The 72,089-nt window shown below is 39.9% G+C and overlaps 1 protein-coding gene across 1 annotated transcript; it reads left to right on the top strand.

Annotated features, from left to right (window-relative positions):
* Positions 1 to 23,453: 23,453 nt before the first annotated feature.
* On the top strand, positions 23,454 to 64,446 carry LOC122794940 (adhesion G protein-coupled receptor F5-like). The gene is made up of 3 exons (XM_044063535.1): positions 23,454 to 23,579; positions 25,889 to 27,235; positions 64,234 to 64,446. Exons 1-3 carry the CDS (start codon positions 23,454 to 23,456, stop codon positions 64,444 to 64,446), a joined length of 1,686 nt encoding a protein of 561 aa, XP_043919470.1.
* The last annotated feature ends 7,643 nt before the right edge of the window (positions 64,447 to 72,089 follow it).

The raw sequence follows: 72,089 nt of genomic DNA, 5'->3' as shown, positions 1-72,089 counted from the left end.
GAAGGTCCACAGCCAGTACTCATTCTCTGCATATAATAACTCATATTTCCTTTGTTTGCCTCTTCTTGGCATCCTACTGTGTAAAAAAGGAAAATGTTTGTGGGGATAAGCACATTAGTAGGTATCATATACCCATCCTTATGACTCTATGTGTTGCTTGTGTGTTGAAGGAAGGTGTCACTACTATATGTCTGTGGACCATACTACACAGATCAGCAATCCAATGACAGTGTTTGTTAAACTCTTGCACAGTGTCCCTCCCTCCTAAAAGTGGCATGAAGCAGATGCCATATCAAGCCTGCAATTGCCAACATAAGATAATTGCCTGCTACAACACTACACAGTTCAGTACATCCATGTGATGATTTTCAGTGCCCGACCTTCCAGATGTCATGCCTTATACCTCTCAACCTCTTAGTGCAGGAAATCTGGACAAAGCCTGACAAAATGAGCAGCAATGGTACAAAAATAGGGGCATAATTTAAAAATTGCTATTATATACATGGAAAGTTGCTAGAGTAACAGGGTATGGGTTACAACACATTTCTGAAGGATTTAAAGTCTGATACTCAGATTTATGTCATTATTTAGTGACTTCATTCTTCAAATCATCCTAGTGATTTGTCAGAAAGCCACAATTGTTTTGAGGAATAGACCAAAAATATGAGACAGAAATCTTGACAGTTGAGAACTATGGCTTAAGAAACATGGTTGTAACCATATATGGCTAATATTACTATAGACATAGTCAGGTGCAGTGACTGCAGATACAGACATAGTCCACTTAAGGGCAAATGTACTTTGACAATATGGCAGATATAAAGTATAAATATAAAGGAAAGGTAGGCTGATAAAATGTGACTCAAACAGGAAAAAATGTATATTTAACTGCACCAAACAAAACCAAAGATCATGTAAACATGGCTAAAAAACTTTATTACAAAACAGTAAGTGCTTTCACAGCCTAAAAGCTGCTTCTTCAAACCACTGAAATATACATTACAAAAATCATTTAAATAGAATACATTGTTTCAAAAACTCAAATCACAACCCATATTTAAGTCACATGATCATCCTGGAGTAACCTGGTTAAAATACAAAGTAACAATTCAGGTAGTAGGTAAAATTTAAAGTGGTGATACCACTAGTGCAGCATTTTACCTCCTTAGCTGCCTGGATTTTAAAACAGGTTTCAAACAGAGCTTCACATTTAAGCCCTTCTCTGTATCTGCTTGTAATTTAATTATCCACCATAGTTCCCTCTGAACTGTGACATTACTAAAATTACCACATGAACCATGAAGACCAAAAACCAGTGAACCAAAATAAATTAAAAAAAACACTGATGGAAAAAAAAGTGCTCACTTAAAACATTAGCGTAAAACTTCTTTATTATTCTACTATTTGTCCAAAGACTTCATCAGAAATAATACTCATGTCTCAACCAACCTTATTTATATACAAACTAATTAACAAAGAACCAATGCAAACTATTGCAATTAATATATTTAACCCTTCATATATCAAAAAACAATTGATTTTAGATTTTCTATTATTTAAAAAAAAAAATTATATTTACACTCTCATTTAAACCAGGTGGGATGTAAGTAGCTAAACACATTTGCCACTCAACTTCCTTCATCTTAACCTGTTTTTTATATTTACCTCCCCTTAAATCTAAATGTACATCAATAACAGCAAATGTAAATTTCTTAAAATGTAGACACTTTATTGAATGTTTAAATAAAGCATTATTGTCATCATGTGTTCTTATAGCATAAGCATGTTCCCTAATTCTAGTGCCTAAACTTCTACTAGTCATGCCGACATAAAATGCCAGACATGACATACATAAGGCAATGTCGATAACCCCAGTAGAGGAACAGTTAAACCTACCAGGGACTCTAATGTTTCTGTTCAAATGTGCCAGATCCATGTAAGGGCCCTCTGAAATAAACCTACACATGTTGCAATTGTAACATTTAAAGGTGCGAGATCCTTTAGTAGTACTAGGGGGGAAAATTTTTGTCCCTTAATTCTTTAATAATTGTTTGGTATTCCCATTTTTCTTTTCAACAAAGTCTATCACCTACTTGCAAAAGCACTCCAAATCTGTCAGATTGCGAGGGCATCTCTTATGCACAGCCCTTTTCAGGTCACCCCACAGATTGTCTATTGGATTTAAGTCTGGGCCCTGCCTGGGCCATTCCAAAACTTTAATTTTCTTTTGGCAAAGCCATTCTTTTGTTGATTTGGATGTATGCTTGGGGTCATTGTTGTGTTGAAAGCTGAAATTCCTCTTCATCTTCAGCTTTCTAACAGACGCCTGAAGGTTTTGGGTCAAAAGTGACAGGTATATGGAACTGTTTATAATTCCCTCCACCTTGACTAAAGCCCCAGTTCCAGCTGAAGAATAGCAATCCCAAAGCATGATACTGCCAACACCATGCTTCACCATGGGAATGGTGTTATTTTGGTGATGCAAAGTGTTGTTTTTGCGCCAAACATACATTTGCAATTGTGGCCAGAAAGTTCAACCTTGGTTTCATTAGACCATAACACACTTTCCCATATGCTTTTGGGAGACTTCATGTATTGTTTTGCAAATTTTAGCAGGCCTGAATGTTTTTCTGTGTAAGAAAAGGCTTCCGTCTTGCAACCCTACCCCATAGTCCAGACATATGGGGAATACGGGAGATTGTTGTCACATGTAGTACACAACCAGTACTTGCCAGAAATTCCTGCAGCTCCTTCAGTATTGCTGTAGGTCTCTTGGTAGCCTCCCTGACCAGCTTTCATCTTGTCTTTTCATTAATTTTGGAGGGATGTCCAGTTCTTTGTAGCATCACTGTTGTCCCATTATTTTTTCTACTTTTTGATGACTGTCTTCACTGTGTTCCATGGTATATCCAATGCTGTGGAAAATTTTTTGTACCCTTCTCCTGACTGATACCTTTCAACAATGAGATCCCTTTGATGCTTTATAAGCTCTCTGTGAACCATGGCTTTTGCTGTAGCAGGCAACATGATAAATAGTCTACAAACTGGCAATAAAATAAGATTTTGTCATACATAGAAATGTGTACTAGAATTTCTTTTTCCTACCTACCTAGTACTAAATTCACAAAAAAGGGGTCTACAGTTGCCCCCATTGCCACACCTTTCTTTTGCTTATAAAACCTATTATTATAAAGGAAATATTTGTCAACCAATATAACCTCTATCAAATACCTATATATATATATATATATATATATATATATATATATATATATATATATAAATATATAAATATATATATATATATATATATGTATATATATATATATATATATATATATATATATATATATAAATAAACTTGATGTGTAACACACGTACCATTTTTATGCAGAAAATGACATAAAAAATCTGTACCTTCTTCTATTGGAATAAAAGTGTACTGAGAAGATATGTCCACCGTAAACACTAAAAAACGAGGGGGGTTGATTCACCTTGTCCTTTTATTGTATAAAATTCTCTGATTTTGTTTAAAGAATCACAGGAATCACTAATGTAAGATTACAGTTTCTGTACCAATGGGTTAAAAATATATTCAAGATATAATGAAATATTTTCTGGACTACTACCAGGTGCAGATACTGTTCGTCTAAAGGGGGAGTTGGTTGTCTTTGTGTAATTTAGGCATACTAAACAGTGCCCCTATTTTTGGTTCCTCTACACATAAAAAGTTATATAATTCAAAATTAATATCTCCATTCATTATTAATTCATACAAATTGTCAGAAATATTCTTGTGATTTTTTTAACACATCACACATTCTTATTTCAAGATACTCGTGTTCATTACCTAACATACTTGCAATAACATTGTTATAACATTCTTGGTTCATTATCACAATCTAACCCCCTTTTTCTGCTTTCATATATCTTAACTGTTTGAAACTTTATAGTTCATTCAAAGCCTTAATTTCAACCTGGTTTAAATTAAAAAAACACATTCTTGGTCTTGTCATTAAAATATTGCCTTATTTCATCTTCACAGCAAGTTTCAAAAACCTTAATTGTATGATGCCATGCAGGTTTACAAATTTGAAGGTTTACACAAACATTTTTTTAATCTTCACACTGTCTAAAATAAACTGTAAATTCAATTTTCTGATGTACAATTTAAAATCAGTAATAGTTCTTGCATCATTAGCACAGTGATTAGGTACAAAATTTAAACCTAAATTTAAGATTTTATAATGAGCATCCTCCAAAATAACATCAGATAAATTGTAAACATTACCAAAAGTTCTTTTATTCAGTTCATTTGAATAGACATTAAACACTTGCTGTTGCAACTATCCTTAGTGACACCATTAGGGAACTTATAGAATCTCAAGCTCTTAGGTATTATGTTTAATTTTAAACAATGCTCGAAGTACTTGTTCTCAATAACTAAAGCATGAAACCATTTTAGATGCTTGTCCATCTCATCCAACAAATCCAAGAGATTACCTCTAGACATAAAAATCTCGTGCCTATTGCCATTAGTTTGAAACTAGTCATAGTTAGTGTAAAGGATGGAATTTATGTCTCTAAATGTATCGTTCCTTGTAGATTGGTGACCTACTGTTGCTGGAATAGCAGTCTCATCACCATCAAAAGAATCATGCATAAGTTCATTGCTGGAATACCGATCCCTTTCAGACTCATTCAATCTGGCAATGATACCTGCCAGAGTTTTTTTGCATCTATCCAACTGCAGATACCAGGTTATTCAGGATAACATCATGCAAGGTAGGTGTCGGATGTACTGTAAGATCCAATAGTTCTTCATTAGGAGTGCCTGCCATGGTTTAAATGGGCAAAGTAAACAACCACCACATGAACCAAGAAGACCAAAAACCAGTGAACCACAACAAACAAAAAATACTGATGGAAAAACAAGCACTCACTTAAAACATAAGATTAAAACTTCTTTACTATTCTACTATTCATCCAAAGACTTAATCAGAAATAACACTCATGTCTCAACCAACCTTACTTATATACAAACTAATTAACAAAGAACAAATAACAACTATTGCACTTAACATAATATATTTAACCCTTCCTGTATCAAAAACAATTGATTTTAGATTTTCTATTGTTTAAAAATCATTTAATATTTACAGTCTCATTTAAACCAGGTGGGATGTAAGCAGTTAAATGTATTTGCCACTCAACTTCTTTCATCTTAACCTGCTTTTTATAGTTACCGCCCCTTAAAGCTAAATGTGCAACATCAATATCAGCAAATGTAAATTTCTTAAATTGTAGACTCTTTGTTGAATGTTTAAATAAAGCGTTATTGTCATGTGTTCTTATAACATAAATATGTTCACTAATTTTAGTGCCCAAATTTCTACTGCCACTTTAAAGCTCTTAGGTGATACAGCTAATGAGATAGTTAATAAAAGACGTAATGAGTTTCTCCCTATACAAACTCATGGGTTCACTAGCAAACAGAAAAAGAATGACAGAACAGAAGGGACCCCAGGCACTGATTCTAGAGTTAGTCTTGATATGAGTATTAACACTATTGCTATAAAAAATATTATCAGAAACAATTGGAGACATCTGATGGGGCATGAGGAATTGGCAAAGGTCGTAGATGATAGATCATACTTTGTTGAAAAGAAAAATGGGAATATCAAACAATTATTAAAGAATTCAGGGACAAAAATTACTCTCCCTAGTACTGATAGAGGATTTGGCACCTTCAAATGTTACATGTGTAGGTTTATTTCAGAAGGCCCTTACATGGATCTGGCACATTTGACTAGAAACATTAAAGTCCCTGGTAGGTATAATTGTTCTTCTACTGGAGTTATCTACATTGCCTTATGTATGTCATGTCTGGCATTTTATGTTGGCATGACAACTAGAAGTTTGGGCACTAGAATTAGGGAACATATTTATGCTATAAGAAGACATGATGATAATAACTCTTTATTTAAACATTCAGCAAAGTATTTAGCCACTTGCATCCCATCTGATTTAAATGCGAGTGTAAAAATGAAATGTTTTTAAATAATAGAAAATCTAAAATCAATTGTTTTTGATACAAGATAGGTTAAATGTATTAAGTGCAATAGTTTTTATTGGTTCTTTGATAATTAGTTTGTATATAAGGAAGGCTGGTTGAGGCATGAGTGTTGTTTCTGATGAAGTCTTAGGACGAATAGCAAAATAATAAAGAAGTTTTACGCTAACGTTTTAATTGAGTGCTTGTTTTTCCATCAGTATTTTTTTAGTACATTACTAAAATTAAGTGGTATAAAGCACAAAACACTCAACCGGATCTATGACTGATAAAATTTAATAGTGTAAACACAAAGATACATTTTATTTTATTTTTATTTTATTTTATTTTATGTTACATTTGTTGACCGGGCTGGTCCAACTGGATATATGTCCATTTTCAGCAAAGGCCCGGGGAGAAAAGCTCCAAGTGAAAAACATTAAACATTAAAAAAAACATTAAAAAAAACAGGATTACAAATATAGCTCAGAGAAAAATAATAATAACATAATAGTTTTTTTTTACAGTGGCTACAATAAGCAAATAAGTACATACAAGGGTGTTCAAATTGAGCATGTTAGGAGAAAAGTAAGTTTTAGTAAAGATTTGTAAGCAAGATAAATGAGAGCACTAGGAGCAAACTGCAAGCTAGTCAGGGTTAGAACAGGGGCAGAGCCAGTGAGTTAAGAGGTGAGTTTTGAGTTGGGATTTGAAACTGGGAAGAGAGGAGATAGCAGTGAGGTTGGAAGGAAGGGAGTTCCAGGCTTTTCCTATTGTGTTAGAGGACAAGGAGTTGCCTGCCTCGTTGTTGGATTTACAGGTAGATATTAAATGTTTGTTAGAACAACGTAGGCTTTTGAGGTTACAATAAGGACTAATAAGGGTAGTGAGTATAGGGGTGTTGGTAAGTTTGTAGAGGATTTTATGGGCTAAGGAGAGCTGGTGAAATAAGATGAGATTTTGCAGCTCAAGCCATCCCAATTGTTTTAAGTTTAAGCATTGGTGAGTTCTAAAGATGGAGGCAGAGGCAAATCTGGCAATACTGTTGTAGGCAGCAGCCAGTTTAGAGAGGTTAGTTTTGGACAAATATGTATAGATGGGGGATGCGTACATGAGGGTAGAAATCAGATGGGAATAGGCAATGGATGTTCTGGCAAGTAGTGCAAGAAATGGTTTAATTCTAAACAGGGAGCCAAGTTTTCTGTTGACTAATTTTATTGTGCTGTTAATGTGAGAGTCAAAGCATAGGTTGTTGTCTATCTCTACTCCGAGGAGCCTGGTGGAGAGGTCAGGAGATATGTAGGTGCCATTACTAGACAAGACAGAGAAGTTGAGTGGAGAGGATTTTTGGGTGGGGGAGAAAAGTAACAGTTTGGTTTTCTTGGGGTTTAAGATTAAGCATCTTTTTAAGAACCATTTTTCAACATTTTGGAAAGTCTGTTGGGTGATAGAGTTCAGTTCAGGGGGGGATGAGACAGAAAAATTAAAGTAGAATCATCAATATATTGTATACAGGCAGCAGAGGACAAACTAGTATGTAGATCATTAATGAAAATAGAGAACAGAAGGGGGCCAAGTATTGATCCTTGGGGGACTCCAAGGGTAATAGGTAGGAGGTTGGATAAGTTGTTTTGCCAGCGCACTGCCTGTTGTCTGTTATGGAGATATTATTTGAACCACTTTATTGCACCAGAGTCAAGAACAAAAGTTTTAAGTAAGTTTAACAGTATCTGGTGGTTGACCAGATCAAAGACTTTGGATAGGTCAATAAAGAGAGCAGAGGTAAGTATGTTATTGTTCAGGTTTTTGTTGATGCAGTCAGCAAAGTAAAGGAGGGCTGAAGTGGTGCTGTGGTAAGGCCTGAAGCCATGTTGACAGTCAGCTAGTAGGTTGTGATTTAACAGGTGTTTAAGAAGTTGTTTTTGGATGCATTTCTCCATGATTTTAGCTAGGGGGGAGAGTAAGTCTATGGGACGGTAGTTTGAGAGCTCTGTAGAGATCCCACCTTTATGCAGGGGAATGATATATGACATTTTCCAAAGTGAAGGAATGCAGCCTTCAACAATGGTTCTGTTAATCAGAATGGAAATGGGATAGGCTAATGGACTGGCTGCAATTTTTAGATACTGAGCTGGTAGAAGGTCAGCAGAAGGAGAGGAGGTTTTAAGTTTGTGGAGAAGAGAACAGATAAGTGAAGTGGGTACAGGCTGCAGTTGAAAAGTGGGAATGGAAGTGTTAGAGGAGGAGGACTGAGAGGAGATATTTGGGGCTAGTTGGTTAGCTAGAGACTGGACAGTTTCAGAGAAGAAGGTACTGAAGGCATCAGCAGTTTGTTTTGGGTTGTTTTGAGAAGTGCCTAAGGGGCACGGGGTGTCATTTTGGCCAGGCTTTAAGAGAGCATTTATGCCTGTCCAGAACTTTTGTGGATTTTGTTGGTTAGCTTGTTGTAAATGGCAGTAGTAGTTTCTTTTATCTAGAAGTACAGATTTTTTAGTAGAGTTTCTTATTTGTCTAAAGTTAAGTTGGTCAGAGGGATCTTTACTACGAAATTTGGTCCAGAGTTTATTTTTCAGGTGAATTTTATGCCTTGTATCTTATGAAAGCCAAGGAGCAGGTTTTGAGTTAATTCTAATAGATCTTAAGGGAGCATGAGAGTCTAGGATAGAAAGGAACCTGGAGTTGAAGTAAGCTACAACATCATCCAGTGGCAGTTGTTTAAGAGGAGACCAGTTGCAAGCATTTAGTTCTGTAAGGAAGCTTTCAGGGTTAAAGTTTTTAGTTGCTCTGACTGTTTTGTATTTGGTTAGGTTAGGGGTGGTAGTTTTATATCTGATTAGATAAGTAAGAGCGTGGTCACTTAAATCATCAGGTAGTGTCCCTACTGTATAAGTTTGGGAGTGACTATTTATTAGAATCCAGTCCAATATGCTTTCTTTGATGTTAGTTTTGTTAATTCTGGTTAGAGCTTGAATGGTTTGTGAAAAACCATGGAGATTTAAGAGGGTGGGAGGGTCTAAAGAGGTGCAGGTTTTCCAGTCTATATTGACAGCCTAGCACTATGGTTTCTTGTGGGAATTGAGTAGAAAGCCTGCTAAGGATCTCTTCTAGGGAAGTAATATTGTTTCCAGGGGAAAGTAGGTGCAGATTATATAGATGGCTTTGTGTGTATTAAGTTGCAGCTTGGAGATAAGGATTTCGGCATTACTTATAGAGGGAGGTTTTTCATGTTTGATAGTAATTTGCATTCCTGTTTTGTAAAGAATAGCTATCCCACCACCCTTTTTGGCTATACGGTCTAGTCTGAAGATGTTGTAGCCAGGGGGAGTGATCTCATTGTCTAGGGTTGCAGGTTTGAGCCAGGTTTCAGATAGGCAAAGGATGTCGAAAGCATGTATGTCTAGTAGTGCATGGAGGTGGGCAATTTTATTATTAATGCTGCGGATATTAAGGTGAGCTATAGAGAGAGAGTTGGGGGGTGTGGGGGATAAGTATAGGCAAGAGGGAGGGGGACAGAGGGGTTTTAGAGTAACATTGTTGTTAGGACCAGTGTTGGGATGAATGTCACCTGCTAGAAGGGAGAGGAGTAGTCTTTTTATTAGGTCAGAGTGTTTGGTGAGGAAGTGTATGGATTTTTTGTTAACCTGGTTAGTGTAGGAAATGTGGAACTTTCTGTGAAACTTTGCAAGAAGGTAGCATGGAGAAGAAATTATGTTAGAGAATGGTTGGAATGTGTTTTGGGAAGGTGAGCTCATGTGTTGACTGAGGGAGTGTGCATCTTTAAGGCTATGATGTTCATATGAGGTTAGGAGGTAGGGCAACAAAAGGAAAGGAAAAACTGAGAAAAGGAGTATATGTTTAAAATAAAGAAGAGATTAGTAGAGGAGGCATAGTGATATGTAAGTATGTGAAAGAGAGTAGGGAAGTAGAAATGGAAATGCAGACAGGAAGGAAGAAGGAAGTTGTGTATGTTGTATTGATGCAGGTGGATAGGTACTGGATGAAAAAGAGGGGAGGGGTAAAGTGTGATTGGAGAGGAAAGGAGGTGGGAGTGGTTAGGGAAGTATAAGTTTAGGAGTACTGGGGGCGGGTGGTAATTGGGGGCATGGTAGGGGAGCGGAGTGAGCCTGTAGGGCAAATGGAGCAGGTAGAGACAAGTAAGTGAAGAAATGTCAGCAAAACCAATCTGTGAGTAGCTGACCACTGAGGTACTTTCAGTTGATACAGGTAAGTAATGAGGGTAAGAGACAGTGGTAGTGATAGTACAGGATACCTGAGTGCAAGTATGTAGTACAGTATTTGAGTTGGAAAAAGAGGGCTGGAAAGAGGTCCTAAGACTGGGCAGTAGAAAGTTCCTTAGGCTTCCTTGTTAGTTTAGGGTTAGATCACCATTTCATTTTCAATTCAATTCTAGGGAGAACAGATAGGTGCACTAGGAGCTAGCCTAGTGTAGAGTGCCATCTAGTGGGCAAAAATATATTACAGCCAAAGACTGGAGAACAGAGATGGAAGGTAAAAGGTATGAAAAGGCTTTATAATCAGTTACAGGAGATAGTGCAAGGATAGGGAAGAGTATAACTATTAAGGGGTAGACGGAGGGTATGGCTGCTGGGTATTCTGGCAAGGTAGCGTGCTTGATAGCATGCACAAGTTACAAGGTAAGATACAGCTTTTATCACTAGGTTTGGTTAACGCTTACTTTCTTGCCTCCTTGGGAGTAGGGTTCCTAGTCAGGACGGCAAGATAATTTCTATATGGATTAGATGGTTAGAATAGTTTGCAGGGGTCCTTTCACCAAGTAGTTAGACTCTCAAAACCCTAGTGCAGGATAGTTGAATTGAACCTAGGAACGGTGGGGAGAAGAGACATAAAGATGGGGTAAGAAAACAGCCGTTTACACAGAAATTAGGGTAGTGAACACAATATCTTAGTTCAACAATACACATATACACTCATAGCTAAGAGTTCAGGCAATTGGCAAATGCATGCTACTGTATCTGAGTCAAGGAGGCATTAGTACATTTTAATCTTACAAGAGATAGGGTAGAGTTCAAGTAGATTAATACAGTCTAGCTAAGAATGCCTTTTACAAAGTACAGCTATGTTCAACTAGGCATAAAATATTTAAAACAGTGAGTTCTGAGGCTATTTGTAACATAAGCAACCCTTGAGGTGTTACATTTGAATTGTTTCCTTGCTAGCGACAACAATAGTACAGGTAGATAAAATAGCTTTCCAGGTCAGTTAAATCATTTTCACATTGCATAGCAGAAAAATATGCTTATTATGTTAAATGAGTCAAATGTTAATATAAGTAGCAAACGACAGCAGCTTGTATCACCGCTCATGCAATTCTGAGGTACCGCAAGCACTTCACCACTTCTATAGTTGCTTTGCTTGTGTTGAGGGTAACAGACAGGGAGGCAACAACTTGTTGCTTCCAAACCCAGATCTAGGCTAGCATCACCGCTAGGTAATTGAGGGCTCTAAGGCTATGTTCAAATGCCGTGCTGCCACAGGCAATGTATACGAAGCAGTGCTACTCTAATCCTGACGATGCCCCGACTATTCTCTAGCAAGAACCCAGTTCCTGTTATTATGGGGAGATTACAAAGCGCCGGGAGAACTTTAAGATTAGCATACAAGAGTTCAGTGCACCTTTGCTCATCACTCCGATCCCAACGAATGTAATTAGTACCTTGTATTAGTTGTTGGGAGATGACCCTTGGCGTGCAATTAACCTAAGGCTTTTGGGTGCTACAGTTCAAAACAACAGCTAGCGCCTAAGGTTAACTCAGCTTAAAAAAATCGAAATTGCTTAGTGGAAGATTGCTAGCGCTTCTCTGCCAGCCTGTAGGGAGTTATAGTGAGATAACATGCTCGATGTATACAGCTAAGATGTATATAGGATTTGATCCTATTAGCAGGCTGTCTCAGTTCTAGATACGTTCAGCAAAGTAAGAGCCGCGACTACTAGTAAATCCCTTTAATTGGAATGAGTACCTTAAGGAATAACACAGCTAATTCAAACAGAAGTGGGATAGCTTGCAACAATTCCATGTGGTCCTCTCAGAATACAGCTGAAGCATTTCCACAATGCATTCATCAGTATATATTTTAAAACATACTAGACATTTAAGGATCTAAAATCATAATCCCATCCAACAGCGGAGCAGTCTAAATTAGTCTGTATAATGCACTGTAAAAATAACAGAAAATAGCTTACAGAATCAAGAACACCAGGGACAGGTATGCCGAGCAGCCAGGGGGTAGATTCCAGTTCCTAAAGATGGCACCTCGCAGGGCACAAAGGTTTTATAGGATTAGAAAGGATATGAGGTGGGAAGGGGAGGGGAAAAGAGAAGCAGACAGGTAGTCTAGGAGGGGCAAAAGCCTGAAAGGTTAACAAGTGGAAAGTGTGACGACCTAGGAGAAATGGTAAGAAGAGGAAAGGAAGACAAACGAGTGAGATACAGATAGGGTGTGGGGGTAAGGGGAAGAGTTGTAGGAGGAGAATGCTCAAGAGTCAGATAGGTAGTGGGAAATAGTAGCAGAGCTAGGTCAAGTAAGTGAAGAAATGTCAGCAAAACCAATCTGTGAGTAGCTGACCACTGAGGTACTTTCAGTTGATACAGGTAAATAATGAGGGTAAGAGACAGTGGTAGTGATAGTACAGGATACCTGAGTGCAAGTATGTAGTAAAGTAATTGAGTGGGAAAAAGAGGCCTGAAGAACATAAACGTTAAAAACAAGTACGTTTTCATCACCAACTTCTTCAGATAAGCTACACACACCACCACCTTCATTTAAATATCATTTCACAGTTAACCCCACCCAGTGAAAGCATACGATGACTCACAGTTCCTAGCTGATTAATTAAATATACGTTACTGCAACCTTCAAACTTCCCTATCAAAATCCCACTTGATACTGATATAAAGTGCAATGTGCATAACAATTATGAATGAATTGATATATATCAAATAAATATCAAATACACACACACATATATATATATATATATATATATATATATATATATAAACCCCATATAAATCCACTTTTATATAACAGATTTATACATATATACCATTTGAGTTATATACCTTACTTTACTTAAATATACATAGTAAAAAGTAATGGACAATCATAAAAACTTATTTTTTATAAAAAAAAAAAAAACTTTTATCTCTCTAAAACTTTTCCATTTTATCAAATAAAAGTTCTTTTACATTCCTTTGTAAGATATATTCAAACAGTTCAAGCCCTATCTATAACTTAGCAGATCTAAGCTTTAATACAGGCATAATAGAGATCATATAATTTAAACCAGGTTTTATACATGCTTCCAATACTACATGCCAATACAGCTCACTGTATTCAACCCCTGTTTCCCATGGTCCACCTCTCGGGTCAATAGCTACAGTCTCTAGACCAAAGAATCCAAATTCAGCTCCCTTACATACACAAGTATGCTTATATAGGACATTATTTTCATGTCTCATTCTTATATCATAGAAGTATTCGTATAACCTCTGTTTGAGTTTACTCTCACTCTTCCCTGTATAAAACGACTCACATATTTTACAGATCGCTAAATATATAATTCCTTTGGTATTACAATTTACAAAAGAATTCAAGTATAACTTCTTGTTACAAGGTTTTAAATATATTGAGGCTCCTATTAACAAATGGGAACAGTAATTGCAACTACCACATTTAAATAAACCTTTTTTTATGATTAATATTCCTAAAGTGTCCTTCACTTCTTCCTATTTGAGTGCCCATCTCTACCAAATTCTTAATATTTTTTCCTTTTTGGTATGTGTACTTTATTTCTTTATCAAAAATATAATCCAAATCTGATATCTTGGCAAAATTCAACCATTCTTTTTCTATAACGTTTCTTACCAGACCAGGTTGTCCATCATATGTGAGTGTAATACCTGAACTGTAATTATCTCCGTCATTATGTACTGCATCATTTAATGCATGAATAGAGTCTAATTTCCAAGTATAGGGGCAAACCTGTTTTTTCTTCCCTCTTTTACCTCTAGGCTGATTTTTGTCAGCAGGTCCTTTGGATAACCCCTATCAAGAAATAATTTTATAATGTATCCAACTTCTTCTTTAAATGTCTCATCTTCAGATGTCATCCTACTTGCCCACACCAGTTGTCTCTTTACAACACCTTTCTTCTGGTGTGGTGGGTGGGAACTGGTGTAATGTAAGTAGGAATTGGAAAATGTCTCCTTACGGTGAATTTTAGATATAAAATTTCCACCAACTTTCTGTATATTGACATCTAAATATTTAATTTGTTCTTTATTAAATTCATAAGTAAAACTTGAAAAAGATGTTGTACCATTAATGTAATCAAAAATTATTTAAATTTATCTTCTGTACTAGTCCATAGGATACAAATACCATCCAAGAATCTCCTGTAGTGTTTCCAATAATGTTGAAAATGAGAATTTAATACAAATTTCTCTCCCCAATATGCCATAATTAAATTTGCATATGTGGGGGCGCAATGTGCACCCATGGCTACTCCAGTCATTTGTTTATAATATTCACCTTCAAAAAAGATGAAGTTGTTCCTTAAAATTGTATCCATTAGTACAAGAATAGTTCTAAATTCATTAAAATTGATACCTTTATAACCTACCAACATCCCTTCAAACCATTTCAACCCCAATCCATGTGGTATACATGTAAAAAGATCAACCACATCCAGAGTTACAAAACTTAAATCTTCACTAAATTTTGAACTGTCTAGTCTCATCAAAAGATCCCATGAATCATTTAAAATATTTTTATTATCTTTGACTAGGTCTTTAATCTTTGTATCCACATATTTAGTTAGTGGTGCAGTAACAGAACCTTCTGATGATACTATGGGTCTCGGGGAGAGTTGTTTAAATTTTTGTGCACATTGGGTATACCAAATATTGTTGGTACCCTAGGCTTTTCCACATATAAAAAATTATATGTATCTAAATTAATCAAACCTTCCAATAATAAATCATTTAGAGTCACATAAACTTTCTTATAGGCAATATTCACTTCATTTATAGATACTCTATTGTATTTTTGTGTCACTTAAAAGTTCTTGCATTTTCCCTTCATACGTGATAAAATTCATTAACACAACCCCTCCCCACTTATCAGGTTTCATTACCCTGAGATTTTTATTCCCACCTACCAATGTCAAAATGTCTTTTTCCTCGGGTGTTATGTTTGGTTGTACCCTCTGACATTTCATTACTTTCCTTATTTCAGTTTCTAGTCCTAGTTCAAAGTTCCGCAATTGAGGATGAATAGGTGGGTTAAACACACTTCGTTTAAACAATTCACCCTGCTTATTAGTAAACTTCTTTCCTTTAAAAAAACAACTCCAGATTTTTCATCCTAATAAAAAGTTTCAAGTCCACTAGTAATTTAAAAATATCTGCTCTTACCCTAGGTATGAAAAAAAACCTTTAGAAAACAAATCAAAAAATGGTTTTGTAACCAGTAAACTAGAGTAATTGAAAATATTAAACCCATTAAAAGAATATTTAAAACCCTCCTAATGTATACATTTAGTTAGTTCCAAGCTTCTTGTTGTGGTTGCCTTGTCTGTGTCTCCCACCCCCTCCCCCTGAAGTTTTTTGGCCCATATTGGACAGGCTCTTTCTGCAACAATCTCTCAGACCTTCTTAGTGGGGGAAATTCTGTGGGTCATTGAGCTCATAATTGTCACCATCTAATTCCATCCCCTTCCTATTGTATTCATTCTTGTCATAATCATATCTATCTTTTACTATGCATATTTAACTAAAGTAAAGTATATAACTCAAATGGTATATATGTATAAATTTGTTATATAAAAGTGGATTAATATGGGCTATATATGTATGTATTTGATATTTATTTGATATATATCAATTAATTCATAATTGTTATGCACATTGCACTTTGTATCAGTATCAAGTGGGATTTTGATAGGGAAGTTTGAAGGTTGCAGTAACTTATATTTAATTAATCAGTTAGGAACTGTGAGTCATTGTATGCTTTCATTGGGAGGGGTTAACTGTGAAATGATATTTAAATGAAGGTGGTGGTGTGTGTAGCTTATCTGAAGAAGTTGGTGACGAAAACGTACCTGTTTTTAATGTTTATGTATCTTTGTGTCTACACTATTAAATTTTATCAGTCGTGGATCCGGTGGAGTGTTTTATGCTTTATACCATTTGGTTACCAGTTTTCCTAGCACTTCATTCCTGTTTTTTGGACATTACTAAAATTACCCATCCAATCTATCAATAACTATAAAATTAAAATAATGCATCGTTCCATGTAAGGAAACATGTTTAGCAAGTGCATTTGTTGGCTTCAAATGTCTGATATGTCTAACATGCTTTCTTATCCATTCTTTAAGACTTCTATTAGTCTTCCCTACATAGAAAGATAAACATAAAATACATTGTGCCAAAGAAACTATATTTCTAGTATTGCAGTCTGCAGACAATTTAAAGTTAAACCTAATGCTTAACATGGGATGCAGAAAGCTGCCTTCACTGTTAATAAAAGTATAAAAGTTACAGGCCCCACATGGGAATGTCCCTATTCTACCCAAAGCTTGTATCTGATAATTAGTGTCAGAGCACAGATGTCTCTTCAAATTCTTTTTATTCTTATATCTATATCTAGGTCTCTCCCCCACCTGATGCCTTAACTTGTCATCTACTGTTAATATATGCCAGTTGTTCTGTATAACATGCTGTATCGTATATACATCACTTGAAAAAAACAAATATATAGGTACATTATTTCAAACATACCTAGATCTAGTACAGGCAACTGTGTCACTGCTGGCCTTTGAAAAATAAGGTCTAGCAATACCATCATGCTGTTCTATCGTGCATGAGAAACCATTATTAATTTCATCTGACGTATATCCCCTACTGAGGAGCTCTTCCTTTTCCTTACTGTTTTGTAATAAAGTTTTTTAGCCATGTTTACATGATGCTTGGTTTTGTTTGTTGCAGCAATACGGCCAATACCTATTTAAGTAGGAGGAAATTCTGAGTTTCACTGTAAAATGTGTCATGTAGCTTCACTGATGTATTTTACAGCCTGCAGATGTGTTGTTGCAAAATGCACTGTCATCCTTTTTGTGGGATGAATACATAATATGTAATGCAGCTAGTGTTAAGAGGCCACATTACATATACCCAAGCACTAGTATGATCTCCCCTATACTTGCATTATTATGTACATAGACATATCCGTAATCCCCACTCTACCCTGAAAGAAAATTGTTACAGACACAATCACTACAGTAAATATCTTCTAAAAAGGGGAGGAGTGGGATTAATCTACTCCTAGTCTGTCAGAAGAGGTTAATGACATGTACTTGTCCTTACTTAACATAATCGTGCACAGCTGACATTATTACCATGTTTAAAGGTGACAAGACAACATATTAAACATACATGCTATAGAACTATATTGAAGAACTTTTAATGGCCTTGCACCCAACCATAACAAGGTCACTCCCTGTTGCTTGAACCACTTCACATTATGCTGTTTGATAGATACCTCTGACTTGCAAAATTAACAATCACATCAATAAGCACAGTAGCTATTCAATTTTAAGTAAACACTGTATGAGAAGGCAGCAAGTAATTATAACTTTTGAAGACCACACTTGTTAGCAGCCTTTAGTAAAGTAATTTTCTATTTAATATCCACAAGCCCTGCTTGTAATATTTCATACTGCAGTGAGGCTGATAGTAGCGCTGGGGTTTATATTGCATAAATTCAAGGTTTTTAGTGTGGCAGTTATACTAATTACATAGCAACTACTGGATATTACTGAATAACAGTATGAGTCACTCCAGTGAGCCAAGTCACACTAAGACGCTCATTTGATTTTGCACACTCGCATAAGCATATGTAATGTGCACTGATCATGAATTGTTAGGTTAATAACCCTAATGATGATGGGGGAAGAACTTTCTCACTTCTGTATCCAATGGAAGTGTTAAAAAACAAAGTTTATCTTGTACTTGGGTAAGACTCACCTACTACACCTGTTTCATGACATTCACTCCTTAACACCACCGTTCCATGCCAATATTTTGTGTGCTACATAATGGTTGCACCGTGACAGGTCTCGCTAAGATGCACAAACAGTAAATGGGCATGATCAAGAGACAACTGCCATCAAACTATAGAGTGTGACCTGGTGAATGGCCATGGCATCCACTGGCATTAAGTGCGGCAAGACTTCCCAGTAGTGCAGCAAGGAAAGTCATATTTGTTTTTTTCTGCTGCATAAGGGTAACCAGGAGCACTGGAAAGAGGACTCATTTGAGGTACCCGATATAAAGTGGATGCCTGTCACAGTCTTGCCATAGTGCTGTCGGACGTTATTGACATGCCCTGCTGTGATGACCAATGTATGCACCCTGTGGTGCCATCATGAAATTTTTTGCCACTGTATGAAGAGGTCAGAGTAAGGATACCCAAGATTTACTGTAAATATCCAAATTCTCTGTGCAGTCATGTTGGCTGCCTGATTAACACACAAGTTTATTATAGGCATATAACTTAATTATCTTTTTTCCTCTTGCCTGAAAGGCCATATTGGAGAATAGCCTTCTGTATCGGAGGTGACTTGGAGGCTTTCTTGGCACAGAGGCGCATATTCTTTCTTTTCTCTAGTAATTATAACTGCATTCAAAATATCTTAGATTTGTATATTATATGCCAGCAGCATGCTAGAGTGTGGCCCTGTAAAGGTAATACTGCCTATGTTATGGTGTACACGGTAAATGAAAGCACATTCTTGGTATACTGGAATATGAGAATAGAGTTATACAGTTTATCAGTATGTGTGACTTCTGCAATGTTGTAGCTGCATGAATGCTGCATTTAGATGTGCTACACAGCAGAGTATGACACAGGTACACGTCTGCTGCATAAGAACCACCAGGAACATCTGACTGGGGACTGTTATGATGGTTGCCAAATATACATATTTGTCATAATGGTTAAAGTCTTTGCCTCCTATACAAAAGGTACAGGGTTTCACAATGACTGTATGGAGTTTATGTTCTCCCTGTGTCCCTCTGGAGGAGTTCTTTCCAACATCTCAAAAACATGCTGGATATCTCCACTTCAAACTCATTCGAATGGAATAATGGGCAGCAGCATAGCAATTGGGGACGACTTGTGTCGAACAATAACTCCAGGCATCAACTGCGATATACAGCTTCCCTTAGACAGGAGAACATGCAGCAATTGGGGAAGACTTGTGTCGAAAAATAACTCCAGGCATCACCTGCGATATACAGCTTCCCTTAGACAGGACAACATGCAGCAATTGGGGAAGACTTGTGTCGAACAATAACTCCAGGCATCACCTGCGATATACAGCTTCCCTTAGACAGGACAACATGCAGCAATTGGGGAAGACTTGTGTCGAACAATAACTCCAGGCATCACCTGCGATATACAGCTTCCCTTAGACAGGACAACATGCAGCAATTGGGGAAGACTTGTGTCGAACAATAACTCCAGGCATCACCTGCGATATACAGCTTCCCTTAGACAGGACAACATGCAGCAATTGGGGAAGACTTGTGTCGAACAATAACTCCAGGCATCACCTGCGATATACAGCTTCCCTTAGACAGGACAACATGCAGCAATTGGGGAAGACTTGTGTAGAACAATAACTCCAGGCATCAACTGCGATATACATCTTCCCTTAGACAGGACAACATGCAGCAATTGGGGAAGGCTTGTGTCGAACAATAACTCCAGGCATCACCTGCGATATACAGCTTCCCTTAGACAGGACAACATGCAGCAATTGGGGAAGACTTGTGTAGAACAATAACTCCAGGCATCACCTGCGATATACAGCTTCCCTTAGACAGGACAACATGCATCACAGATGTAAAAAATGGTCTTGAATAATTTCACCCCGAAAAGAGGAAACCCGTGCTTATACAGGATCATTGTGTGCCCAGTTGCTCAGCCTGGATTACATTTAAAACTAGAGTGGACATAAAACCAATCAACCTGCCAAACGTGAACTGATAATATAGTTTCACTGACAGGATGTAGCCTGGAAGTAGATAACATCTTGGGAAGGGCAGATTGGACATCCTTTATATCCAGGTAGCACCACATAGGATGCAGAGTCTATGAGTCGGGGTTGGGGGGGTCATCAGAATTAGTGACTGAAATAATCAAACTTGAGTTGAAGTGCTATATTCATAAGCCAATGCCCCATTCCACAGTTGTGGTAAGATAAAGAATACATGCAGGTAGCAGCTGCAGGACTTACTAGATAAGCAGGATGAAATCTTGAAGTGCATTGTAATGTAAGGCATGCTTTCTACTGGCTTGTGTAATAACAATGTTATCTGCATATGGTGGATATAGTTGACTTGAGGAAGGTCCCACAGACATCATTTATGAACACAAAGAGAACAGAAGAGGATGAAGACCTGACCCCTGCAGTATATCCTTTTGCTGACAGCACCTTTCACCAAGGGATTGTCAGTTCATTATTGTGAAAACCATTTCATATTTTACTATGTGACAACTGTGCAGCATTTCATGCCATTAATACTGTATTTTCTTACAATTATCACCTACCTAGCATGTGTTCCTGCACCAAGTACAGTACTACAGTCAAATATCTTTGAGTAAAATGCTAAAATCATGAATTATACCATTACAAGATATTTAAATGCCAGGCTGACAAACTGCAAGGGGAATATTGCTTGGAAAACATACATTTTAGGGACACTTACCATACATTTTTATTAAAAAAAATCCATTCAGAAAAATAGAAAAACTGAAGGCAGTAATGTTACTGATCAAAATATTCTTCACTGATGCTACTTTGTGCAGTGCCAAGAATACTGTACTTGAGATACTCTTTGGCACAAATGCCAAGGGTTGGCAGCTCTGATGCTATTTTAGCTACATACAAACGCTAAACACAAATTGCTGCACTGCTGTATCTGAGCAGTGTGTGCAATACCTTAGAATATTCTCATCCAGTTGTTGATATTTGGATTTTCTTGCACTTGTCTCCTCTGTAAAAGGGTCTTTGCTCAGTTGCTCAGGAGAAGTAGCCCAGTTAATGTACTGCACCAAATAATAAAGCAACTTAATGTTGGGCAGGCACACATGATATATGCACACACACACAGACACACAGACACACACACACACACACACACACACACACACACACACACACACACACACACACACACGTACACGCGTGCACACATGTACGCGCGTACACACACGTGTGCATGCACACAGACACACGCGTGCGCACCCACACACACACACACCCACACACACCCACACACACATACATACAGACTCACACACACACAAGCACATAATGAGGCCCTGGCTGTCAATTTTACAAATGACCTATTATTTTCATAATAATAAATTTTAATAAGTCCGAAATTAAAAAAATGTATGTATATACACACATTTATAAAAATATCATACTACACTCATGTATTAAAACACATTTATCTATCTATTAACATTTTGTGTCATTTATTATAAGCCAAGGAAGCATGCTTTAACTAAGTCCCAGTGTGACATATAGTTGCCAAGATGCTCAGAAAAATATCACACTTATTTGGTATGCCTGACTGTAGACTTAGAACTACTAAGGCATGGGTAATTGCTCATTTGAAGGAGATTATTATCACTCCAGCTGATATCTGACATAGGTTAGCTTTTATACCAAAGTCCTCTTATACTGAAACATGGAATGTATTCTGGTAGTCAGCACTGCACCATTCTGGAAGGTAACAATATTAAAGTGGTGTGGAAATGATAGAATAGAAATGGTATAAAATGTTCTGACAAACAGAAGATGATAAAACTGACCACGGTTTGAAATGCACATAAAGCAATATATACTTATTTTGAAAAATATATTGTTTTATTCTTAGTCTTTTGATACCAGACCAAAACAGGAAAATATCTGGATTGTTTAACTTTTTACACAGGAGCTATTAGGTAAAATAATCAATCTAAACCATAGCCTGTTACATTTTACCAGTGAAGAAGGATACAAGATAGGACAGGATATACAGGCAAGCTACCCAGAATGCAGTTTTGCAGAAACAACCATGCACTGACTAATAGTCCCATGCTCTACTGCAGTGCAAAGAGCAGAAATGTGCTGCAAGATGTATATGTAAATGACTGCCTAATGGCATGCAGATGAAACCAGGTTAGGAAATAAGATTATGATATGCAAATGCATAGAAGTTAAACATAGTCAGGATTAATACTTGTTTGTGGGGGAAACTTTACAGCAGTATATTCCTGATTATAAAAGGAACATTATTTAAAAAAATCATCTGCAGATAGCAAAAGTGATCAGAGAAGAAGCAGCAATCATAATATAGCATATATTGTACTAGATATTAGAACTACCAATTTCTACCTGTATGAATCAGGAAGAACTGGCACCAACAAAAATGAGAATGCCAGCACATAATGCACCACAGCTTTACTGATCAGGAGACTATTGATCATTTCTGAACAGACTGAGACATTGTCCAGGCATTGGTTGACATTTGTCAAACACATGTAGAGTCTGTATAGAAGCATGAGCTTCCCATGCATGTGGAGACCAAGGTGTATATGGCTATGTTTATTCCTGTTACAGGGATGTTTCAGAGCTGATCACCAGACATGTTGTTCATTATCAGGTCTTCACCTCTATAATGCTGAGATGTTCCTTGACATAATCCTCCTACATGTCGATGAGCATATAGGTTCCTTTTACACCAGAGAAGTGAGGTACCACCATGTGTGGCTTCATGCCTCCCTGAGATATTTGAAGGCATACATGTCACATATGTAGAAATAAGACAACCCCTGGCTACCATTCCATATACTACCAGTTATCATGTGATGCGCATGTTAAAATAACCAGTGTATCTACACAACACCCAGTAGTTTGTATTATTCACATGTATGTCCTATATCACAACTCTGTCACTACTTTCAGCAAGTTGACATTTCCCAAGGCCATATCGTTGGTAAGTGCAGGCACTATGGCTATGTAAATGTATATAGCTATATCTATAATTTGCACAAGCATATTAACACCTTCCATATGTTAACACTGCTTTGCAGGTGATGCTTAGTACCCCCAGAGCTGTGGCTAATGCCCCCCAGATCCTTTACTGGGTAGCATTAGACTTTGCCTAGATGATAGCCTGGCAAATCTGCTGATTGATTCCAAGCATCTCCCACATATCAGAGGCCAACTGTAACACGAGACACCATCAAATGCACATCTGTAAGTTTGCTCTGTACAATGGGTGTATGTGCATAAGGCACAATGCACTCATCTGCTGCTGCTGCAGCTTCAGAGACAGCAAAATTATATCTCACAGCCATGGGCAACCCCTCTCCCACTGATAATGGTACGTGCCCAGAATGTTCATATTTAGATTCATATAGCCCTGTGGGTGGATGTCCATTCTGACTGGAGACAGACAGTATGACTGTGATAGCTATGAGTTAGGAGTGTTGTCATCTTATGCAACACTCACACATGTCCAAGCATCAGGGTGTTATCCTTCCCTAGCCTCTACAAGTATCACCGTAGTAGTGTTTCGCCTTTTGAATACATAACATAAGGCACAGTGGAAAGAGTATGGGTATCTGTGTTAGATTTGTAACTCTGCATACTAAGTGTGACTATGCAGGATCCACCACACAGTGTAAACCTACCTCTGCTAACATCTTGATGTGGCCAGATTTCTTCTGGTCAAATAACAAAACAAAAGCAGCAAATGTTATGATCAGCCTACAGTTTATATGTACAGTGCTGCTATACAGAAATCGGGTGAAAGTGGTATTAGCCTGATTCAATATGTGTAGATTCCAGTGTGAAGCTACAATGGCACCCGGAAGCAAAGCATTTACTGTAATATGCCTTCTACATTTAGTTTGGGTTTCTACAGGGACAGGTTATGGGATGAGGTTATGCTATACACTCTCACCTCCTTGTGTGTACCTGTGTGTTTCAAGGGCATATTTCTGTGTTTCCATGTTAAATTATACACAAAGGATACAACTCTGCCTAGTGTTTGGGATGAGGATTATAGAAAATATGTCCGGAAATGTGATTTTTTTTCATGTTATTCTGAAAGCTTACTGTATACCTATCACAGATTCCTGATGTGACCTTTCTCTTTCAACACTGAAGAATGCGAGATGAGCCATTTTGCCCACTACACATGCTATTTGTTATATGTATATATATATATATATATATATATATATATATATAGGCTGACACTTCTCTCACCCTATCACCATGTTGATGTAACCCCATTGTCTTGTATCAACTCCCATATCTTATGCATTACCCAAACATCCTTATCACCATTTGTCTGCCCTTTTGTTTGCCTGTGTGCATCCCATGTCCCCCCATTCAAGTATGTCTACATCACCCCGTCTGTGTCTGTGCCCTTTAGTGTTTCCATCTGACCCTACACACCATCCAATGTCCATATCATTCTTTCATTTCTTTCCTTTCACCCTTCTCTCTCTTCCTTTCTCTCTATATAAAGAAAAAACAGGACCCTAGCCAACCACCAAGTGATGCTTTATCTTCCCCTATCCTCCACAATAGTATTTGTTATTCTTTTGTGTTTGCTTTTCTTTTAACCTTTTCTTACTTTCCTATATACTATTTCTGCCACTTTTGTGCATCTGTCAAGAGTCTAAGTATGTTGTCACCATAACAATGCAGTTGTAAATCTCATAGAACTGCATATAGCTAGCTACATTTTCTGTCACCCTGTTGAGTAACAGTGGCAGGTGCTGCACAAGTTCTATACATACTGCTTTATTTAGAGAAATTGTGCTTTGTAAACTAAAGTTTTTGCCTCTCAAGAGGTTTATTCATGGCGGCATAACGGTGCCCTACTGAATCTCCCTTGCACTTTTTCAGTGCATGCATATCCCTGCTTGTCTACTTGCTGCATTGTTCAACTATATTGACAGGAGCACAAAATTCTGCAGGAAAATGATGTATTGATTTATGCATGTAGTTAATGTCTACACTGTCATGCAGTGTTGACAAGCATTGAAAGACTTGCACAGGTGTACATTGCATTTCTATGAATCCTAGCTGCAGTCATTCACTAATGTGTGAATCTCAAACTGAGAAGGGAAGGGTATATACTATGCTAAGGTTTTGTTGCAATCTTTCAAATCATATTCTGGATGCTCTGAAGTAATTGTTGCCTTTTTTCTATTAAATAGGTAAGTCTTTATGTTTAAGGTCATTGTCAGTTTGAAGCTGACTTATACTACTCCAGTTACATTTCAATATTTTCCATTAGTTTGTTTCAGTTGTGTTTTAGAAATTAACAGTGAGGCCCTGAAGCCATCTGTTGTGCTACATATAGGCACTGAGGACAGTACTCTAAAGAAATTCATCTATTTGTTCCTCAATTCCTGCTTTCTAAGAGGTAGCTATGCTGAAATACAATTTGGAGCAAACTATAAACACGAACACACAACTCTTTTGATGATTTAACTGGTATTGGCTAGAGATTAGCTGATGAATGGAGCAGACTAACAAATTACATTAGAGCAAGTACTAGTTTAGATGTTTTTAAGAACAGCCTGGACACTTATTATGGGAGCAAGTGTTTTGGTATACTGGCAAGCTAGAAGGGCATTAATTCCCATGCTTGAAATATTTGTATGAATGTAATATTTACCAATTTATTCACATTAAATTTATCTCTTTTACAGAATGTTATAAAATCTGTAGCTGCAGTTGTTGGCAACACTAATAGCTGGACCAATGTAAGCAGTAGCAAGCCAAGTGCAAGCTCTGATTTACTGCAATCCGTTGAAATGTTTGCTAAGAAACTTTCTGTAGACACCGCAGACATCAACATTACATACCCAAATGTTGAGCTAAAGGGCATTAAAGTGTCCAATAACAGTGATCAAGAGTTCTACAAATCATTTCAGAATGGAAGTGTGGTGATTTCTCCGGATCAGCTCCATCAACTTCCTCCTGACTCCCTCGTTATCAGTATTGCCTACAGTACACTTGGAAACATTTTATTTAATAATACTAACAGCACCAATGATACCTTTTCCATCAATGGAATTCTTATCACTGTAACTGTAAATGGAACTTTAAATAACTTAAAACTGACATTTCAAAAGACAAATGCATCCTTAAATAATCCAAAGTGTGTGTTTTGGAATTTCAGTACATCTAGCTGGGATAGCAGTGGTTGTTTTGGAAACAACGATGCAGAAAATGTTTCATGTAACTGTAATCATCTCACTTCATTTTCAGTTCTGATGTCAGTGAGTAGTCCAAATTTTCTTTTCTTAGACTGGATTACATACATTGGAGTAGGAATATCTATGGGGTCCTTAGTTGTATGCCTCATCATTGAAGGCATAGTTTGGAAATCCGTAACAAAGAACAAAACATCTTATATGCGACATGTGTGCATTGTAAACATAGCTGTTTCTCTACTGATAGCGGACATCTGGTTCATAGTAGGTGCTTCTATACCAATTGATGAGTCAATTCCTCAACAGAAACTGTCTGCCTGCAAAACTGCAACCTTCTTCACTCAATATTTTTACCTTTGTCTCTTTTTTTGGATGTTTGACATGGGCATGATTCTTTTCTACCGCCTGGTGCTTGTATTCCATGATATGAGCAGGTCTACCATGATGGTTATTGCTTTTACAGTTGGATATGGGTGTCCATTGCTGATAACAGTCATCACAATTGCTGTTACTGAGCCTCAGAACAGTACTTACATAAGAACTAATGCCTGTTGGCTTAACTGGGATAAAAGCAGAGCACTTCTTGCTTTTATTATTCCTGCACTGATCATCATTGCTCTTAACCTAATTATCCTGGTAGTGGTAATAGTTCGATTACTGAGACCTTCTATTGGAAACAGACCAAGAACAGAAGAAAAAAGCACACTGGTTAAAGTTGGAAGAAGTGTTGCCATCCTAACACCATTTTTAGGACTAACCTGGGGTTTCGGAATTGGGATTGTTGTCAATAGCCAATCAATTGCACTGCATGCGATTTTTACTATACTTAATGCTTTCCAGGTAAGTAAATGATGTTGTTATATGTAAGCCAGTATTTATCATTTTAAAATGAGTCTTCAGTGCCATTTGTTTACATGATGTATTCATATACTTCTTCTCAGCAGGATGCAACATTTATTTTTCTTTTATAATCCATGATAGTCCTTTAGCATGAGTTTTTTTGAACTGTCTGTAAGCAGTAGGAAGAGAAAATTAAATGTTTAATACCAAACATTTACAGCTGTGATCCATAGTAATACAAATCTTTATTTTATTTTAATCTTATTTTATTTACACTTTTGTTAACTAGGTGCCTGGCCAAATTTCCCTTAGTTTGAATACCACCTCAGGTCTCCTCTTAAAAATGGCCATTGTCTTAGTGAGACTAATCCGGGCAACAAAGTGTAAATAGGCAACTTCTGATCCAAAACACCAATTTTGCAGTCAGCGTGGTGGTATGAAGATTGCAAAAAAGGATGGGATGCATGTTTCAGGTCAACACCTAAGTACTCTAAAATATATCAGAAGATTTATTGTCTGAAGAAGGAAGTGCATTTGTCTTTGGGAGAAAGGTTTAACTGTCAGGTGAAAGAATATGGCTGTAGAGCAATATGAAGAAGGAATGGTGGATTTTTCAATGGGGTCATTATCAGAACATCTGTGGTAGATAGTATTATGCCAGTACTGTGAAAAATTAAATACAATACCAGCAAGAAAATATTAAATTGTGAAACCCTCTCCTACATGATTAAAAACTTCTTCTTGAAGAGTCCATGTGCCCACTGATATAGGAAAAGTAACTCCACACCATTTGTAACAGTATGTATACTAACTCCATGACTGCTGTATTTCTGAGTAGAGTGAGTAGTCTGAGATACTGTAAGCTCAGTGTTAGTATATATCTCCCTTCAGTCACTATTATCGTCTTCAAATCCCAAGAAGGGCAAGTATGACTCATAGAAAAAGGCACACAATTGATAGTCTGCTCTGAAAAAATGAGAATGCTATACTGCCAGCAAAATGTTTATGAGGCAGCACAGAGAGAGAGAGAGAGTTTTGGAGAAGATTGAAAAATGGCAAAGTCTTAGTGGTTAAACTGGCTTGAGGGTCTAAGACAGGATTTACCTACTGGTCTTTGAAAATGTTAATTGCCCTTGCCTCTGCTGAATGCTTATAATAATAAATAAAATTATACATACGCATACACACACACACACACACACACACACACACACACACATATATATATATATATATATATATATATATATATATATATATATATATCTATATGTACAGCTAGATAGATAGATATAGATAGATGTATGGCATCTACACATTCCCACCCAAATGTCGAATGCACCAGTAATGACATTTCCTACATATGCTCTGGGATTACTCAGGAGCAGAGTAAACCCACAGCACGTATTTCTGAAGGAGGGCAAGCCCCCCTGCAACCCCCATTTGGAAGGTACAGTCCTTCCACACCCCAAGCTAATTATATATTCTAACTCCAAGATTACACTATCCTAGGGAAAGGAAATATTCCCAACTCAGGGACTGTCAATCTCGCACACCTGCCGACCCCTATCTGTGTTAATCATTTGACATCCACCTGCTGTGTGTCGGGACACTGTACATTTGACACAGTGTCCTACACCCAGATATTTATGCACATACACATATACATATGGATGAACATGCATCCTTACATGCATATATACATACATATTTTCAGCTATTTAGCCCTACTGCACAGAATAGATTTATTTATTTATTTCCAGTTTGATTACTGGGGAAGTTCACTGGGCCCAGACAGCCCATTTTCAGTGTAGGTCCAGGGAGAAAAGCTCCATGAAACAGATTACAATAAAGATAGGAGTCCAATAAAAATAAAAGTACAAGTACAAATGCATATCAAATAATACAATGCATGAGCAATATTGCCCATTGTGGAAAAATACCGTGCAGATACATTTTAAAAAATTCACACAGTTAAAGTCAAAAGTCAAAAGCTATTTACAATATTTACAGAGTGCGAGAGATCGTATGGGAATTAGCTATAGAAGGTTATAGCCAGCTATAAGGTGCTTAGGAACTCAGAAGGATACCCTCCCAGGGGCTTTTGTTAAAGAGTTCTATGTAGTTATAATGCAGTTACATTTCCATTTGGAGGAGAGGTAGGTGTAAAGCTGAGTTTTGAAGTTGTTTGTGTTTGACATTGTCCTTAGTGTGGAAGGGAGAGAGTTCCATTTCTTACCTAAGGAGAAGGAGAGCAGAAGTTGTCCAGCAGGATGTTCAGGTTTGTGGACAGTAATTAAGTTTTGATGTTCAGATCTGAGAGTTCTATTTGGAGTGTATGGGAGAAGGATGTTAGTTAGACCGGGGCACTTGGATGGATTAAATATTAGTCTGTGCTGTAGTGAGCTGGAGGAAGACAAGGTAATTTGTGAATTCTAACCAGTTGAGGGATTGAAGGGTAGCACAGTGATGAGTAGAATGTTTGGCTTTGGTGGCAAATTTAGAAATTTTGTTAACTTTCAAGTTAGGAAGTGATAGAAGAGGATAGGTTAGTTAGTAGTGGGGCACCATACAGAAGGGAGGGAATGAGGCAAGTGGAGACCAAATTATGCCTGGTACAAGTAGAGAAGTTGTTGTTCCTGTATAGCATACCTAATTTTTAGTGGGTTTTCTTTATATTTTGCTGAATATGGATGTTGAACTTGAGGTGTTCATCTATAGTTACTCCAAGTAGTTTGGTAAAGGGAACAGCTTTGGTCAGAGAGTTGATTTGGCTAAGGATTTGGAAGGAATTTTTATCAAAAGAGAACATTATGAAGGTGTGAATAATAGTATTTTAGATTTGTTAGCATTGAGAGAAAGGTGATTTTGGTGCATCCAGATCTCAGAAGTTGAGAAGGCAGTCTGAGTTTTAGATAGGAATTCAGGGAGGTTAGAAGCAGAGTAGACAAGTGTAGAGTCATCTGCATATTGGATGACTTTGGCATTAAGAATAGCAGAATGAAAGTTATTGATAAATATATTAAACAGCATTGGTCCAAGGATGGACCCCTATGGTACTCTGGTAGGGGTGGGTAAGAAAGGTGAGGTGCCTTTTTTCCATTTCACAGCCTGAGATCTATCTGACAGATAGCCTGAGAACCAGGAAAGAGTGTTTTGGGAGAGATTTAGGTTTGAGAGGTGGCTTAGAAGGTGCTTATGGGAAACAGTATTGAATGTTTTAGAGAGATCTAGGAGCACTGTGGATAGTAAGTTCCCAGAATCTTGGGTCTGACTGACAGTTTGTAAGAATGAGAGTAGAGCTGTTATGGTGCTATGTCCTGGTCAGAAGCCATGTTGGGTAGGGGTAAGAAGTTGGTTTTTAGTCAGAAAAGGCATAAGTTGGAGGTGGCTGCATTTTTCTAGGATTTTGGAGATTGGAGAGAGAAGATTTATTGGGTGGAAGTTTGAAATGTTAGTGTTTTTCCTCCCTTGTGGAGAGGAAGAATAAAGGTGAAATGCCAGAGTTTAGGGACATAGGAGTCCTTTATGGAACTATTAATTAGGATACTAATTGGGAGAGCTATACCATCGGCAGCAGACTTGAGAAAGGAAGAAGGGATGTTGTCAGGTGTACTGGAGCAGGGTATAGGTTTGGATAGAAGTCTTTTAATGCAGTTAGTGAAGACAGGTTTAAGCTCAAACATAGGGAGGGAAATTATTTTGAGACTTAGATGAGGTGGAATTCAGGAAAGATGGGTCATTGTTGGGAAAAGTTTCCATTAGGTCGGATATTGACTCTATAAAGAAAGAGTTGAATAGTGAGGCTAATTCAAGATCAGATTTATTTGGGTCCAGACAGGGGTTATTTCTGAGCCTGGGTTGAGGAGCGAGTTTATGGAGTTCCAAAAAAGCCTAGGGGGTTTGGGGATGGTTGGACTGGAGCTTAGTGTAGTAGGATTTTTTTGTCTTTGAAGATTTGTTTTTTTTTTTTTTTGCAAAGCTACGGAGCTGTGTATAATAGAGAAGGGTTTCAGAAAGTTTATTCTTTTGGTAAAGCATCCAGGATTTGTCTCTTTGATGCATAATGTGCTTTGTTTCTTTAGTTAGCCAAGGGGCAGCTATAGTTTTTATTCTTTTTTCTTTGGTGGAGCTAGGGAAAGGAGAATTAAAGTGGTCTATGGCTTTATTGAGTGGAAGGGTTTTTTAGAATGTTCCAATTCATTTGTTTGACTTTTTTGAGATTTTCAGAGGGAAAATTAGCAGGAAGATTGGCAAAAGTAAAATTATCTGACTGTGTAGAAAGTAGTATAAGTTGTACATAATCCAGTGAACAAACACAGTCTTTATTCATATAGTCTTGCGATGATTATGAGAAGAAATTGAATCAATAGTAAATGGTTTTCATTAATTGCTACACTAAACATTTCAACATAAAGATAAGGAAGGTGACATGAAGAGCATCTTTTTGAATGCTCACAAGTCATTAACTGATTATTTGATAAGGAGTATCACTCCGTTTAAGAGACAACCACTGAAAGGAATTGTTTGCCAATGACAAATTATGCATTTTTGGAGTGCAGTGATTTAGAGGTTTGATAAGGTACTGATTGTTGCATCAAATGGGAACAACATTCTTGATGATGGAGCATTCTTGACATACAGATCAATTGACCCTGTGAAAGCTCACTATTTTTTTTTAGTTAGTTGTGACCATTAGTTTGTTTTAAATGATTTGTGACACATATTTTTCATTTACCTGATGTTTTAAGTATGTCGAAGGTACAAGAATCTGATGTACAAAACCGGTGTAATGGTTTATGCTATTGTTATAATTCATTCAACTCAGTGCATTGTTTCATAGAGAAGACAGTAGGCAAAATGACCTTTTAGTCTGTTCTGAGAGTAACGGGGTGATAGATGGTACTTCTGCTGCAAAATATAATAGTCAGTTCTGCATTGCTTTTATATAGGGCAGACTTTGTCATAAAGGTCACCTCAGACAATAGCACCAATTAGTAACTTAGGCATGTTAGTTTGCCTTTAATACCCAAGTGAGGTGTTGTGTCACATGCTTTTGCCTGGTTGAGGTAGACAGTATGCACTATTTTGCCCTTGCCTATGGCTTTAGTGGCCTTCTCTAATAAGTCCACCAGGTTTAATAAGCATTATCTGCCCTTGAAGAAACTAAATTGGGATGGGTCCTATGAATTTATCAGTTCCACTATAATTCTTTCCATGACCTTGCATGTAAGACTAGCCAAACATAGCAGTTTCCTTTGTGTAGAGGGATGGCAGCTGCAGTTTTCCATTCCCTAAAGATGAAGTTATCTGGAGGCTGTGATTAAATAGAGATTCTAGTGGGCCTGACAGGTAATATTTCAAGCTATTTAGAAAGCATTCTAGGATATTATCAGGACCCATTGATGCAGTGTTTTTAGTTTTAAGGCCCTGTTTTTAGTGATTACTGGGGGGAGAAATGGGAGGAGAAATGGTTTAGGGTATTTCCTGATGAGGGTCATTGAGGGGATGGGGTAAAACTGTAAACAAGTTTATTAGTTAGTAAATTTGCTATATCCTCTGGTTCTGTATATGGAGTTCTGTTTACTATTACTTCAGCACACCATTGGTATTGTCCATAAGTTTGTGTGTAAATAATTTCAAACTACCTTATGGTTATCCTGAACCTGGGAGGCTATGTTTGCCTCAAACTTGGCTTTGGTGGACTTGATTAGTCCCCTATGTTGCTTGTTGAAACTGATGAGGTTTTTTTTTTGTCTATTGATGATGGTGGTGATGATGACTGTGAAGTAACACTGATATTAATTTTTAAGGTGACTGAGTGTCGTGTTGTGTTTAGTTCATGGGGTTATTTTATTCAGATAGCAAGGAGTCTTTTAAAGGTCTGGCAAAAAGATACAGAGATGAGAGAGATGTTATAGTCTTTGGTGATTAGCAAGCCTTAAACCCATTTGATTCCCTTTCTTTAAAGGTTCAGAGGTAAATACTAGACCATCAGTCTGCAGCGTGTTACAAGCCATGGCAATAGCCGGAGGTCAGAATCAAACCCTGTACCCGTGAGGTAAAGACCTTAACCCTTATGCCAAACTCTCCCCTGGTTTCTAAGGAACCTTTCCAACATGGTATATGAGTAGATTACATACCAGAGTACATAATGCGTCTCATAATAGCTATATACAGGATGACAGTTATGTCTCTAATATGAATCTCAATCATATGAAAGATCAGGTGGGAAACTCAATACAATTTGCAGATCATCATCATCATCAACCCCCTATTTCTCATTTTCATGTCAGCTGTCACCATCTCTCTCTATTCAATACCACTCTACTACCTTCTGTGAAACTCATGCCTGACTGTCGCAGGTCTTCTCTCACACATTCCATCCACCTCTTTGCTGGATACCCTCAATTCTTCTTGTCTTCTTCTGATCTGTCCCAAATATTTTTCACTAGGTTGTCTTCTGCTTTTCTGCATGTGTCTGAACTACAGTAATCTGTTTTCTTTGACCTTTTCTGCAATTGGAGCTACTTTGAATTCTGCTCTTATGTCCTCATTTATTCGTCTGTTCCACAGTGTGCATTCTATCACACATTTCAGGCACATCATCTTTATCACCTCAAGCTTTTACAGCTGTTTTGCCTTTTCTGCTTAGGTGTTTAGGTTTTGTACCATACAGTAGTACTGTTCACACCACTGCTTTGTACACCATATGTGTCAGCTTCTTTGGCATTCTTCTGTCAATCACTACACTTGACACTCTGTGCCAGTTGGCTGCCATCCTTTTGATTCTAGCTTTGCCCTCCTTATTCAGACTACCCTTCTCCTCAACCACCCCTCCCAGATACTTGAAGCTGTTAACCTGTTCCACTATCTTCCCTTCTATCTCACTTCTCAGCTTTTCCCTCATCTGCTGCCATTACAACTGTCTTAGCTGTACTCAGTTTCATCCCATGTGCCTTCAGTTTTGCATTCCAAAGTTTTCTTCTTTTTTGGGGGATTTTAAGTAATGGAATGCAAAACTTTGTAGAAGGTAGTGACCATATGGATAACAAATGAAAGGCCATTGCATACAAGTGCTCCAAGATTTTGTGGGTTGGGGAGAGCTAAATATCAGAATGGTACATTTTTGACATTGAAGATACATTAATTTGTACTGTACAACCTGTATGTAAAACAATATCATTCAAAGGGAAGTAGTATCATAGGTTCATAGGTTCATAGGTTCATAGGTTCATACTAGGCTATCTGCCCAAGGGCATTTATAAGCCTAGCCCATAGTTATGTGGCTTTCGCCACCCCTTTAGTTTGAATAAAAACTATGCCTATCATTTTGCTGTGCCTCTGTCAAGCAGTGACACTGAAGTAATCCCTGGGGTATATCTGCAATCTCCCATCCATTGGTCAAGATTCCTCTTGAACAAGGCCAGAGAGGTGCTCTGCCTCACATGTACCGGGATTTTGTTCCACAGCATAGGCAGTCTCTGGGTGATGAATCTGTCCCTCCAGCACATTCTATTTATAACCGTGTCAAGGTTTAAGTCTCCCGCCCTTGTGGTTCTGAGGGATCTAGATTTTTTGAGGTGAAGCATATTCATCAAATGTGGGTTTGACATGGCCTTATATGTCAGGCACAGGTCACCTCTGAGCAAGCGGTATGAGACTGAATAGAGCTGGAGTTCTTTCAGTCGGGCAGCATAAGACATATTTTTGAGACCCTTTATCCTTTTGGTGAGGAACTTTTGGGGCCTTTCAAGCTGCAGCAGGTGTCTGGTCAGATACATTCGAACGGGCATTGTACTCAATCATAGGTCTAATAAGTGATGAGTACAGGGGACGATGACCTCCCTTGATCTAGATGTGAATCCTTCATGATCAGGTGGGTGTTATAGAAGGTTTTCCTAACTACTTTAGCAACATGAGTGTCAAACGAAGGCTACTGTCAACCTGGGTCCCCAGATCTCTGATGACTTTTTCTGTGCTCAGTGGATTGCCACCTATATGGTAGCTAGGGTAACCTTGTTTTTCCCAAGGGTATGACTATGCATTTTTGGCGTTTAACTTCAGGCCATGGCTCTGGCACCAGTTATCCATTTCTGTGAGGCCCTTCTGGAGGATATCTGTGTCAGATGTGTTTTCGACTATGGCCAGTTTGCAGTCATCTGCAAACTTTGTCAGCCATAACCCTCCTGTGTTTGCTTGTACTTCAGAAAAGTAGATGCCGAACAAGAGTGGACCCAGGACTGAGCCCTGTGGGACACCACTTGTGACAGGCTTTGAGTCTGACATGGCTCCAGCAATTCTGACCCTGTGGGTTCTGTCACTTAGCCAGTTTGCAACCCATCTTGTGATGTATGGGTTTACATTCAAGCTGATGAGTTTTTCGATGATACCTGAGTGGGGTATTGTGTCGAAGGCCTTTGCCAGGTCGAGGTAGGCTGTATGGACTGCCTTTCCCTCATCAATGGCCTTGGTGACTGTCTCGAAAAAGTCAACCAAGTTTAAGAGGCAGGATCTGCCTTTGACAAAGCCAAACTGAGTTGGATCCAAAGTCTGCAAGTTCCCTATGTCTTTATTTATGAGTTCCAGTGGGATTAATACTTATAAGTCTGCGGTCATTTGAATATTTGGTAAGCCAGATATTGCAGTCAGTTTTGACATCTGAGAAAAATATGCTGAGAAGGAGTGTCCCAATGATATAGTTTTGAGGGACCCCGCTGATGATTGGAGATAGTTAAAGAAGGAATTGCCGTTTTCTTACATGCTGTGTATGAAAATGTCACCATCAGTGCACCCTAATTTTCATTGCTTACCTTTAGATTTCTGAGTTTATGTATAATTCCCTCATGTGGTACATTATCAAATTCCTTAGGAAGATTGAAGTAAGCTGTATGAGAACACAAGTCGTCATTCAGGACAGTGGTCATACTCTCAAAGAAATGTGTGACATAAAGCATACACGGTCTCATCATCATCTTCTTTCGGCTGTTCACATTAGGGGTCACCACAGTGGATCACCTGTTTCTATTTCTTTCTGTCATCTGCATCTTGCTCTGTCACACCAACCACCTGCATGTCCTCTCTCACCACATCCATAAACCTTATCTTAGGCCTTCCTCTTTTCCTGTTACCTGGTAGCTTCATCCTTAGCATCTTTTTCCCAATATACTCAGCATCCCTCCTCAGCACATGTCCAAACCAACGTAATCTTGCCTCTCTGGCTTTGTCTCCAAACATTCCAACCTGGGCTGACCCTCTAATATACTTATTCCTAATCCTGTCCACCCTCGTCACACCCAGTGCAAATCTTAACATCTTTAACTCTGCCACATCCAGATCAAACTCCTGCCTTTTTGTCAATGCCACTGTCTCCAACCCATATAACATAGCTGGTTTCACTACCCTCTTTTAGACCTTCCCTTTCACTCTTACAGGTACTCGTCTGTCACAAATCACTCCTGACACTCTTCTCCACCCACTCCATCCTGCCTGTACTCTCTTCTTCCCCTCTCTTCCACACTCACCGTTACTCTGAACTATTTACCCCAAGTATTTAAACTCATTAATCTTCGCCAACTCTACTCCTTGAATCCTCACCATTCTTCTATCCTCCCTCTCATTCACACACATATATTCTGTCTTAGTCCTGCTGACCTTCATTTCTCTTCTCTCTAGAGCATATCTCCATCTCTCCAAGGTCACCCCCACCTGTTCCCTACTCTCACTACAGATCACAATGTCATCTGCAAACATCATAGTCCATGGGGACTCCTGTCTGATCTCGTCTGTCAACCTGTCCATCACCATTGCAAATAAGAAAGGGCTCAGAGCTGATCCTTGATGTAACCCCACCTCCACCTTAAATGCATCCGTCACTCCCACCGCAAACCTCACTACTGTCACACTACCCTCGTACATATCCTGTACCACTCTTACATACTTCTCTGACACTCCTGACTTCCTCATACAATACCACAACTCCTCTCTAGGCACCCTGTCATATGCTTTCTCTAAGTCTATAGAAACACAATGCAACTCCTTCTGACATTCTCTGTACTTCTCCATCAACACTCTAAGAGCAAACATTGCATCTGTAGTGCTCTTTCCTGGGATGAAACCATACTGCTGTTCACTAATCATCATTCCCTTTTTAACCTAGCTTCCACTACCCTTTCCCATAACTTCATGCTGTGACTGATCAATTTAATCCCTCTGTAGTTACTACAGCTCTGCAGATCACCCTTATTCTTAAAAATGGGTACCAAAACACTTTTTCTCCATTCCTCAGGCATCCTTTCATTTTCTAAGATTTCATTAAACAATCTAGTTAAAAACTCCACTGCTATTTCACCTAAACATCTCCATGCTTCCACAGGTATGTCATCTGGGCCAACAGCCTTTCCATTCTTCATTTTCTTCATAGCTATCCTTACTTCCTCCTTGATAATCCATTGTACTTCATGATTCACTATCCCTACATCATCCAACCTTCTCTCCCTCTCATTCTCTTCATTCATCAACCCCTCAAAGTACTCTTTCCATCTCCTCAACACACTCTCCTCACTTGTGAGTATGTTTCCCTCATTATCCTTTATCACCTTTACCTGCTGCACATCTTTCCTAGCTTGGTCCCTCTGTCTAGCCAATTGGTACAGGTCCTTTTCTCCCTCCTTAGTGCCCAACCTTTCATACAACTCTTCATATGCCTTATCCTTAGCCTTCGCCACCTCTCTCTTTGCCATGCACCTCATCTCCTTATACTCCTGTCCACTTTCTTCAGCTCTCAGACAATCCCACTTCTTCTTTGCCAGTCTCTTTGCCTGTATACTCTTCTGTACTTCCTCATTCCACCACCATGTCTCCTTGTCATCCTTCCTCTGTCCCAATGTGATACCAAGCACCTTTCTAGCTGTCTCCCTTACTAGCTCTGCTGTAGTTACCCAGCTATTTGGTAACTCTTCCCTGCCACCCAGTGCCTGTCTTAACTCATCCCTGAACTCCACCTCACAATTACCCTTTTTCAGTTTCTACCATTTGATCCTTGGTGCTGCCATCACACTCATCCTCCTCTTCTTGATCACCAACATTATCCTACAAACCACCCTCCTATGCTGCCAAACTACATTTTCTCCGGTCATCACTTTACAGTCTCCAATCTCCTTCAAATTGGCCCTCCTACATAAGATATAATCCACCTGTGTGCATCTTCCTCCACTCTTGTATGTTACCCTATGCTCCTCCATCTTATTAAAATACGTATTCACCACAGCCATATCCATCTTTTTCGCAAAATCCACTACCATCTGACCTTCTGCATTCCTTTGTTTAACACCATACCTACCCATCACTTCCTCATCCCCTCTGTTCCCTTCACCAACATGCCCATTGAAATCTGCTCCAATCACCACTCTCTCACCCTTGGGTACAGTCATCACCACTTCATCCAATTCACTCCAAAATGTTTCTTTCTCATCCATTGCACACCCAACTTGTGGAGCATATGCACTAACAACATTCATCATTACACCATCAATTTCCAGCTTCATAAACATCACTCTGTCTGACACTCTTTTCACCTCCAAAACATTCTTCGCATACTGTTCCTTCAGAATAACTCCTATGCCATTTCTCCTCCCATCCACACCATGATAAAACAATTTGAAGCCATCTCCGATACACCTAGCCTTACTCCCCTTCCATCTGGCCTCTTGCACACACAATATACTAACTTTCCTTCTGTCCATCATATGAGCATGCTCTCTCCCTATACCAGTCATACTGCCAACATTCAAAGTTCCGACCCTCACTACCACAGTCCTAGCCTTTCTCCTCTCTTCCTGCCTTTGGCCATGCCTTCTGCCTCTTCTCCTCCTTCGGCCAACAGTAGCCAAATTTCTGCAGCACCCTCTTGGTTAACAGTATACACGGTCTACTTTTAATAAAGCCATACTTGATTAAGGCATGGACAAAGCGGTTTCCCATATTGCCTGAATATGTTTCATGGTGGTTCTCTCCATCATTTTGTACAGTGTGAACAATATGCTTGACAGGCTCACTAGAATTAGAAGGCCCACCCTTGTGGATTTAGACTACTGTAGCCTACCTTCAGGTATCAAGGACAGACTCCATCCGTAATGTTCTGTTAAGAGTGATGCATGAGGGGATATACTAAGCTATTTTGTTTGCATAAATTCAGCTACCTGGTATCTTAGCTGGCTCCATGGAACTAGTGTTTCTGATCTTAATGATGGTAAGGGATGGCCATTAGTTTTATATGGTATTGCGATGTGGGAATTAAGGTGAAATGAATTCACTTTTGTGGCCTAAAGTTAGCTCTATATATGTATGCAGGTATGCTAGGCATACATGTTATAGTAATATCATTTTATTCTGGCTCACCACATCCTTTATCCTTACCTTCCATTTTATAGAAGTGGTTGCAGAAGGCCTCATTATTGTCATGTGCCCTGATGGCAAGATTTACCTTAGATGAAGCTTTGCATATTAAGAGTGCTTTAGTGAGTTCTTTCTGGATGAAGTAAGCCTTAGGGCAGGATTCACAAAGTCTCCGTGTAAGAGTTATCAAGTCTTACATGGAGGCTGCAGTTAAACGGGGTGATGTCAGTATGCCATGCATATTCATGAGGGCATGCTGAATCACACCCTAGGCTAACACGGTCCGTGTAGCAAAGTAGGGGGTGTGTCCGCACGGCGAGTCCTGCAAAGGGACACGCCCCTAGAAGAATCACAGTCCCAAAAGGAAACTCCCACGAGCTAGTCCACGGAAATGTCAAGAAACACAACACCACACATGCCCCCACAGACTATAAACCCAACTGAAATGTAAAACGTAAAAATGAACATTTTAATTTTTTTTTTATAATTTCAAAAATGTTTGCCCGTAATTGGGCTCGTTTGCGCGAGTGTGCCCTTCATTTAGCCACAGTTAGCAGTCATTAAAAAAGCGTATAAGATCTAAATATGCAAAATAAGCCAAGTAGCAATAGCGTAGCGGTAGAGACGTCGGCCAAAGAGGAGGTAGTCACTGTTCGAGCCCCAACAACATCATTTTTTATTTTTAGTGAAATAAGCACAAAACAATCCTCTGACATATATGTATAATATATATATATATATATATATATTTATATGTATATATATATATATATATATATATATATATATATGTATATATATATATATATATATATATATATATATATATATATATATATAAAACTATAATTTAAGTAAAATGTAATGAAATGGGCCGTGTTTTTATAATGAAATCTGACACAATAAAAAAATATATATTTTATAAGTGCCCATAGCTGAGCAGCGCTCTAACAAGCTGAGTATGTTTGCCTGTAGGTGACCAGTGGTTTAACAGGTGTAATATGAGTGCCCGGAGTTGAGCAGCGCTTTAACACACTGAAACTGTGTGCCCGTAGTTGCGCAACATTTCTCACAGCATAATATGCGTGCTCATAGCCAAATAACACGTTAACCAGTCTAACCCATTTGCGTGGAGCTGCACAGCGCGCCAACTGGCTTACCGGTGGGCAACGTTGAGCAACCTGTATCAAAGCCGCCTTTAAACAGACACACCTCCTAGCCTGTCTAGACAGTAGTAAAAATAAAAAAAAAATGCAATGCCCAGGCTCGAACCCAGGATACTGTGCATCATAGTCAAAGTACTGAACCACTAAGCCGTGACAGCTGTACTGAACAATGCAGTATTAGCATATGTATAGGAATGAATGGAAATAGAAGGATGACAAAGCAGGTTTTTTTAAGCTGATACAATTCCAAAATGGCCAATCACAGATAAGTGTGGGAAAAACAGCATATATAAGCCCCATAGGTGGGAATACACAGCAAAACTGATTGTGTAACCTATTTGCAATCAGGATGGCAGGTGTAGGAGAGGGTAGTTGCTTCCGAGCACAGAGGTGGGGTGTTGAGGAGTCCAAATACATGGTTTGGCTCCTAGTCCATGATCATGAGGCTCGACTCATGCAGGGCCAGGTTCTGTGGGGAGCGTACAAGGCAGAGGCGTGGAACTGGTTGGCACATGATCTTACCAGTGCCACAGGCATACCAAGGACTGGTGAACAGGTCCATCACCACCATGCAGACCTGAAGAGATGAAAGCAGGACCAACTGAACCGTTGGATCCAGGAGGCCCGGCAAATGCCCAACGCCCCACTACTGAGTAAGTATCCATGTAATTATGTATGTAAGGAATTATCCTAGCTGATATTATGGAGATGTATGTTCCAATATTACTTCATTTATATTACAGCTGCAGGTGTGCGTTCTGGGAATCGGCGAGCCTATGGTGATAGGCTGGAGCGGTTGCGCCACAAGGCAGGTTAGTAATTATTTTTCTGTAATTGTTATACAATATAAGTGAGACAGCTTGTAAAAGAGTTCAGTGTAGTTACATATTAATAAAGTTCAAATAACACTAGAAGAAAGATTCTGCTAGTACTGTATGATTAGATAAGTGATGCAGCCTGTAATCCAGAAATAAAAATTAAACAAATCTGAAATAGAGATTTCCCACCTGTATTGTAATATGAGATAACCTGCTGCAGCCTGAAAATTAGTGGTAAACAAGCTAAAGACAATAGACGTGTCAAATACATCCCCTTTGAAAATCTGCCATATGAAACAAGTGAGTCTGTTGGAAAAGATTGTTGTAACCAAATATGACATGTTAATAACACCTAGAATAAAGTACCATCTTGAATTGTAAAAATAAAACAAGTGAGAGTGTGAGAAAGAGGTATGAATTGACCAAGAAAGCTGTTATAACTCTTGAATAAAGTATACTGCAATTAGTACATAATGAAATGAATGAGACAGCCACAACCAAACAGTGAAATGTTTGAAATAAAGTACTGAAGTTGGAATGTGTCTGTCCCACAATTTGGATATGTTGCTGTACCCTTGCAATATGGAGATAGTATGGTTGTATGAAATAATGAACATCCACAGTTGTCTAGACCATATAAATCAAATGTAGCAGGATGCTGTACCTGAACACAGCCACATATGAACGTGTATGAATAAAAATGCAATGTATATTAATGTAGCAGTAACAGTCCCATCACCAACATTGCTAAGGTTACATATAGGAAACTGTACTAAGACCTGTAGGGTATATATATATATATATATATCTGTAGCTACTAGAGATGTACATCATATGTATAGGTAGTTGAAGTTGTTAATGAAATATTTCTTCACCCTACCCTGTATTCACAAATAATGCCATTCCACAACAAACTGGGTATGTGTATTCACAATTAATTCCTATGGACATGTGTCCTGTTGGTTCAAACATATTTGCACGTACGATGATGCATGTGCCCTGTTCACATATCTAAACCTGATGGCCTGTTGCCATCAATCAACCCTGCATGCTGTTGGATTGTGTACTGTTGTTCAAAATATGCATGTGTTACGCTTGCTGTTCAATGTTTGGAATTCATGGGTGTTTGGTTAATGGGAATACTGATGCATGCTGTTACAACTAATTTTGAATGGTATTGTTTGTTACTAACCCAAAATGTCATAAAATATTGCTAAACATAGGACAACAGGGAAGGCGGGTTCCAGCGGACCCACCTCTCCCACCTCAGCTGGCGAGTGCACCTGGCACTAGTGCCCAGGCCGGGACCTCCTCCGGTGGCGCTGTGCCACCTTCGGGTGGAAGCGCTGCAGGGGATGGGGCTCGTCCCCCCTCTGCAAGCATGGCTGGAGGAGACCGTCCACTCACCCTCCAAAGTGTCCGGTCTGTGGTGCGTAGCGAGATCAGGCATTCTGTGCTTGAACCCCTATGCCAGCTGGAGGCTCGGGTGATGCAACACACGGGTGTGCCTGCTGCCCATCCTACACAGCCCCCAGCACAGCCCCGTCCTGGGCTGTGAAGGCACAGTGGCAACTGCCCATGGGTGGGGATCTCAGTTCCACTGTTGCCATCTGTGGACTCATGGGCTCGCGATATCCAAACATCCGTCCCCGTCAATTGTGTCCCCCCCCACATGTGTCATACTCTGCCCCTGTATGCATCTTGTTTGTCTTGTCTGTTAACCTCCCCTACCTACCTCCCCAAATATACCTACTTCCTGTACCTCACATTCCACGCTCACCTGAAAAAAAATTAAAAAAGGGCACTCTGTTCCCGCAAAAAAATTACGCCCCATACATAGCTGCCCATTTTGCAGGCATGTCTGCTGGACATGTAAACTGGTAATTACAATTGGCTGTACAACATATTTTGTTGTCCTCACCCCTCTCTCAGGGATGAAAGGTTTCAAATTTCACACCAAATTACACACATATGCACAGCTGTTGCTGATAAAGAAATGGGCAGCTATGGGCCTTTCCTACATCCATCCTGCAAATCCTGAGCTTATTTTCCTACTGTCCTACCCTCTTTGTGCCCCCTTTTTCACCACTTTCCTATCTCTCCATTTTCTTTTCTTTCAAAGAAATTAGCGTGGGTGTGCGTGAGAGTAAGCACTTTTAAGCAGTAGTAAGCGGGTGTGCACTTGTGTGCGCTTAGCTAAGAGTGTGTGCGTGAAGCTAAGCGACAGTGCACATGCGTGAGCTCCGCGCAAACCAGCACTAACCCGCTTACATCTGCTTAAAAGTGCCTTAGTCACTCTGAATGACAAGGCCTGTAGTCTGTTCAGCAGCAAAATAAAATTCCTCTGTCAGTCTCGAACCCAGGACCTTGGAAACACTAGACTGCATGACTTACCACTAAGCCATGACTGATATGCAAGGACTTTGTGCTGAAAGCAATATATCATGAAATAGTAGGACTGAATGTAAAGGGAATATAGGAAGACTATTACACAAAGCTTTTCTTGTATCTTTACTGGCAATTCTTGGGGATTTGTATAACATTAGTGTGAGAAGAGAAATAGCCATGCTAGTCGGTAGCTAGTAGGTAATAATGTGACAGTAGCACCTTGCAAACCACACACTATCAGAGCAGGATAAACACTGCCATATTTGAATACATAAGAGGCCAGACCTCGCAACTGTGACTGATTTACAGGGATGTCCCTGATTTGAAAACAAATGTTAACTGTGCCCCACTGACTCCCTGTGAAATGTACTAACAGTAGGCAGAAAGGTGTTTTATCCCACGTAATGGTAACTGTCAATTACTGAAAGTATGCACTACTTGCATGTCAGAAATGGTGTAGTAATACATATGCTCAAAATACCCCACAGTCACAACTGCAGAATATCTGAAATATATCACGGGTGTATCCCACTGATATGTACCATTCCCTGAAGCTGATAAAAGATACACCTGAGAGTATCTGAGGCCTGCAAGTGTCACAAACTCACAGGCATATAATTCTGTCTGCTGTCACACACTCTGTGAATAGCTGTAGAATAGCTTCCACAAGCACACCCACATGTAAGTATACAACCCACAAATATCAAAGGATGTATCCAACTAATAAAATAAGGACAGTATAGCAGTTTACAAGTGCTGCATGTGCCTGCTATCCATAACTGTTAGTACAAAGTACAAGGCCCCACTACTGCTCAGCAGCAAAATAAAATTCCCTTGTAGGTGTCAAGCCCCACACCTTGGCCAGACCAGACTGCATGCAGTACCACCAAACCACAACAAACATATAAGGAATTGCTGCTGAAAGAAATATAGCAAGCATTACAAGGAGCGAATGTAAATGGAAAATAGGAAAGCCATAGCAACACATTCCAGTAAAGACACCTAGCAGGCATTCAAGGAGTGAATGTAAAGGCCAAATAGTGAAGCCATAGCAACAAATTGCAAGAGCCACTGCTGTATACCAGTTACTCCACAAGTTCCACAGGAAAGCACATACTCCCATTTAAACAGTATTAGTATTATTAGGTGTCAGTTAACATACACACTGAGAAGAATAAACTGGAGGAAGCAATAGTCAGGTATCAGTACAACATGCATTTCAGTGCCTACAACACAGCCTGAAATATGAGAGACATACCAACCTTTACACTCACAGAACAGTGTCCACACCATACCAGCATGGTCCCCACCTTGAAAATCTGAAAGGGCTACGTCTACCTAACCTAACATTTTATAGCAATGTCCTGAAATTACAGTGAGATCTGCAATTACCACACAGCAGGCTGCATGCAATTAGTAAATGCTGGCTAACAATTGGTGCAGAGGCCATCACATGCACATGTGCATATACCTATAAAAGCAGCCTGTACTCCCAGTCCACACATGCAATACTTTCATTGCAACATCCGGAGGGAGAGACAGAGAGAGAGAGAGAGAGACAGCGAGAGAGAGAGAGAGAAACAGAAAAACAGACAAACAGAAAAAGAGACACAGAGACAGCCACCAAAAATAAAGCAATAAAAAACAGCAAGCTAACCAGCAGCAGGCTACTAAGCAGCAAGCCATCACAAACAGCAATGACAAACAAAGGTAATGTAAACTAATAATCTAATAGTCTACATACTGTGAACCCTCCATATGTGTTAGCAGTCTGTATCTATCTATATATATATATATATATATATATATATATATATATATATATATATATATATATATATATGAAGATGTGCATAGGGCAGGGGACATACTGCAACTGTTAGTGAAGGCTGGACATACATATGTATGTGAAGGTTGCTATGTGCACATATCAATGTAGGTTGTAGTACAATGTACAATGTAGGTTGTACAGTAATGGATGTTTAGCAGTATGTTAGTGTGTGTATTCGTATGTGTAAATAAAAAGGTATATATCTATATATATATATATATATATATATATATATTATATGTATACGTATGTATATTTATATATGTATATATATATATATATATATATATATATATATATATATAATATGCATATATGTATACATAGATAGAGAGGGATGTAGAAATAGATACACATATATAGATAGATAGAATATGTATGTACATATATATGTAATAGACACATACATATATAGATATATATAGACACATACACATAGACAGACAGATATGAATGTCTACAGATATGTATGTATATGAATATCTCTCTCTCTCTCTCCCCCTCTCTCTCTCTCTGTCTCTCTCTCTCTCTCTCTCTCTATATATATATATATATATATATATATATATATATATATATATATATATATATATATATACACATACTGAGAGAGGCACATGTGTGCAGATGTATTGCAACAGGTGCCTGGTGACAAAGGCATGGAGTGAACACCAGTGTGGTGAACACCTGCTATACTTATAGGGTGCTGACATCATCAGTGTTTAGAAAGAAGAATGTGCATCATGTAGTGTGTTCTTCTAGTTGTCAAAAGGGACATCTATTTCACACAGAATTGCACACACACTAACCCCTCTCTCAGCATTTGCAGGATTCAAACCCCTACCTAATTATGTTACGACACTTGAGAGAGACGCATTAGCAGAGCACGCTATTCACATTACTGGGAGATTTTCCTTCTGCTGCTGTACTTATAGGGTGCTGACATCATCAGTGTTTAGAAAGAGGAATGTGCATCATGTAATGTGTTCTTCTAATTGTCAAGAGGAGACATTTCTTTCACACAGAATTGCACACACCCTAAGCCCCTCACCCAAATACACACTCAGCATTTGCAGGATTCAAACCCCTCCCTAACTATATTATGACATTTGAGAGAAACACATTAGTGGAGCGCACTATTCGAATTACTGGGTAGCTGTTCTTCTCCTGCAGTATTTATAGGGTGCTGACATCATTATTTATAAAGAAGTATGTACATCTATTACTATCTGTCAGTTAGGTGGATAGCATATATATATGCATTAACAGCCGCCTACTTCAGGGTCAGATATGCACATCAGCACTGCCAGGTTATGTTTTATACCATGTTTCGTGACCACAGGACCTGTAACACACAACACAACCAGTTCAGACCACCCCTCTCATATCCAGGACACACACTTTGCTTCCCTGGGAACAGTGTAGGATATGAAGGTGTTCACATACACCATTACAGTGGCTAATGTCAGGTACAGGTATATTGTGTGTGGGAACTACTCAGGCCTCAACAACATCACCCTACAGCCACTACAATTTGTGAATCCATGTGCTATGGCAGGACCACTCACCACAGCCACAAGGGGGAATACATATTGGGCCTGACCATCTGCAACATGGGGACACTATGTTCCACACCAGAAGTAGACCACCATTTTTATTATCTGACCATACCCAACTTTCCCTGGACATCCATATCCCATCCCCACCCCCAGGCAAGGAAGTCACTGCAAACAAAGTATTTATCAAAAGCAGACTTTGCACTTGTGAAGACTGGGGTGGAAGGCTTCAAAGGACCCATGCTGGGGGATTATACAGGCCACTCTGCATAATCCTTGACAATTGCATTCTATGAGCATCTGGAAGGTTTGCATTAATCATGCTATCCCAAATAAACCCAGGACTCCTCCACAACAGGAGATCTGTCTGGTGTACACCAGCCATATATAAGCTGTACAACAGAAGGAGGGAGCTAATACATTACAGAGCAATATCCCACAGAGGGAGGACATCTCTGAACAGTATTGGCACGACACTTCAATCCCTCAAACTCATCACGTCAAAGTGTTGACAGTGAAATTGTCCAGGCACTGCAGATAAGGCTCCCCTCAGTCTGTAATTGATGCCCAATTATTGTTATAAGTCCTCATCAACCCTCTTCCAGCAAACACCAGCCACATGGATGTGACATTGCAAATTCAACCTCTGGGATCTCCACTGTGTCCCTGCTTGACGGAGGCACAGCACACTAGCCTTAAACGGTGCCTTCTGTGACCTACTTAACAGAGGCACAGTAGCCTACTGTACTAAGGAGGCAGACACCAAGCACACTCTGGCTAAGCTTGTATTCCCTAGGGCAAAAAGCCTAGTATTGACCTCTACATCCATATGTTTAATTTTCAGATGCACAATATTTGTTGCTGATAAACTGTTTGCAGGTCTTTATTGCCATAGCTTTCCCTGTTTCTATGAACAACTTGTGTATCTGTGGAAGATGTTTGAATATGAGAGGGATCCAATATTTAACTTATGTCTCTGTAGTCATTTAACTGTGTGCACTGTGCAGATTGCTGTATTGTATTTGGTTCCTGGATTAACACATACAAATACCAGATATGTGTGACCAACTGCTAAACTGAGGTATGGCCTAAGTGTGTGAGCATGCCCAGGGCAGGCTTTCCATGGCTTGTTGCCTGACATGTGTCTCATTTATCAAAGTGTGTGAGGATGCCCAGTGTGAGCTTTCCATATGTTGAAATCTGCAGTCCACCACATTTGTGGTTGTGTGTGAACTTCAACAATATTTCACACTTATAGTTGTGTGTTGGGAGTCATGTTGTGTACTTACTGCCCAACTGCTTTGTGTCTAAACCCAACAGGGATTATACTGTGCCTGCAGGGTTTCCATGGGATAGTTTGCATACAGTTGTCAACATCCTTTCATACTGACCAAATACTGTAATATCGTATAGTGTACTGGTTCAGTACTTTCACTGTGGTGGACAGTATCCTGGGTTTCAGTCCTATCACTGCTTTAAATATTCATAGTGAGCACACCAGACTGGTTAAGGGCCAGTTGTGCACATATGACCATGTTGCATTTTGTTCAGATATGGACTACTTAAACCAGGATTGTCCAACATTGGTAGTGTATTCCGCAACTTGGGTGGACATTGACAAACACTAGCGATGTGCCCTAGGCCATTTCTACTTCTAGTCAGAGAGTGTGTTTGCCCTTCAACACACATTGTGACTGGATTTTGCCATGACATATTTCAAGGTTAGTATACTGTGCCTCTGTCTATCCATGACATAACAGTGATACCCAGGGTAAACCTACCATCTCCCATCCACTCATCAAGATTCCTCTTGAGGAGAGTCAATGAGGGACTCTCTGGCTAACCTGCACTGGGAGTTTACTCAAGAGTGGAGGGAGCTTCTGGGTTATGGATCAATCACTACAGCATGTCCTATGTATGTCAGTGCTGGGGTTTGGGTCTCTCATGTGCATAGCTCACTGGCATTCAGATTGTACAAGGTGCAGCATGTTCATTAATTCCAACTTGGACATGGCTTTATACATCAGGCACAGATTGCCTCTGGGCAGGCAGTATGGCACTGTGTGGAGCTGCAGTTTGTTTAATCAGGCAACACATGGCATCTGTTCGAGCTCTTTGATCCTCCTGGTGAGGTACTTTTGGGGTCTTTCCAGTTGATGGAGCTGTCTGCTGAGGTACAACCCACAGGGGCCATTGTACTCAATTGTGAGGCTGATGAAGGATGACTAAAGAGGCACGATGACCTCCCCTGATCTAGATCTGACTACCTTCATGATTAGGTGGGTATATGGTATGTTTCTGTAACCACTACAGCCACATGGTTGTCAAATGCAAGATATCTATCAACTTGTGTCCCCAGGTCTCTTATTACTTCTAATGTACTTAATGGGTTAACACGTATGTGGTAATTGGTGGGCACTTACTGTTTATCCACAGGGGATGACTGTACACTTTTCTGCAATTAGCTTGATGACATGGCTCTGGCACCAGTTGTCTGTTTCTTTTTGACCCTTTTGTAGGATGCTTGTGTCAGCTGGAGGGTCAGATATGGTGCCCAGTTTGTAGTCCTCTGCAAACTTGTTCAGACACAGTCCTTCCATGTTGGCCTGTACCTATGGGAAATATATACCAAACAAGGGAGGTCCCAGGACCGAGCCTTGTGGGATGCCAGTTGTAGCTGGTTTGTAGTCTGACATGGCTGCAGCATTTCTGACCATGTCAGTTCTGTCCTTGGGCTGGTTTGCAACCCATCTACTGACATAGGGGTTTATATTTAATCTGGTGAGCTTATCTATAATGAACACGTGGGGTATTGTATGGAAGGCTTTTGCAAGGTCCAGATAGGCTGTGTGGACCACATTCCCCTCATCAATGGCCTTGAAGACTGTTTGAAATGAGTCAAACATGTTTAAGGGGCAGGATCTTCCCTTAAGAAAGCCACGCTGGGTAGGGTCCAGTGTCTGTAGGTCCCCAATATCTTTATTTCTGAGGTCCATGATGATCTTTTCCATAGCTTTGCAGACCAAGCTTGTCAGGATTCTGGGGTGATAGTTTGCAGTATCCAATCAGGCACCACCTTTGTGGAGAGGGACCACTGTTGCTGTACACTGCTCTTTGGGCACATATCCTGTGGTAAGGCTGAAATTGAGCAGTAGTGTTATTTGGCATTCCATTCTTCTTGGAGTTCATGTTGGACACAGCGCAGGACACCATCTCATACCATTGATGCTGCGTGTTTTGCTTTGAAGATGCTGGCTGTTACCTCAGCATCTGCAATGTCAGGGGGCCAGCACTCTGCTGGCATAGATATTTGGCATTTTGGGGGGGGGGGGTTTGCACTGAACCTGTCAGGTTGGATGTTGGCAATGTGTGTGGGTTTGGTGTATTGTTTGTAATATTTGGTAATTCAGAGCATATCTGTGTATTCCCAACAAGGTTCCTACCATTAGTTAAGAAAGCCTTGTGATTATCCTTAGTGTTTTGTACAATTTGTATCTTCATATGTTCATAGGTTCATACTAGGCTATCTGCCCTAGGGCATTTATAAGCCTAGCCAGAGTATGTGTGGCTTTTTCCACCCCTTGCTATGTGAATATTATGCCCATTTAGGGTTTACTTTACTGTGCCTCTGTCTAGACGTGACACAGTGAAGACCCCCAGTGTAAATCTACAATCTCCCATCCACTTGGCAAGATTCCTGTTGAAGAGAGTCAGTGAGGGGCTCTGCCTAACATGGAGTGGGATTCTGTTCCAGAGTGTAGGGAGCCTCTGGGTTATGAATCTGTCCCTCCAGCACATCCTATTTATTTATGTGTTGAGGTTGACATCTCCCGCGGCTCTGATGGATTTGGATTTTCTGAGGTGGAGCATGTCCATTAATTCTGTATTGGACATGGCCTTGTACATCGGGCATACATCGCCTCTGAGTAGGCAGTATGTGACTGCATACAGCTGGGGTGTCTTCAGCCAGGCAGCATATGACAAATGTTTGAGATCCTTTATACTCTTGGTGAGGTACTTTTGAGGTCTTTCTAACTGCTGCAAGTGTCGGGTAAGGTACATCCCAAATGGGGCATTGTACTCAATTATGGGCCTGATAAGAGAAGAGTATAGGGGCACAATGACCTCTCTTGATGTAGATGTGAATCCTTTCATAATAAGGTGGCCAATATAGAAGGTCTTCCTAGCCACATTGGCAATGTGAGTGTCACATGAGAGGTTACTGTCCACTTGTGTCCCTAGGTCCCTGATTACTTCTTCCATACGTAATGGATTACCACCTATGTGGTAATTTGTGAGTACCTTGTCTGGTATTTGTAGAGACATTCATACTCTCCAGTGTCTTCAGGAAGGCTGAGTGGGGTTCCTGGGTTTGAGAGGGTGGTCTGTAGCATGCTACAAACTGTACAGCTGTTTTGTGTATGGTTAGTTGCACATGGATGGTCTCTGATGCTTTGTGCATTGTCAGTAACCTGAACGTGTGGGTATCTTAGCTGAATATGGATACTCACCCTCCTTTTGTGGTTTGGTCCAGGTTTTGGGGCCAAATAGCATGATATGAGGTATAACCTGGCAGTGCTGGGGTGCTCTCAGGAGCCTTGATGCAAGTTTCCCTCACTGCACAGACATCGATGTTCTCCATACTGGGGAGGGCCTCGAGAGCATGCATCTTGAGGTTTAGACTTCTGGCATTGAGCAGCATTACTCTTATGTTTTTTCCACTTATGTTTTCTAGGGAGGTGGGTTTGTCTTTTCAGCCTTGCCTACAAAAGGCACTATGGAGGTGGCAAGAGCCTTAGCCAATATCCAGACGCCCAGGGGTGATAGGTGCAAGCCATCCCTGGCAAAGCAGCGTGGCTTGTCAAGCATGACATCCCAAGCAGACAGACATTGGATACCCTTGGAATGACACCAGTAATTGAGCCAATTGTTAAAGCTGATCATTCTGTGTTTGTACTGTGGCATCATTCTTGGTGAGGGTAGGATGCTGCTCAGGGTCTGAGTCATACAGGCCTGGCCTACATAATCGGAGAGCTCCTCTATGTCTCTTTTCATGTAGTCCAGGGAGGTATGTCTCAGGTCATTCACATCAGCATGGACAATGACTGAGTCATATTTGTACTTGCTTTGCAGTGACCTGCGTGCTTGTGTTATGTGGCGGATTGTAGCAGCCTACAGGCAGCTTACTGTACCCTTTTCCTTGTTCAGTCTGGTGAGCGGGACATCAGTGTGTCTGACTATGGAGTCACCTATTACAAGTGTATCAGGCATGTTGTTTGTCCTTACGGGCTGTGACTGTTTGGCACACTGACTTTGTGTACTATGTGTTGCATGTGCTATGTTTGGAGGTAGTGTTTGCTTGGGTGTCTGCTTTGGAGGCCTTTGTTAATTTGGTGGATTTTTAATTAGAGCCTCCGGGAATGTTTTTGTGTGTTTATGTCTTTGGTTTGCAGTTGTGATAGGTCTATGTGAGACTGGGTTTGTGGTGTGTGTGGTTACCTTCTCCTCCTGACTAGTTTTGACAGTACTGAGTTGAGAGAACTCAGCCTCCAGTTTGGATAAATGGTTGCATCTCTCACATATATTTGTATTTCTTGGGGGGAGGAGGGGATTGTCTGTGTACATGGGGCAGGTGTAACATTGCCCATGATTCACAGATTCAACTTGTTGTAGCTGGCCTTAGTGGATTTTATGAGTGGACATATTTTATTGCCATAATACTGATCAGAGATTACTTCCCTTTTTGGGTTTGCTCTATCATGTAGTAGCTTCCTCATTCTTTTGCATGGTTTGGTAATGGCTAGGGTCCACCATGCCAGATGCCTGTGTGTATGGAATTGGGCCTTGGTTTTATTTGTGATTGCATAATCCATGCATTCCTGAAAGTGTTCATAGAATGCATTTATAAAGGGTTCTGAGATGTGGCCCATATTTTCCACAGGCACAGGGCCTTTAATAGATTCCACATCAGTTTGGAGGAGTGCAACATTTCCTTTACACATGTTCTTCATTGTGGTTTTCTGGCCAGGGACTGTGGTCAGGATGTGAATATCCAGTGTGATTACTCTATGGTCTGATCTTACCAGTGAGGGATACACTTCTCATCTGGCTATAGAATACCCATGTTGCTGATTATCACATCCAGTATGCTTACCTCTCTTGTGGGAGTGGTACGTTGTTCCTGAGCATTTTGGTTTATGGATTCTAGGAACCTTTGGCCTAGGGTGTTGGAGCTGGAATAATGCTCCCAGTCTATGTTTGAGTATTTTCAGTCACCCAATATAATGTTGTTTGGAGAGCTTGATATTTCCATGTGTTCCAACGTAGGCCAAGTGCAGTTCCTGGCATTAGGAGGGTAGTCTGTAGCAGGCTACAAACTGGGAGGCAGTTTTAGCCACTGTTACTTGACCATGGATAGTCCATGCTGCTTCTTGTTGTGGTACCAACATGGGGGTGTGGTTATCCTTGACAATTATTGCTAGTCACCCTCCTTTTGTAGTTTGTTCCATGTTTTGGGGCTGTAAAGCATGGTATGAGGTGTAACCTGGTAGTGTTAGGGTGCTCTTGTGAGCCTTGACCCAGTTTTCTGTTACAGAACAGATATCAACATTTTCCATGCTGAGGGGAGTTTAGACTGCATGCATCTTGCAGTTTAGACTTCTGGCATTGGGTAGCATTACGTCTATACGAAAACCACACCAAACACGAGAAAAATATACACTATACCACAAAGAATGACTCCACAGCAAACCTGGAAGAATTTAATCCACTTGAAATTCGATAAATTCACAAGTACAGAAAAAAATGCACAAATACTTGTCTCTAGCCCCTCGGCAAAATCGCCTTTACAGAGTAAAGATTTCTAACATTGCTTTCACTTCTCTTTTTATGCTATGCTTAAAAACACTCCCCTAATCTAATTCAATTAATTATTCAATTAAGAAAACTATTAGAATTTTAAAACACAGAACTATAAAAAATTATTTTTTTCCTTTTACTAGAACTATAACTTTTACAACAAACTTTTCCACGAACAATCATAATTAAGTCCATTTGGTTTGAGTGTATTAAATTTTAATATAAGGTATAATTCTTTTTTTCTTAATAACTGTTTTATATACTTTTCATTAAGATACTTTTTATTTTCTATACTATCCAACACTGAAACTTTTAACCCTTCCTTTTTGCCTTCATGATAACTATAAAAATGTGCAGCCAAAGGACTAGTTTCCTTATTATTTGTGATATCCCTGACATGCTCTTTGATTCTACAAGCTAATTTTCACTTGGTTTCACCCACATAAAACTTCTTACATGGACATTCAATTCCATAAACGACTGCTGCTGAATTACAGTTATATGTTCCCCTTATAGTAAAAGGAATACCATTAATTTTTTTTCAAATTGTTGTACTATATATCTGCAAATAGTGCACTTGCCACATCTTTTGGTTCCCTGATATTTAACTTGTGTGTACATTGGCATATTTAACATTTTAAACCGACTATGTACCAAATAATCCTGGATACTTCTGCCCCTTTTATATGAAAAACTAATATGTTTTTCTGATAGAAAATCCACTTCCCTTTTAAGCAAATTCCAACTATATGTCACATGTTCTTTAACATAATCTGATAATACAGAGAAGGTGGACACGAAATACACAACATCCTTAGACTCACTATATATATTCCCTTTACCTGCTTTTGTATATTTAACTTGATTTTTAACCCTTTTCAAACTTTCCTTCAGGTTATCCTCTAGATAACCTCTTGCTTTAAATTTATTATAACTTTGTGTGTATTCCTTTTCTTTAATAATAGAGTTACTACACAATCTATTAACTCTATAAAATTCTGTATATGGAATTGCTTTAATAGTATGTGCTGGATGATGACTTGTACCATGCAACACTGATCCAGCTCCTTGAAATTTTCTATGTATTTGATATTGCAATAATTTTTCATTGTATCCTATTAGTGAAACAAATATTGCACTATTTGCCCCTTTTGCAATCCATCAAATTTGATACCCATAGTATTAACCTGTATCTCCTCCAAAAACTTTTGCACATCTTTTTGTCCCCCTTTACAAATGAATAACAGATCATCAATAAAACGATAATATCTGTAAACATGTTTTTTTAAAAAAAGGGTTGGTATATATGTACTTTTTCTCAAAATACCCCATAAATATATTCGCATAACTGGGGGCAAAAGCTTCCCCCATCGCTGTGCCTTGTTTCTGCCTGTATATTGATCCATTAAATTCAAATATATTATTGTTTAAACATATACTAAACAATTCTAATATATACTTGACTGTATCAGTATCACCTATAAAATATTTAATAGCTGCCAATCCATCCTCATGCTTTATGTTAGTGTACAAACTAACCACATCTATTACAACAAAATACATATTATCTTGCCACTGTATAGTCTTTACTTTTGCCAGGAGATCAGATACGTCCTTAATATAAGATGGTAACTTACAAACAGCTGGCATTAAATACGTATGCAAAAACTTTGAAATATTTTCTAAAAAACCATTAGTAGCTGAAACGATTGGACGTCCTGGTGGGGGAAAAATATTCTTATGTATTTTTGGTATGCAGTAGAAACAAGGCATTCTGGGGCCATTGTTATTAAACTTTTCCTTTATGTCCTTGTAAGAAAAATACTGCAATCTATACCCTTTATCTATGACATATTCATAATTCTTTTGGGCTTCTAGATATTCATTTAGTCTTATTTTTTCATACACTTCATCATTTTTCAAATGTACATAACACATATCTAAATACTGAACCACATTTAATACCACCAATTTTCCTCCTTTATCAGAAGGTTTAAATATTATGTTATTATCTTGGCTTAAGGCACTTAAACAATTCCATTCCTCTTTAGAGAGATTATATTGTATGCCTTTTCCATTTTGTTTAAATTTTTCAAATTCAGCTTCAATATTATGTGTTAATGATTTTTGAAAATATTTAATATTCTCATTACTTTGTGGGGGCATAAAAACACTTCTTGTCTTAATTGTACTGGTATCAAGCTCATTATGTTCATTTGTATCTAGTTCTGAGTTACAAGAATCAAATTCTTCATCCGTGTTTATTACTAAACCATTTTGCCGAGGCGCTAGAGACAAGTATTATTGCATTTTTTTTTGTACTTGTGAATTTATCGAATTTCAAGTGGATTAAATTCTTCCAGGTTTGCTGTGGAGTCATTCTTTGTGGTATAGAGCATTACGTCTATGTTCTTATCCCTTGTGATACCTATGGAGGTGGGTTTGTGTTTTGAGCCTTAACTATTCAAGGCACGGTGGGGGTGACAACAGCCTTTGCCAGTATCCAAAAGGCCAGGACTGATAGGTGCACATCATCCCTAGCAGGTGGAGCATCGTGTCTTGCTCAGCATGTCATCCCAGGCTGGCACACATTGGATCCCCTTTGACTAACAGCAATACTTAAGCCAATTATTGTAATTGATCATCTCGTCTTCATATTGTGGCATCATGCTTGGTGAGGGTAGGATGTTTGTCAGGGTCATCAAGTCTGCATATACTACATGGTGTTACATTGCTTAACACGTGGCAATCATGCCTCAGGTGGTGCTGCAGGGCTGTCTATGTTGGATGTGCATACTCCACTCCCTGTACATGTTTGAAAGCAGGTTGTGTCAACTTAGGCATCCCTTTTACTATATGTGTGAGTCAGAGAGAGGTATCATTTCCAGGGTTCCTACTGAGCCAGTGTATGTGCTATGTGTTTCCGCTTTGCCAAGGCCAAGGCATACTGGGCATGCCTCCTTCTGCCTACTGGGGCAGGCTCAGGTTGTTCCTCCTCCGAGTCACGCTCTGCCTGTGATTGGCTTGGCAATGGTGGGGGGCTGTTTGGCCCAGCCCTATGCTGGTCCTGCTGCAGCTGTTTTTGCAGAATCATATTATGTAGCATAGCACATACCATGACAATTTGGGTACATGTAGTTGGTGAGTACTGCAAGGCTCCACCAGATGTGTCCAGGCAGCAGAACCGTGACTTGAGCAGCCCAAACACATGCTCGATTACATTTTGTGTTTGGGCGTGTGCCTCATTATGGCGTTCTTGTTCAGGTGTGTGTGCATTTCTGATGGGTGTCATCAGCCACGGCTCCAGTGCATAGCCAGCATCCCCCACTAAGTGACCATGTGGGATGTCCCCATTGGCAAATTTCTGGTACAGCTGCATCAGATGCCAGATATGGGAATCATGGTAGCTTCCAGGGCAGCCAGCACACACATTCATTATTATGTCCTGGGCATCACACACGACCTGGTAGTTGATGGAGGGGAAGCCCTTGCGGTTAATGTAGGCCCTACCCCGCTCACCGGCTGGTGCTTTGATGCGTATATGCATGCCGTCTATTGCACCCACTACCTCAGGGTATTCCGCTATTTGCTGGAAGAGACGCATATTGCTGGCCAATACCTCATGGGAATTGGGGAAATATACATGCTCACCGACATGTGCTGACATGCATCCAGGAACTGGTGCAGTACCCTGGATGCTGATGCATGTGATATCCCCATCATATCATCAGTTAGTCTCTGGAAGGTACCTGTTGCTAGTATTCTTAGGCCAACTCATACCTTGGTTTCCACTGGGATGGGTTCCCCTCTGTTGGTTCTGTGTGTGAGGCGTGGCCTGCACAGCTCAACAATTTGCTGCAGGAGGTCTCTGTACACTCTATAGCACTCCACTATCGCCAGTTCATGTAACCCCTGGTAGGTGACCCTGGGCCTGTACACTCTTCTCTGTCTCCTCACTGTGAGTTGTCCAGCAGCATTTGCATAGTCACCACCCTCAGCAAGTTGCATATGTCTCCTTATAACAGCTATGGCAGCCCCTAGCATTTTTGGTCTGAGTGAAGCTTTTTCAGTTTTCACTTCTAATAGCTTACTCCTCTGTTGCAGTGTCTCTTGAGAGAAACATTCTGTCCTGTTGTTTGCAGAGTGAAGTGCTGGGCTGGGCTACTGTTCTGCCTGTGTAATTGCCTTCTTCTGATTGTTTTCACATGCTAGCTCTGCCAGTAATCCCCGCTAGCTTCCTACTATTTCCCATGCTTCCTTTTTCCCTTCTGTTTCCTCAGGGGGGAGTGACGCGCATACAAGCAAAAACACGCTCACAGTGGCTAACACACGTGCACACATGCTTAGACGGACTAGAATCTGCTTATTCAGGTTAAAACGCGCGCGCGCACCAGCGCAAACACGCTTACAGGTGTTTAAACAGGCTCCTACATGCGTATTCTGCCTTAAACATGCACACTCATGCTTACATGTGCACACTCTTGCTTTCTCGTGCCTACCAGCATGCACACGCGTGCATGCACGCCCTGCAATAAACTTTGGTGTTATCCATACTGTACACCTTCCATTTCTTGGCTTTCCCATGCCTACTTGTTGACACTCCTCTTTCCATGATTTGTGACTGACAGCTTTCACATGCCACTGTGCTCCAATAAGCTGCATTCCTTTCATACATTCCCCCCTGTGATGTCACCTATCTCCTACTCTGTTATTCCCCCTTATCCTACTCCTACACTGCACTGAATGTGCTCATTTCCAATGTAACAGTACGATTCACTATCCTACCACTCATTTACATAGGATTGCCTACTAATGCTTAGTTACATGTCTTACACTCAGCTTCCCCCCTTAGCAACCCCTACTCAGTGGCCATGTTGTTTTATCCTGCTATTCCCTTCCATTGTAAATTTATGCTTTGCATAAACCCATTATTTTTCTGTTTTTTTTTATAGCGCAGCCTGTTTGCGCGGTACTGCACTACGTTTAAACATTGGCGATCGCCAAAAAAAAAATTATTTTTATTTTATGTTTGCATCGGGGTACGTTACCAGTGGCCACATATTTGGCCATTGGCATGCTGCCTAGGACATTTGCAACCTTTATTTGGAGCTGACAAGGCTCCATTGTGTTATTTGCAGAATTGTACTCAGTTATCAACTGAGTACATTTCTGCAGATAACATGGCTCTTACACGGGCAGGTTTCTGCTTCATGGATCTCAAAATTACCTCATTTGCATGCCTTTTGGCTGCAAGTGAGGTAATTAGCATATCCACGCCCTGTCCGTGTAAGAGCCATTTTAGGTGCTCTCTTACACGCACATTCAGGCTGTTCCTGGATCGCAATGGCTGCATGGAGTCTTACACTACTCTTAGACTCCATGCAAGCCATCATGAATCCTGCCCTTAGTTTTTTGTTGACTTTGGTACAACCTGAAGACACTGTACACTATTTTGCTTAATAATTTCTTGAATGTGCACCTTTACCATTTAAGTTAATTGCAGAAGTTTCTGCTGCATTGAGGGTATCATGGGGATGAATTTATCACTGCATTTTTTTTCTAAAAGTGTTCTAGAGGAATATGAACAATTCACTGATAGGTCACAAGATGATAAGTTGTGAGAAGGACAGTCTAATATATGCTCAAAACTGACAATGCATTGGTACTGGTCAGGGCATCATGATTACCATTTGAAAAAAATAATCCTTAAAGGTGGCTCCTGTTTTTATTAGATTTGGTTCAATGTATATGAGGTATGTTATGGCACTGTGGTTAGACAAAATAAAGAGGCGAGGGGCAGAGTGATGTTTAGCTTAGCATAGCTGGCAGGTAGGCTTGTCATAATGACATCAGGTATATTTCTGCTCTTGGTGGTGTTTTTATAATCTGTTAAAAACTATCAATGTGATTGAAATGCAAGCAAATACCCAACACAATCACAAGAAGTAGACGTGAAAAAATGAATCATATCTGATGAAGTCTGTGGAGACGGACGAAACCTAGGTAATTTCTTTGGTGTTTTTACTTAATAAACCGTGGTTCCAGTACAAGAATGTTTTTGGAGCAGTTTTTTGAATTATACAGACTGTGGATTTATCGATTCATTTTTTTACGTCTACTTCTTGTGATTGTGTTGGGTATTTGCTTGCATTTCAATCACATTGGCAGTGTTTCCTGGTCCATCGGAGATTATCTGAGGTTCGTTTATTGTGGTTTAAAAACTATCAATGTTTATGACGTGTAGCAGCATTTATGTCCAGTTATTGGCTGAGGCATAATTTTCCTTATGAATAGTGAGATGATGCAAGTCACTGAGTACAAAAGTATTTTCTGTTATGGGAAGGGATATAAGGTGTCAAGGAAGTGGTAATTTTCTTGAGGTTACACACATACGATGCAATGATATGTTACAGAACTACAGTTTGTTTTATTTATTGCAGCTTAGGTGTGCAGTGTTTTATGCCCACAATATGGTTCCATAACCTTTCACTAGTAAAAATGTATATTCCACATTCTCAGTCAGTGCCCAAATGGAGTGGGAGGAGTCATAACCAGGCATTTGTTGAGTGGAAGATGGGTCTTTCAGCTATACTCCAGTCCCCTCAAACATTACGTAACTTTCTAAGCTGTCATAAAGTACAAGTGCCATATTAAGATGTTGATCTATACATTTGCATATATACGTGAGTAGTAAACATACGTGAGTTGTAAACAAATGTATGAATGATAGATCAGTAATCAAAAAAGTAAACATTCATCTAAATGATATAGAGGGAAGTGTGTGGTAAAAGTACAGAATAAGAACATGGATGGAATGAAGAATTAGCTGTAAAAGAAAAACTGTAGTTAATATTTAGTAAGGAGAAGCAAGAGAAGGTTATGAGTTGTTATGTAACTGATCAGTTTTACTATAGGAATGCTGGTGATAGGGTCTGTCTTAAAGCTGCACTGGTCTTATGATGATCTTATGTTCTTTGAAACAGATTTTAAGTACACGTTAGTCCCTTTTCCCAGAATTTTAACAAAAGACCTGAGCATGACTATTGGCCTATAGTTATCTTCCCTATTAGCAGCACTCAGTTTGGTATGTGAATAGGTTTGCTTTGTTTTCAGATTACTGGCACCATATATTCCTGAAGTATTCTGTGTGGTTAAAAGATAGGGAATGAATTCTAAAGAAAAGAGTGAGAATAATATTAATGGATGAGGTGGTGTAACTTTTTTTAAAAACATGTTTTCCATAGTTAAGGGGTTGTATACCTAGCCACTTGTTCAGTTTGTGAATTATATTATGTGGGCAAAACAGAAAGATGTTTGCATAAGAGAATTTATTAGCACAACTACTATATTAAGACCCAGAATAAAAAGAATGCCTTATATAAACATCCATTAAATTGTAAATTTTTTACAATGTTTTCTTCTTGTATTCTGGAGACATTTTTTTTTTGGATTGCAGGGAAAGAGCTTGGGAAATAGATTAGAATACCAGGAGTGTCTTTGACACCTCAGACTGAATGCTTCATACCCCCCCCCCCCAGCATTAAATGAAAATGTTTCTGTTATCCCTGTATTAAGAGCAAGAGGGACAAAAATATGAATGTTTTTATTATTAGCATCTAACTGAAATTATGCTTTGAGTGAGTCTTGTATTTGTATTCATTTTATGTAATATATTTATTTATGTATTATGTTTGATTTAATTAGTTCAAGAAATTTGTATTTTTTGTTTTAAGATGCTTTTTAAGTATCTACAAATCATTAAGTACAATTTTTATATGTAAATCAATTGCTTCAAAAGTTTGGTGTTATACTAAAATTAATATATAACTTTTTAATTTTTATTTTGAAAGATCTCTTTAAGGATAGATGATGGCTTAATAGCTTGCTAATTAGTAATTAATTATATATGTATATAAGGGGCCTTTTTTCACTGTTAAATTGTTCTGATGAAGTCCATTGGTATTGTGGGATGAACTTTTTGTTGTTAAACTGTGTGGATTTTAACAGTTTTATGGTGTGCATTGCTATGGTTTGTCCCCTGCCTAGATACACACTGAGCTTCTGCGCAGCATATGTTTGGTTATCAGTTTGGTGCTATGCTTCTGTCACCTTGTTTGAATTTCAGATTGAAGTGTAATGTTATCTGTATGGTATGTAGTAGTAATACTAAGTTTGGCAAAGGAACCTATGCTGAATTTGTTTGGTGTTAAGGGAAGGCCCATGATTAACACCAAGCATTTGTTTGGTTTAGTCTTTGTTGGAGAAACCGAGTATCAGAATGGGATTTGAGAACCACTCCCAGTTTATAGTCATCAGCAAATATTGTTAGCCATATTCCCTTAATAACACCCTTCATGTTAGAGAAGTATATAATTAAAAGGAGGAGGCCCAGGACAGAGCCCTGTGGAATACAGCTGGTCATAATTCTTCTATCTAGAGCAAATATCCATGATCTTAATGGTATGAGTTTTAGATAGCCAATTACTTATCCATTGAACTACATATGGATTAATTATGAGTTGCAAGAGTTGGTTAATAATCCCACCCTGGGCAATGCTGTCAAAGACCTTAGCAAGCCCAAGGTAGGCAGCCAGTATTGTATGCCCCTTATTTATGGATTTGGTAATCCTTTCAAAGAACTTAACCAAGCTGAGTAAACATGATCTACCTTTTAAAAAACTGAGCTGGTGCATATCTAGGAATATAACATCAATTTTAATTGTTTTTAATTTAGGTATAGTATGGTATCCTTCTATGCCACTGTAGTAGTATCCTAAATGGAAGGGATCTCCTATCCAGGGCAATTCGATGCTCTGCCAGTATACAAATGCCTAATGATCTTGTATGCACAATACTTCACTTCTATGCTCCTTGCACAGAACATAGGGCATAAAAGGGACATATGGATGCAACTACCCAGAGCTTCTTTGCTGCCAGTTCAAATGCCATTATCACTAGCTGATCTGAAGGCCTTGTTGCTGTACCGAATACTTAGCCATAAGATAACCGCCCCTTCGGTGTTGTTTACTTTTACTTTTTTTGATCTTGTACATTTTTTTGCTACCTAGAGTTCATGTCATCCAAGAAGGGAAAATGTCAGTGTGGGAGGCAGATTCCCCATAAGGATCATCATGAACAGTGTATTTTTTGTTTGAGTGTAGTATCTGTAAGGAAGTTGTGCCTAAGACACTCAGAAGCCATTTGACTTCCCTGACCTTTTATCTTGAAAACCAACAGCTTACACAGTTATTCCAGGGTACCATGGCATAATCCTTTATCCCTGAGATACTCCCACTAGGTAAGAAGAAAGCCAAGAAGTCTTGGATGGATTCTTTAGCTAGCCTTCCTCCACCAGACATCCCTCTAGAAGTTTGTAATAGCTCTGTTGGTCATTTGGTGTCTCCTTTGGATTCCTCTGCCATGGCCCATCAGAGGCAAGCATGGATCCATCTTTTCACATGTCCTCTGAGGCATTGCAGGCATCTGCTCTGGACATTAATGGGGATCCATGGTTGATTATCTCAGAGGGTCCTAGAGGGATTCTGCAGATATTGGCCAGGGGGGATGTTCCAGGTTTTCTTATCAAAATCTCGCTAAGGATTGGAACCTTTATTATTTGTTAGGGCTGATGTCCTTTCTTAGAATAAACAAAAAAAATGAAGCATGTTTCAGCCATTCTAAGGATCCTTAAAGGGAATGGCAAGAGTTTACTCAGGGCTTGTTTTCTTCCTTGATGGCCCTAAAGCCTCCTCAAGGGGTTTCGGTACCTGCTCCTCCTTGAAACTCTACCCCTTCTAAATGCTTTAGGGAGCCGGATTCCTCAGATGACTGTTCAGTGTCTTATGAAGGGTCTTTGTCCTACTCTTCACAGATGGCTTCACCTTTGGTTTATGGTTCTGATGAAGAAGAGTTTGTTAGCCCTGAGTCTCCTTTTGAGGAATTGTCCTTTGAGAAAGCTATTGCTAGGATGAAAAAATACTTTTAGTGGGATTCTTCTCAAGCATCTGATATTCAGAGAATATATTATGAGCTGCTTCAGCTGGATACTCCTAATCCATTGCCAGTTCCTCCTGTGTTGGCTGCCTTATTAGATACTTCCATTGCTGCTTTCAAGTCTCCTGAGTCTCACAATCCTGCTCCTAAGAAACCTGATAGGTTCTATAAGGTTCCTGACTGTAAATTTTCAATTGTCATTTAAATGTCCTGCTGATCCTGTTGCACTCTTCAACTGACATTGTGGGTGATAGGGTTTTGATCCCTTTAAGGCACCTCTTTTCTCAGAATGTGCTCAGAGATATACGGGAGGCAAGTAAACCCTTAGCCAGGAAATCTTGTATGTCCAAACGGAAAAGATTTTCTGTCTGGTGCCATGCTCACAACCAGGACCCTTTTTCATTGGAAGTCCCTATTGTCCTCTCTTATTTGTGTTTCTTTCTCTAGTCTATCCTGGCCTATTGTCCTTTGAAGGCCTATTTGTCAGTCATCTCTCCTTGTCTGCCTTTAAATTCTCCTTAGCTTCTTGCTTGAGGTCAAACAATTCTTAAAGGCGTCCTGCATATCAGGCCCCCAAGGAAACCTATTCCTCCTCCTCGGGGCTTTAATTTCATTTTGGAAAAAATGACTTAGACTTATTTTAAGCTTGCAGATTCTGCTTCTTTGCAAACATTGTAACTGGAAGACTGTGTTATTGCTGCCTCTTACTTCTAATCAGAGGGTTTCTGAGCTACAGGCCCTTATTTCCTGTGACACCTGTGCGCTGGCCCAGCAATCAAGGAGCCTCAGTACTCACTACCAACACAAATGAGGGGCATCTCATATAGGAGGCAAGGATAACAAATGCACATAGTAAAGTGCAATTTCCCTTAAGAGCACACAAAGATCACAGACAGTCCGGGGCTGGTCTCTCCCTTGCTCTCCAGGTCTCAATAAGACTTCCCACTGGCACAGCTATAGGGTCATGATTTCAGCTGAGTGAGCAAGCTAAAACCTCCAGCACCCTCTCTGTCCAACCAGTGCTTCGTGTCCATGCTCAAGTAGCTGACACACACACATACACACACACACACACACACACACACACACACACACACACACACACACACACACACACACACACACACACACACACACTTTGAGAAGAGTTTATACAACCACGCAGGCAATCTAGCTGTGCCCTTTTTTCCCAGACTATACAGTAGTATCAGCTGCCACCACCCACTAATATTTATCAGCTACTGAAAGGCCCTGAAAAGGGTGTCCAATTATTGTTGCACAATATTATTATTCAACTGGTAAGTGTGAGTAAACAGTCAAGGCTTATTAGAGTAACTTGGTACAGGATCACTATATACATGCAATGTACTCTAGAGCTTAAATTATCTCTACAGAAAACAACCACAGTTGAAAGGTTTTAAAATATTTAATAATAAATAATAAAAACACAAGACAATACTTTTTACTACACAGTGCTAGTCAAGAATGCAGAGATCACAGACAAATACTTAAAATAATTCAGTAGTACAGTTCTGACATCACATAAAACACTTAGTCTAATCTTTCTAGTTTCTAGCTATTTTTCTAAGAAAAAACAAGTCTAAGATAAACTTACATATAGGCAAAGGCAGAGAGCTGATGAGTTGGATTGTCAAGACAAAAATGCTTAATACTCTCCGAATGTGTGATAAGAGACCTTGGGACCCAGGTGGACAGTAGTCTCTCCTTTGATAGTCACATCGCCACAGTAGTCAGGAAGTCCTACGTGCCTCACCTCATCATAAAAGGGTTCTCATCCAGGAAAAAAGAGGTCATTGTTCCCCTCTACTCATCACTCATTAGACCCATTATAGAGTACAACGCCCCTTTTGGAATGTACCTCACAAGACATCTGCAGCAGCTGGAAAGGCCACAGAAGTACCTCATAAAGAAGATTACTGGCCTCAAACAAATGCCCTACACTGACCGCTTCAAAAAACTCCAGCTTTACTCCGTAGCATATTGTCTACTCCAAGGTGATCTCTGCCTAACAAATAAAGCTATGTCAAACCCAGAGCTGTTGGACATGTTACACCTAAAGAAATCCCAATCCCTCCGAGCTACACACTCTAGGGACTTAAACCTTGTCACCACAATAAACAGGACATGCTGGAGGATAGATTCCTGTCCCAGAGACTTCCTATACTCTGGAACAAGCTACTCATCTATGTCAAGCAAAGTTCTTCATTAGCACTCTTCAAGAAAAATTTTTATGAGTGGATGGGAAATAGGAAATACACCCCGGGGATCACTTCTGTGTCTCTGCTGGACAGTGGCTCAGGAAAATAACTTTCTTGGGTGGCGTAAACTATGGAACCTTGCTGGCTAGGCTTATGTAGGCCCTTGGGCTGATAGCCTAGTACCTACCTATGAACCTATGATTATCTCTGTTTTTAAAATCACATTCCTGGTTCACATTACATCATTCTTCATGCTTTCCTGGGGTTCCCAGGCTAATAGGCTACACCAGGTTAGGTAGCATAGCCATTAAGGACATTTATGCAAGCAAATTCTGGCTATTAACTCTGGCCTTACAACACTAGCAAGAATTCCTTCATCTAGACTGGCCAGAGTCGTGTTTACATCAAAGGGTCACAACATGCTTTACTTGGTCAGCAGAGTGCACTGTTGTTACATTTTTGCAGTTCCACATGTAACACTATTTTTACCATTTAAGACAACAAGCCTGTGGTTTACATTAATATTTACAGATGACATAATTATCTATAAAATTCTATCTGGCTAGGCTGGCAGCCTTCACATTTCTCCCCCCTGGAGAACTCAAGATAGTTTTTCTAGTGACCCTTGAGAAACACTGCTTGACAGGGTAGGTCTATCTGAGTATACCTTACCCCATTCTTTGTCTTGAGAGCCCATCTGCATTGGCATTGCTAATCCCACTGCAGTGTTGCACTGACATATCATATACTTGTAACCCAAGGCTTCAACTTAGCAACTTGGCATTTTGCTGGCTGGCTCTGTTTAACCATGCTAGGGGGTTGTAATCTGTCATAACAGTGAATTTCTTTCCATACAGATAAGGCTGAAGTTTCTGCAGTGCCCACACTATGGCTAGACATTCCTTTTCTACAGCTGCATAACACTCCTCTCTGGGTTGGAGCCTGTGACTGAGATAAACCACTGGGTGCTCTTACCCTCTGAAGAAATTTGGCTAAGTACAGCACCCACCACATGGTTCAAAGCATCCACCGGCACAACAAATTCTTTGCTGTAATCTGGACTGGCTAACACAGAGGGTCATCCCAAAGGTTCTTTAAGCTTCTGGAATGCCTGCTCACATGCTAGGGTCCACACTACCTTATCTGGCCTGTTCTTCCTTGTCAGGTCTGTGAGGGGAGCAGCTATGGTACTATAACTGGGGACGAACTTTCTGTAGTACTGTGCTGTGCCTAAAAATGCTCTCACCTGCATTTTAGTAACAGGTGCAGGTCATGCCTGAATGGCTTCCACTTTGGCAGGTTCTGGCCTTATCTTACCACTCCCTACTCTATGTCCTAGGTAGGAGATCTCTGTCATACCCACCTGACATTTGCTCAGCTTAATGGTCAACCCTGTCCTCCATAGTCTGCCCAGCACCTCCCTGACATGCTGAAGGTGCTCTGTCCAGTAATGGCTGTAGATGGCAATATCATCTAGGTAAGCAAGGGCAAACCCTCCTGCTCCTGCTAAGATATGAACTACCAGCCTCTTGCAAGTTGCTGGGGCATTCTTCATCCCAACAGGCATCTTTGTGAACTCATACAAGCCAACAGGAGTCACAAAGGCTGACTTCTTTCTAGCACTGGGAGTCAAGGGCACCTGTCAGTAACCCTTGGTAAGATCAATGATTGTAAGGTACTTTGCCCCACCCAGCTGCTCTAGGGCTTCATCTGTCCTAGGCATGAGGTAAGCATCTGAATCTGTGTGACTATTTAATTTCTTGTAGTCCACACAGTACCTGGTGATGCAATACTTCTTTGGCACCAGCACCACTGGTAAAGCACAGGGACTGTTGGACTCTTGAATCAACCCTAGTCCCAACATCTCCTACCTCTCAGAGCCTGTTTAACTCTCTCAGGCACTCTATAAGGGGCCTGCTTAATAGGCCTTTGGAGTCCTGTATCCACCTGGTGCTGCCCCAGGTGGGTGCACCCTGGTTTCCCAGTGAACATGTCCCCACATTCCTGCAACATTGCTCAGATTTCTCACACCTGGGTAGGAGATGTCTGCTGGGACACTGCTACCCCTTCCACTGAGGTGTCAGCCTGACCCTCACTGAGGAGATCATTCCCCTGATCTCCATCAGACTCCTCCTGCAATCCACTGCAAATGCTCAACACAAGGGCCTCCCTGTCATATTAAGGTTTCATCATGTTAACATGGTACAATTTGTGCCCCTGCCTTCTGCCTAGCAGTTCCACCATGTAATTATCATCACTTGCCTTTCTTACCACCTTGTAGGACCCTCCCAAGCTGCTTGCAGCTTGTTGTATCTGACAGGAATGAGAACCATTACCTGCTATCCCACAGCATATTCTCTAGCTCAAGCATTCCTGTCATACCACACCTTTTTCTGTTGTTGGGCTTCTGCCAGGTTTTCCTGAGCTAAGCCCATGAGTTCCCTGAGCCTTGTTCTTAAGTTTAGGACATATGCCACAACAGACTCCTTGTGAGACTCACACTCCCCTTCCCACTCATCTCAAATTAAATCTAGAGGTCCCCTCACCCTATGCCCATACAACAACTCAAAGGCTGAAAAACCTGTGGATTCCTGGGGAACCTCTCTGTAAGCAAACAACAGATGGTGAAAATATTTGTCCCATTCCCTCTTAAACTGATCTGCAAATGCCTGTAGCATGGACTTGATTGATGAGTTTAACCTCTCATCAAGACCATTAGTCTGGGGATGGTAGGAGGTGGTCTTAATGTGCTTCACCCCACAGGACTTCCATAGACAAGCCAGCAGGTCTGATATAAAATTGGCACCTCTGTTAGTCAGTATTTATTTTAGGAAACCTACCCTGCTGAAAATCTCTAACAAAGCATTTGCCACCTTCTCTGCCTCAATGGAGGAAAAAGCCACTGCCACAGGGTATTGTGTAGCATAATCCATTTCCACTAGGATATACATTTTCCCTGTGGAACTTGGGGTACTCAGAGGACCCACAATATCCATATCTACCCTCTGAAATGGCTCATTAATCACAGGCAAAGGCACCAAAGGAGCTCTCACCTTGTCTCCTGCCTTGCCTATCTTTTAGCACTGCTCACAGGTCCTGCAGTACTCTGTTACATCTCTGGAAATTCCACGCCAATAGAAGTTCTGCATAATATGCCTATTTGTATGTTTTATGCCCATATGACCTGCAAAGGGAATATCATGGGCTATAGCTAGAAGTGCCAGGTGGTAGGCTCTAGGCATTACCAACTGCTGTACTCTCTCACCTTCTAGCCCTCCCTCAGGGGTCCACTCTCCGTATAATAATCCTTTGTCCCAGTATACAGATTCCCCCTTTCCTTGAGAATCAGGTGCCTCCCTAGCTACCTGCCTCAGTCCTTGCAATGTAAGGTCTGAGAGCTGAGCCTGTCTCAACTATCTCCTTGTAACCCTTCCCAGCTCCCCTTCCACAGGAAGTCTGGCATCTTCTGACAGTGGTGCCTCACTGTCAGCCTAGATACTACTACTCACCTCTACCTTTGCAGTCACTCTGTCCAAGCGAACATCAGTACCCCCAAGCAGCTGTGGCTCACATTCAGTCTCACCACTACAGAGTAGCTCCCTCCATGAAGTAACCACCTCACCAGCCCTGGTCAAGTATGATGTCTGTCTGGGTCTCCCCCAGGCCACCAGACCCACATGCTTGTCTCCTAGCCTGACTGCATGTAACTGCATAAGCGCATGGTACTGCCTCATCCAAATCCTTCCCTATCAGGACATCTGCAGGATGGTAGTTTGGTACCCCTGTTGTCTCAAGACAACCTACTATTGGAATTTTGTCTTTCCCACTTACTGGCTCCCTGACTGTTTGTTCCCCACCTTGCCTCCATGGGCACCTGCATGCCAATGGCTCCACTGGTTGCATTCAAAACATTTAACCTTAGCTCCTGGACGTGTACCTGGAGTAGTGGCTTCCCCTGCTACTTGCAGATTCGGTTGGGGCAGTCTGTGCTGCCCACCTTGGATTCCTTTAGACCCATGAGCAGCACTGGGGTCCCTTTCCTGTGCAGGGCTGCCCTGCTTGCCAGGTATAGGTCTCCCTTCTTTCCCAACTCATCTGAAGTAGTACATTGTCTGTCAGCTAACCAGATCCTCATTTCCTCAGGCAAAGTACTAAGTGCTTGTTCCCTCACCAAAAGGTCTGCCAGCCCTTCAAAAGTGGTGACCTGGCATTCACTCACCCACCTATGGAAATAAGTGCTCAGTTCAGCAACATATTCACACACACTTTCACCTGCCTTGAGTCTTTGCTCACAAAAAGTTTTTCCTATACTTTACAGGTGTTAGCTTAAACAATTCTAACAAGTGATTTTTAACAGCAGTGTAATCAAAACATGCAACCTCAGACATTTTTGACAAAACAGTTACAGCTTTACCATGGAGTAAGGGGGTCAGGAACCGTTCCCAGAGCCTTTGGTCAACACCATATTGTTTGCATTCCCTCTCAAACATATGAATGAAACTATCAAAATTATCCCTCTCTTTAAATTGCAGAAGAAATTTACTGACATTTGTGCCTCTGGGGTCCATTTACTCCATTCTCCATTACCTCTATGACTCTGGCAAAGAGTCAGCATTTACCTCTCATGCCAACTCTGCTGGTCCTTTTCCTCGGCTTCTATCTCCAAACACCTGGCCTCCAACTCAAGTCTCTTTAGCTCCAGCTGGATTTTTAAGTCTTCAGCAGAAAGGTTGAGCTGTCCATTCTATGAGGGTATTATATCTCCACTGCCAGTCTGATTGTTCCCCTGGTTGCTGTTTTCTAATGCAGCTGTAACCAAGGCTGCAATCAGTTCTGCCTTAGTCAGGTTTCCATGCACCAGTCTCCTAGCCTGGCACCTCTCCTCCAGCTGGCTCCTTGTCAGCTTTCCATACTCCTCTGCTGACATGCTGCCTTCTCACCCTGACTAACTAAGCTAACAAACAAAATAAAACAATTGTGATCTGAACACTGAGTATTCACTGCGTGGCTGATTTAGAGTGCAAAACACCTTCAAAGCTCACTGTACACAAGCTACAGGAATTCACTCTACCCATACCAATACAAGTCAATTAGTATTTGCCACCAATTAATATGTGATATGGATATCCCACAGCTGCCAAACAATTAATATGTGATGCCTGTGCCCTGGCTGAGCAATCAAGTAGCCTCAATCCTCACCACTAACATCAGTAAGGGGTGTCTCATATAGGAGGAAAGGATAACAAATACACACAGTAAAGTGCAATTTCCCTTAAGAGCACACATAGATCAGAGTCAGTTTGGGGCTGGTCACTCCCTTGCTCTCCAGGTTCCCAATAAGACTTCTCACTGGCACAGCTATAGGGTCCAGATTTCAGCTGAGTGGGCAAGCTAAAACCTCCAGCACCCTATCTGTCCAACCAGTGTTTCATGTCCATGCCCAAGTAGATCTCACACACACACACACACACACACACACACACACACACACACACACACACACACGCACACACACACATATACACTTTGAGAAGAGTTTATACAACCACACAGACACTCCTGTGGAAGGCTGGCGCAGGTTCTCCAGTTGTGCCCCTTTCCCCCAGACTATATGGTAGTATCAGCTGCC

The sequence above is a fragment of the Protopterus annectens genome, chromosome 2.part1 (assembly GCF_019279795.1).
Source record: "Protopterus annectens isolate FY-2018-M chromosome 2.part1, PAN1.0, whole genome shotgun sequence".
Classification (NCBI taxonomy): Eukaryota; Metazoa; Chordata; order Ceratodontiformes; family Protopteridae; genus Protopterus; species Protopterus annectens.
The sequence above is the reverse complement of the archived record's forward strand: the minus strand, read 5'-3'. Positions and strand labels throughout refer to the sequence as shown.

What these genes read in the sequence shown, in the direction of transcription:
- LOC122794940 (XM_044063535.1), top strand. Translation starts at nt 23,454, where the DNA reads ATGCACTCATCTGCTGCTGCTGCAGCTTCAGAGACAGCAAAATTATAT. An exon ending in ATTTAGATTCATATAGCCCT is followed by an intron (nt 23,580 to 25,888) that starts GTGGGTGGATGT and finishes TCTCTTTTACAG; the next exon opens with AATGTTATAAAATCTGTAGC. An exon ending in CTATACTTAATGCTTTCCAG is followed by an intron (nt 27,236 to 64,233) that starts GTAAGTAAATGA and finishes AAATACTTTTAG; the next exon opens with TGGGATTCTTCTCAAGCATC.